This window comes from Corvus hawaiiensis, chromosome 2 (genome assembly GCF_020740725.1).
Source record: "Corvus hawaiiensis isolate bCorHaw1 chromosome 2, bCorHaw1.pri.cur, whole genome shotgun sequence".
NCBI lineage: Eukaryota > Metazoa > Chordata > Aves > Passeriformes > Corvidae > Corvus > Corvus hawaiiensis.
This window is the reverse complement of record NC_063214.1, coordinates 85019339-85091427: the sequence shown is the minus strand read 5'-3', so window position 1 is coordinate 85091427 and position 72089 is coordinate 85019339. Positions and strand designations below refer to the sequence as shown.

Below are 72089 nucleotides of genomic sequence, written 5' to 3'. Positions count from 1 at the left end.
ACTGGGGCAGCCTCACCTTGAATATTGTGTGCAGTTTTGGGTGCCACAATATCACAAAGACATTAAACTATTAGAGAGTGTCCAGAGGAGAGTAACAAAGTTGGTGAAAGGTTTTGACGGGAAGCTGTATGAGGAGTGGCTGAGGTCACTTGGTGTGTTCAGCCTGGAGGAGACTGAGGGGAGACTTCATTGCAGTCTACTACTTCCTCATGGGGGTAAGAGGAGGGGCAGGCACTGGTCTCTTCTCTGTGGTGACCAGTGACAGGACCAAGGGAATGGCCTAAAGTTGTGTCGGGGAGGTTTAGATTGGATATTAGAAAAAAGTTCTTCTCCCAGAGGGTGGTTGGGCACTGGAACAGGCTCCCCAGGGAAGTGGTCACAGCACCAGCCTGACAGAACTCAAGAAGTGTTTGGACAATGCTCTCATGCACATGGTGTGACTCTTGGGGATGGTGCTATGCTGGGCCAGGAGTTGGACTTGATGATCCTAATGAGTGCCTTCTCACTCAGCTTATTCTGTGCTTCTGTGATTTTCTCCTGGTGAGTCACACAGATGCAGAGCACAAGCCTGACCATAGATCATCAATGGAGTCATCCACATGCATAAGCAACATTTGCACCTCTGAACCACAAGTGGTCTAAGCAGTGAATACAGAAGGATGTTATTCAGTACAATTTGTAATATATTCCAAACTTTTAACCCTCTTGATTTCTTTTTCCATGGATTACAACCCTGTGTAATAAATAGCAGCTGTACGATTTCAGTTTCATATGAGTGAGTATTTAACCTAACCCCTCTGGAAAGCAAACCACAATCCCGTCAGAAAAGCAAAATATTGCATTCTCAGTTTGCAAGGTATTCAGATATTACCATAAAAGTTAGCCACTCATAAAAAATAAAAGTCGCTGTAATGCAAATTTGATTTTTTGATATAACTTATGACTAATGTCTTCCATATCGAGAGGAGGAAGACAATGAGAGCTCCTCTGTGGGTCACCTAAATGATTGTATAAAATATTTATTCACACTTTTCACTCAGTTCCCACACTTAAAAAGAATGGTAGTTCAGAGGACTATCTTGTCTGAAAGCATTTAGGAAGGAGGTATCCATTTTTATTATTATTACTAGACCAGACCTCTTCCTAAGGATTTAGAAGATATCATGGAGCATTTTGTGTTCAGCTAGTTTTTCTGTGGCTATTCCTTTATCAGGACTTCAAATATGTCAATGAAAGACATAGTTTCTTGTCAAGAAGACTAAAGAAACAGTATGGACAGGAACAAAGTAAAAGTTTCTTACTGACATGTTTTGTTTCACCCTTGAATAAAGTCTGAAGACCAAATATTCCAGTTTGTTTATTGGAAGGATAACAGTTTTGCAACTATGGGTCCTAAAAGACACATGCAGTTCCTAAAATGTTTGCAGCATACAAAGTAAAATTGATTATTATAAAGGATAGTGTTCATCTGAGTTTCAGTTTGGGATTTTTGAGGGGGAGTTTTTTTGTTTGGTTTTTTTTTCTAATGAATTTTTCATATAATAGTAAAAATCAAAGAATTTCTGAAGCTTACATGTTGGGAATATAGTGTGCAAACTACAAGAGGAAAAAAATCTTTCAGTTATTGTGATACATTTTAGGACAAAGGGAAAAAAATGCATCTGAGAAAAAAAAGTGTTTACAATATTTTTGCCTTTTTTTTTCAAAAGAAAAAATATGCTGTAGAATTTAGGCAAACATCTTCCAGGCAATTAAGCAGTACCTAGTGAAAAACAAAAAAGAAACCAGACATACTAAAATGATACCAAGAACCAGAAAGTGTAATTCAGCAAATTATTTAACTATGAAATATTTTCTAGGATATAAATGTAACTATTGCTTTGGTCTCTTTTGTCTGGAACATTTGTTATTTGGAACACTAAGATTAAAGGACAAAATTTCTAATCCAATTTGTAGAGAATAAGTTCATTGCTTCTGGTTCTATTTTAATTAGGTGATAGATGTATAGAGGTTATGATCATGACACATTTTTCCTGAAAGCCACAAAAACCAGAGCCATAAAAAGTAACAGAGTTGAATTCTTTGATCCATTAAAATCTAACACACTGGCATTTGTCATCTTGTATAGTTATGTGCAAATACTTATATCTTATGAAACAAGATAATTTTTATCTTGACCACTACATTCAGATTTTTCAAGTTCATCAGTCTATTAAACGGCATGCTTGAGAGATATCTCATATGGAATTTCAGCTCCTGAGCAGGAGTTATGTGCTCATCAGCAGGCCCCAATGGCACCAGATGTAACCACAGGTAAATGAACAAATCCCCAAGTAGCAGTTAGAAAGAAAGAGAATAAGAATCAGAATTAGGTATAGACAGGTTATTCAAACATGTCACGAGTTCCAGCTTTTTTCCACAGGCCACCACGTATTCCTCTGTAATTATGAAAACACTATTATAGCATGTTTAAATTCCATGGCAATGATGCTGTGTATTTACTATTCTGGCAGTTAATAACACCTTAATTTCATTTACAAATATCTGACAATACAAGTAGGAATTCCAAAATTTGTTTTTCTTCAATGCAGTGACCCATTAATGCCTTTCAAAAAATTAACACTGACTGCATTCTTTGAGAAAATGTACAATAATTACATAATAGATAGAAAATATATTATTATTATTCCCTTCCTTCAACTATTATTTTGGGCAAATACATTTCCTCCAGATATGCTTTCTTTAAAAAGGCATGTATGAGGAACTAAATTTGGAATAAAATATACCATGTTTTGATTTTAAAGGAGGAAAGCACATGTTTGCAATCTCTGGAGATTGTGATGTATATTAGCTCAAAATTGTTTAGGAATCAAATTTTGGAAAACCATTATGCAACATTTTTGTCTCAAAAATGTAACAGCAGAAAACAGAGAGGTTTACATAACATGGCATGTATAGGTATCTGTCCTTTATTGCTGTATCTTTTCTAGATTGTGATCAAACCCTCTATCAGACTTACACTTTTGGGATTTGTATTACCTTCTCGTAATCTCAATAGCTGTCAAGAATTTCTGCTCTTTTGAGCTGCTTTATTATTACTAGTATCCTGTAGATTTTTGGTAACTCAGTGAATGCAGTTTTGAAGGGGTTATTTTCTCCAAATAGTACCAGTATCAAAGACAGAGACATTATCCATGCAGGATGTAGGGTTTCAAAAGACTTTTTATTTTAATTCTTCATTGAAAGGCTATGTGTGTCTTCATCAGGATACAACAAAAATTGCAAAGACATGTTCCTGTTTGATCCTCCAGGAGCACTGAGAAATGTATCTAATTGAGGTATGTGATCAGTCTCTCTGACCCTATGCTTAAGCAGGTTATTTTAGACAAGGGGCACAATCCCTAGGCACTCAGTCATATATCTGCCTATATAAACATTTACAATGGCTGCATGCTCAGGAAGCGAAAGATAAGTCTGTATCGTGCACTGCAGCACAATGTGGATCTACACGAACCAGCTTTGAAATGCTGGCAGGTCTACACAATAATGGCTTACTGTGAATTCTTCTCTGCCAGCTGTATGCATGGACCAGTTCAAGGAGAAGCCAGATGAGGTTGTATTGCAATATGAGAGAGGCTAGAAAGAGACCATAAGAGCATCACCACAAATGCCCTTCACCAGTCCAGTAATGTAATGTCGTGCAAAGATACTAGTTTTGGTCCCAGAGACAGGATGACTGGGATCAAATAGAAACAAATGTTCTTCAAAACTAGTCCTACTTTTCTAAAGCATTTTATCTTCATTATAATCAGATTGCTTAATGTTACAGCCTTTTTACAAGGTCTGTTTTAACTACGGTCACACATTGCTGCCTAAAAGCAGCCAGTTCTGTAGCTTCCTGAATTAGAGATCTGGTGTCTAACTGAGAGCAATTCTTTTACTCAAACAAACTCCAAACAAACTCAAACATTACTTAGTGGTCTCATCTGTGCTCTGCCTCTTTTTAAAGACTCTTGCTTTCGTGCATTGATAACTTTCTTTTTCTCTGTTTCATGTTTGGTAGTGTCTCTGATGGCACCTGATGTCCAAACCCATTTTATTTCTTTAGTATTCAGTATGGTCAATACTGACTGTGCCTCATCATAAATATGCTTGTTTGCTACAGGCAGCACCATGTCGTTTGCAGAGAAGGAACCTCCAGAATCCAAGCAGAAAAAGCATATTTTTTAACATAGGTAACTGTTCTCTTTCTGGCCACTGCAATATTGATCACCATAAGGTATGTAGAAAGACCCACATGTTGCTTAATCAGACTTTTTCAGCTCAGAAGCCACCCTCTTGAGCTTGAAATTTGCCTGGAAATTGAGGTCTGTAATAAATCATGTAAAATCATTCCATCCCTTTACTAGTTATGATCTAGGACTGACTTGAGATACAGGCAAATCTGGCGGCCACTCTCGACAGTGCAACAGGTCAGAGAAATCATTGCCCCCCAGGCATAGGGGTGGGTAACGTCCCACCTGTGGCCAGTGAGGTCTGTGCCCAAAACCTTCCGTGGGTTGCCGGGACACAGCAGAGCCCCATTGCTCAGCCTCAGCACTGCAACAACACTCAGTCCCCGAGGAGATAAAGCCACAGTCTGGAACCTCCACCCCTGCACTGGCAGTCCTACACGCAAGGCAGGTCTAGAAAGGACCTTCTGGAAGAGGCAATCTTCCCCCTGTTGTGGCTGATTTTGGCATCAGGGACTGGCAGAGGCACAGGAGGACACAGACTGGAACGAGGTGTAGAGAAAAGACAATAAATATTCCCTACTAGGGCTGAGCCACGCATTTAATTCTTGCACGTAGAGTGACTTAAGGAGAATATTATCTTGTCCCAATAGGCAACCACAAGCTGGACACAGAACCAGCTGAGAGGGACAGATCTCTGCCATCACCATGACTGCTATTCAACAATCCCCAAGACAGTATTATTTTAACTCATCTCAGGAGCAAGAAAATTGAATTTCATTATACTGAGATATCTTAGGCTGATCTTGGCTGATCCCAGCTGGATTTACTGACCACAACTAGATTTATCCCACTTAACTTGAAGCACTTTGCTGTGGCATATAGTTTTTGAGGGTAGCCTGACCCCATTATAATCAATGGGATGAGAAAAAAAACGGGCTAAAATTGACTTCTGGAAATAATGTTATCTCTGTTCATTACAAAGTGAGTTTGACCCTGAATTAGGCACCTTCATCTTCTGCCTGAAGCTAACGGGGAATGAATCACTCCTCTCTAACTTAAGATATCAGGTCCAATCAAGACTATAGTCTTACAGTCTTAACATTTATCCAAGATATTTGCTGCATCAGTTCTGTGTTGAGCAAAGCCTAGGGTTTACTGTCCGGGTTCATCTGCTGCAGCAAACTAGGAGACTTTCATGAAGGTCATGTAATTAATTTCCAGCACCACAGGCAGATTTAAAGACTGGGTTTTAATTCATGTATGCCTCTACCTTCTGAGTCCCTACCATCAAACGTACTTTTAGAGACTCACAGTGATTCCGAAGGAAAAGTACTTCCTGAAGCCACATTTCAGCCCTTCAACTCCCATTCCCTGAGGAATTTTCTCTTTAGATATTTCATACAGCATTTTTGTTCAGAGCTTTTGCTGCACACCCAGCAGAATGGTATATTCACAATTCTTTTTTTTTTGCATCAGTGGAACTCTGAGCACAAAATGCTTTGCAGAATGTTTGGGAAAATCATCACTTCTGTTTGCTGTACTGCTTTAGTGTGGGACCTCTAACTCCTTTTCATCCAGGAGTGGTAATAACCAGAGAAAACAGATGATAAAGAAAAATCATTGTGATGGAATAAAACACAAGAAAGAAAAAATTACACCAACTGGTTAGAGTTCAAGGTTTTGTTTATATATTAATGTTATTCTACCCATTTTTTAACACTGAGAGGCAAATAAACTTGTTATCCAAAAATCAGTATTGAATAAAACTATTTCTATTCCCTCCCAGGCCCTTACTTCCCCAATATGTGCATCAGGGGCTTGCAACACAAGAGTCATAATTCTAAAAGACAAAGACAAATAATGTATTTTAAATAATAGTTCTGATGTGTGCATCCTTTTGACAGGAATACAATCTTCTAAGGAAAGTAAAATATTACCTAAAGAAGACTTCATAACTGTATTAATTTAGGAAAACAACATTTTATCTTGCTTTATTGGCTATCACTGATAGCAATTTTTATATACATATAATTTTAGGAAAGGATTGCTCAAAATATAGGAAGAATATGCTTGAAAGCATGTTATCTGTATTAGGTAAACACAGCATCTTTGGCAGAATTTGATTAAAATGTGAGGGGGAAAGGTAGTGAGTTTATCTTGAGTTTCCCCACCTCTTGCAGAAGACTCTTTCTAAAAGGCTTGCTTTATCCTAAACTGAAGAAATTGTCAGATTAATTCATAAAGTGAACGAAGTTCTATAGTCTGAATAATCCAGAAGGTCAAGATAGCTGATAAGAATGGTTCTTCATTGATCTTTTAAAATAGATTATCAGTTTAGTGATCACCAGTGATCAAATCAAACAGCTTTGTTCTTTATCTTTGAGACAAATTTGCAACAACAGTGTGCTGATTCCAGCTAAAAGCTTCAGATACGTCTGCAAGGAAAAGCAGCTTCTCTGAATTAACTATTTGATGTACTTCCATTTTTCTTGGAGCTTTCAATTCAAGTATCACCTTATTCAGCTCATGGAGAATTTCTAGATCCTTTCCAGTGGTGGACACATCTTCTAATAATGCTGACTATAGGGGGAAAACATCACTCTTTCTGAAAAGCAGATAAATCACCCAGATATCGCAGTTAGAAAATGAAATGTACAATGTACAAAATCAATTTCCATGTGACACAAATAAAAGGATTTGATGCCACTTACATTTGCAGGTAATCAAGAAATATATTCTCTCCATTGGTAGCCCAGACATAAAATTTAGAAAGATGAAATTCTGTAGCAAGGAGAAAATATTTCTGAAAATGCCATACTATCAGAAATAGTACACAGTTTAAGGAAATATAATATAAATAAGAAGCAGGCTTTTCTGTGTTTATGCTGTTCCATAATTGAAAGATCATGTGATAGCATGGCAGTGAGACTTTTAGCATATTGGAACAAGAAATTTAACAATTTCAGGTGTTGACCATTAGAACATAAGATACTTCTTCCTGTCTTATGAACCAGGAAAGCAATAAGATGGTTCACACTATCTTACCCCAAGATATAGTCAGAAAGGATCTTGTCAGACAAAAGGTGAAAACTCAAGAACAAAGGCAGGCACGTTTTTCTTCACAATGTTTGTCACTACACATTTAAATCTGGAAATAGATGGAAGACATCTTGTCTGGAGCTATTCAGAGTAATCTGCCAAATTCACACTGGCATACTTCCAGAAACCATGTTTAAGTTTTGTCACAGATAAATTTTGTCTAATAGGAAGCATAATATTTCTAGTGATGATGCCTTAAGGCAACAGTAGTAGGAGTACTAATCATATCTATCTGAAGGTGTTTGCTAAAAAAAAAATCACATTTAACAGAAGCATCAATTTCCACACTCCCAGTTCAATGCTGCTGAGAAGTCATACATTATAAAAACGTTCTTATAAACATTGTAAGGTTTGAGAAAAAAACATTATGCAGTGAGCTGTACCTATGTGGGAAATTATTAACTCAGAGGAGGAGGAAGACAGGCACATGACACTCTAAAACCCTGCGGTATTTTCTAACTTGTCAGATATGGGCAAACTTAATATTTTTCTTTCCAACATAGTGAGCATCACTCAAGCTGTGATGATGATCCCTATGTATTTTGAATACACATCTTTAATGATTTACTGGTAGATTATATTTAGGTTAGCTGATTTAAATGCAGGAAGAACAAATTGAATGGTTATTTGTGGGATAATATCTTTAGCATTCACTTGTGGACATGTTCTCATGTCACAGTCATACAAAGAAATGCCTAAACATTTAAAACAGTCTAAACAACTTTGTGTAAGTTCTAAAAAGTCTTAAGTTCCACTTTTAAAATAATTTAAGCTCTAGGGATCTAAGTTTCCTGTGAACACTGCTGACTTTTACTTTTCATTAACTACACTAAGGTGAAAATACACTAAGGTGATCTTTTGAAAATAAGAAGAGCTTGTTCCAAGATCAGCTTCAGGCAGAAGTTCAGTGCCATCGTTTGGAAACCAAGCACTTTGAATGAGTACCAATTAGGAGTATGCAGAGTTGAAACCCAAAATTACTCTATTCTAAAATCAAAACTGTTACACCAGAGATATATCCTGTATATTTTGCATACCATGCCCTACTCTGCCTTCTATATCTAATAATAACTAATCTTTCAAAGGCATATGTTCAAAAACTATTTTAAAGGCATGTATAACACAGATACAGAGAGGGAGTGAGGAAGAAGTATTTTACTTGCTGATCATCTTCCACCAAGGTTGCATCTTCCTTGCTCCAGCCTTTCTGCTTGGTCTCTGGGACTTATGATTCCTGACAGGCGGTCTTGCCAGAAAAGACTGAGGCAAAAAGGCATTCAGTACGTGAGCCTTTTCCAAATCCTGTGTAACCAGGTCACCCATCTCCTAGTAAACTGGGCCCACATTGTCCATAGTCTTCCTTTTGTGTACTTATAGAAGGCTTTCTTGTAGTTTTTAAGACATCTGGACAGATTCAATTCCATTTGGGCTTTGACTTTCCTCAACCCATCTCTGCATGCTAAGACAATATCTATGTATTCCTCCCAGATTACCCATTCTTGCTTCCACATTCTGTATGCTTCATTTCTGTGTTTGAGTTTGGCCAGGAACTCCTTGTTCATCTGCAAAAGTCTCCTGGCATTTTTGCCTGACTTCCTACTCATTGAGTGCAACAGAAGATCCTTAAATATTAACCAGTTTTCTTTTCTTAGGCCCATATTTCCTTTAGGTCCTTATCGCATGTGACTCTTTCAAGCAAATTTTTGAAGAAGCCAAAATGTGCCCTTCTGAAGTCCAGGGCTATGAGCTTGATTTTTACCTTCCTCTCTCCCTTCAAGATCCTGAATTCCACCATTTTTGGCTACTGCAGGCAAAGTCACCTTTGTCTCACAACCCTGAAAAGCTTCTCCTTGTTGGTGAGTATGATGCTCAGTAGAGCATCTCACCTCATTGGCTTCTCTGTCATTTGGGTCAGGAATATGTATTATTTACTGGGCTTGCCTTGCTTTACTTCCACACATCATTAATACATCTTCCCAGTATATATGACTACTGGAGAGGAGAGAATTCTTCTGGATGAGTAGTATTCGTCATACTATTTCAAGGGTTGGAAAAGAGAAGTATTTAGCCTTTGTGGCTCATGAGAAAGCTCTAGAACAGCAAAGTGATGAAGGAAAAATCCAAATGCTACTGATGTAACTTATGAGCAAGTAAACAACAAAGTCCTAAGAGTGTCACTCTTGTAAATGCAGAGGAAAAACTAAGTAAAATACATGCTCACCCTTCAAGGAATCAGCTTTGAAATGTTTACTGTACAGGCTGACAGTTGTTAGACATAGTTTGTTTTCCCATCTTTCTATTTTTCTGAAATGTGTAGGCATTAATTGAACTAGAAAGGCCCTCTAAATCCTCATGTCGCTATATAATGTTTTACAATCAAGGTTTCAGATTTTAACTTTTTCTCAAAAACACTGTTGATCATAAAAGAGATATCTTTCTGCTTTTATCACTTAGTTTTCATTTCCTTCCAGCTAATGCCAGCAATAACTAGTCCTTCAGCAGCTTATTATTCATTAAATGCTCATTTAAAACACCTTTTCTTCTGTATACTTTGGACTTGAAATAGTGTTTTGATACATAGAGCCTTTTATAGTATAAGCCTTTTCTTTTTCAAATACAATCTAGTTTGATTTCTTTAAAACAAGGGGGTTTTTAATACACTTTATTTTATTTGTAAAATTTCCAGGCTTAGCTTTAGTTAAAAAACTTAATGGAAAATATAAAAATATTGCTCCCCAATCCAACAAAAGTAGGGGAAAAAATGATCCTATAAAACAAAACTTATAAATAGGGTATTCCAGTGCACTTTTACTAGACACGCCAAGTCTGCCAGAAATAAGCTCAAAATATTTCTGATTTGAAATTGTTACCCAGATTCTGTAAAGCCTTGGAGCTGTGCCCAATGGACCATCACACTATTTTTAAAAAATAAAATATGAATACACTTTGATAAACATGGCATGAAACTGAGTTCGTCAACCATCCATGTTTAGGCACATATTTTCACTGTGTGAGTTAAAAAGGGTTTCTGCTCAAACCTCCTTTATACCAAGCAGGTTTTTCCAAAGAACAGCTCAGAACAGGAGCCTCTCTCTAGGAAGACACTGGAGAGACCACCTGCACAAGTAGCTCACAGACTTAGTTACCTAAACTTGAGATCAAAATTACACCTTTTCCTCTTACAAGCAGAAAACTTAGAAATAAACTTTTCAGGAAAAGCCAGGGGTGTCCTGGTGGATAACAAGTTGTGCGTGACGGAGCAAAGCACCCATGGCAGCAACGAAGAACAGCCTTCTGGGCTGCACTGTATATTGTCATATACCACTCCCTGACAGGAGCATGTGAAGAGACAGAGGCAGAGTCTTCCAGGAGATGCAGTGACATGACATGGGCCAGCAGACACAAGCTGTAACCCCAGAAATTCTTACGAGGTATTAGAAAAAAATTCACCCTCTGAGAGCATTTAAGCACTCAACCAAGTTGCACAGAGATGCTGTGGGATGTCATCCTTAGAAGTATTTCATTTTTGCCTGGACTAAAGCCTTGAGCAGCCTGGTCTGACTCCAAAATCAGTCGTATTTAACCAGGTGGTTAGACTAATTTACTTTAAAATGGCCTTTCCAACCTAAATTATTCTATGAATCTGTCCAAATGACAAAGAACTTAAAGCAGACATTTGCGACATTGGCCGTGTTTTCATGTCAAGCTACTGGCAAAGCAGAAGCTACAAACATTCACAGAAAAAAAAACAACACAAAAAATCTTTTTCTAAAATGCTTTTTATCACAAAAAGAATATAATTTTTCTCAGTTTGGAGAGCAATAGTGGCTCTAAGAGTTTCCTCAGATGCAAATGGTCAAAGCTGCCTAGAGACCTACTCCTGTTCTTCTCCATTTATAGCCCAGATACATTGCCAACCAAAACTCTTATGTATTAGCCAAATATGAAACAGACTGAAAAGGCCAGTAAAGGTCGCCCAGTAACCCAGTCTTGTGGCCAGAGGAATGTGTCTGTGGGTGTGGCACACCATAATTAAAGTCTGATTTCCTCACTTTTACACTGATATTGCTTTACCTTGCTTTAAAAGTGCCTTAGTCACTCACCCTCATCAGAATGATAGGCATAACAGATGCAAATTTGTGCCCAGTAACACATGTTGCTGGTGATTAAAAAACACAGTACAGAAACTAATGTTAATGAATTCTGCATACCATAAATAGTGAATTACCCTTGCCACTACAAACATCCACAAAGGCAAACCTTGATAGAAAAGAGCATCAAAGAGACACAATTAGGATATCTTTGCTAAAGAGGCATTACAAAAGGTTGTTCACACAAATCTGTCAGTTACTCTTGACTTCTAACAGCACTGCACGGTACCAGACTGTTTGAGATACTTACTCTTGTCCACAGTCTAAAACTTGGAGCACTAGGGGAAGGACCACCAGCATTACATGGCTCATCCCTTCCACACCTCTGTTTGCCTGTGCAGGTTCACAGCCTGAAGAACTCTGGCCACACACTGGTTTCTCAAGACATGAATGTGTCAATCAAATCTGAAAAAACTTGCAACTTCTTGTCAGTGTACACCCTTCTAACACATGGAAAAAATCAGCCTTCAGTATTTATTCATGGACATTTTCTGCTTACAAACCACTATAGAGAAAATCTTCTTAATTTGTGTAATATTGCTGACTTCACCAAGCTTGTATCCATAAATGAATGGGCTTGGGTTCAGGGTGTTTATCTACAGTCCCAAATTTAGGAGTTGAATCTGTTTGCTCTGTGACCATTGCTGATACCCATACAAACTTTTTGGATGTTTGTATCAATGTTTGAAAAGGAAATATTCCAATTTTTTTCCATTTTAATTAGGTTATCACAAACACTGAGGACTCAAAGGAGATGCAAAGAAAGCAGGTGCACAGCATTCACTGAAGAGCATTTTGGTATGAGGCATTTGCTTAAATTCTTCACCCTTTCTACAAAAATATAGTCAAAATAAGAGAAATGTTTGAACAGGTTCTTAGTATCCCATCTAAAATTACATGCTCAGGAGCAAAAAAGATTACATTTACATATCCACTATAACGACCTAGCCACAATACTAGTATCTCACTTCAAGTTTGATGACAGACTTCTCCAAAGTTCATGCATGCTGGACACTTGAACATCAGCTAAAGATGACCTGTGATCTGTACACACTCTAATTTTAGGCAAATTGTCAAGACACAAACAGAACCCTGGGAAGAAGTTTTAAATAGCACATGAATTAGTGTTTAAAACACGCCAAAACATTCAAAATAATTTTAATTGCATTCAGAGGATTGTTATACTGTCATAAGACATAGCATCCTTACAGACATCTCAGACAAGTGTTGGCATAAGAGAGTTAGGAAATAACATACATATGTTCTCATAGAGTATTTACAAAAAATGTAGGGAGAGCATATGGTAGACACCATCATGAATGTTACAGGAAAAAAAAAAGTGCTGTATGCCCCATTCTCCATTTCTGATGAGAACTGTAAATAAAAGCAACATGAACAGAGTAACACCGCAAGTGGCAAACCAGTATTGATGGATCAGAAAATGGCAAAACAACTACCACTCACTCAAATGCCTTTGAAAAGCATTATGATACAATGGTTATGAAAGACAAAATGGATCTTCAGTACTGGTTATACATGCAAGGAGGGCAATCACTTTTTTAAAACAGATGTTTGGCTGAGTTAGGAATATCTGTCCTTCATTCCATGGCACTTCAAGAATCAGATATTCAAGACCATCTTTGCTGCTCTGTAAGTTGAATTGCATCCTTAGTTTCAGTCTGGAAATTAAATAAAATAAAATCATTGACATTATTCTAGCTTTATGCAGTGATCAATGACACAAGAATTTGACTGCATAGCTAGATATCAACTATCCTCTGAAAACTGTTCTAATTACTAGTACAGTGTAAATATATTAGCATTACTTTTGCCATTAATTTCTTCAACAATTTCCATCATCACTTAGGACAATCTGAGACAAGTACACAGACATTCACTTCCAACTTTTCAAACAAAATAGTTTTAAAAAAACACATCAATTTTCTTTCTATTAAAAGTATCATTTTGACAAAAAGCATCCCATTTCAAATTAATTTTACTTTTGAAGGTGAGGGAAGTAAAAAAAAAAAAATTTGGCCAAAAAAAGACACAGATTTGATTCTTTAACAAAGTCATCTGGATTTTTGAAAAAAAAAGTAGATGCTTACAGGAGAAAGGAGAACAGAACTGCAAGACAAGGAGAGGAGTTGTAGTCTCTTTTACACCAATTAAATCCTTAAAGAGTTTTAGTTGCATTTTAAGAAAAATAAACTGATTACAATTTTCTGTGACTGCTCACAGGTATACATTTTACAAACTTTTTCACTGTAAGTGCTCCAGAAACCAGATTTCACATGAGTTTGGGTAAACATCTACTTAGGACACATTTTCAGGAATTATACTTAGGCTAAATAGCAAAAACTAAGGAACGATGTACAAGAGTGTTCTAGCACAAAAACAGAAGGAACAAAATATTTTTTAAGACTACTGTAAGCACAATATAAAGGATTATATAGCAGATTCCCTGAAACAGTCTGTCCTATTAAGACTCCTAGAGCAGGATTTATTTGACCAGGTCTAAAGCAGGACTCCAGGTTTGAGGGTGATGGGATTGCCTACAGTCAGAAGAGACAACAGTCACTTTCACACATAATTCATCTCATACTTATTTCAACACGTAAAGCACAAATATCTCATCTGTTAGTGGGACTAACAGAGGAGCTGAGGCTCCTCTGCCAGAGCTATCAGACAGATGCCAAAGGTTTGTACATTTATTTTCAGGGTCTCAAATGCTCATTGCAGTTTCCAGCATGCTTTCCTGGCCTTCAGCTCCTCTTCCTATGATCCACCCCACCTGACCTTGTGGAAAGACCAATGCTGAGGTTAGAAAGAGAGAGTTTCCATTTCTGATCATTTATGGGTGACTGATGAAAAAGTCAGTTGACTTTTCTGCTCAGTACAGGTCACTGAGGCCACTCTTGCCAGCCCTGAACAGTTCCGAAGTAAGTATTGTGTCCTTTTTATCAGGAGTATGTGAAATGTCTGATTTATTGTACATCAGGGAAATATCTCTGCAGGTCAATGGATTTCTGTATGAAAAATTCCTCTTATAAGTGTTTGGTTAAAAAATAATATCTGACATTCAAAAATGTGTGTGTATATATATATATATATATATATAATCCAACCTACACTGACTTGGAAAAAAAACAGCATAAGAAACACTAGATAGTCTAAGGGTAACATTTTGTAGGATATTTTTTCTGTCCGTAACCCCATTACAAAGTATTGACATCTCTTCATATACTAAAAAAAAAATTAGTAAATCTTAGTAGGAGAAACAAATCAAAAGTACTTGAGACAGCATGTGACCAAAAAAAACAACAACAACAAAAACCATCCAAAAAAATGCAAAGAGAAAACAAAAACCAAAACAACCCCTCCCCCCCAAAAAAAAACAAAACAAAACACAACCAGGAAAAAACTCTCAGAGCATAGATGTTGATCTTTTTCATGTGAAAAAAAAAAAAGACGACCATCCAGTGGTCACCATAGTGTAGATTTCATGTTGACCAGAGCTCTGAAGCTATTCATACGGTTATGTAAATTTTATTGTAAATTATGTATTTCTGCTATGCAAACAGAATCTGTTTCTAGAAACTTAAATCAAGCAATGCGAAAATGTTAGACTTGCAGCATAGTCATAACTTACAAACACACAGAGAAGCAAAACTACCTTTATGAAAACTGACATAAGGCTTCCTCCTAGATAAGTACTTCATTGGTCCAAAAATGATTGGTTACACTTTAAACAGATAATTATTACTAAAATAGCATATTTTTATTAATATATTCCTAATTTTGGCATTCAATCAGTATGATTTTGAGGTTATTATTATTATTTTCACATTAAAAAAATTTTATACCATTTTAATCGCTTTCATTCTTCTAAGACATTCAGGCTGTACTGCGTGCAGCCTGATCAACTATGATAACCAAAACTTATTCTTTTCCTCAGAATTCTGCTTTCATTATCATAAGAAATGAGATTATTTGCCCTGTCAGTGACAGCAAAATAAGAGTATGAGCTTGCTATTTATGAGTTATATATTTTACTCAAAGAAATTAGGAAAACCCAAAGAAAAGGCAGCTGCAACTTTTGCCCAAATCAGACGCTTTTCATAAGGAACCACTGACAGCAAACAACTGCATGGCAAACTAAGTTTGGACCTTAACAGGAGGTTTGCATCAGGAGACTTGAATTTTTTCTAGTTGAAAGAGTGACTGTACAACATTTTTAAAGTCACTGCAATGATTTGAAGAAATTTGAGAAATGCCTTGGTGAATACATACCGCTGCATGACAAATGATGTCTCCAGTCTTCAACTGGATAGTCTGCAAACTGATTCCATGGAAAAGCTCAAAGTTCTTGTTTCCACATGTGCATCTATAACACACATGTGCTCACCACCATAATATATAGCAATAAGCACACTTTTTTCATGTTTGGAAGCAAAATCCCAGATATTTATTCCTGAAAATCAGCTCAAGCTTCTAAAATCTGAGTTCAAGTAAAGTTTTGTCTGCCCCTTGAAGAAGGAGCAAACCCTGTTTTACAGCCTTAACAACTGTTAACAACTGCAAAGGATGGGAGCCCTGCATCAGACAGGCGCCCGTGTGCCTCCTCATCCCACAAACCGGACATCGAGTGAGGAACTGTGGGTCACTGCAGCCTGCTTAGGAAAGGTACAGTGAGCCACTTTCCCTCACACCCCCCAGAAATCAGAGCTCAACTGGAGGAACTTGTGCTGACAAAGCAGCACGAACCAGTTGGCAGCTCTGGTGGTATCCTCTGCTCCTTTTCCACCTTGTCTTTCTATGACTATCCTTGAAGAGTAAAAGGCTGTTGAAAAGCCATTATGCCCTAAAAGGGGGATGGTTATTACCTTTCACGTTCCATCTTCAGGCTATACTGCTTAACTTTTCCACTGTGGCTCTTTGGAAAAGTAACACCATTTCCATCTGTTGTACTTTCTTGCCCTCTGCTGGAAAAACTATCAAATGAATGTGCAGAACTGAATCTTTTAAAACTGATTTCTCAATCAATTGCAAAAATAACTGATTTTCTTCACACAGTCTTCCCACAAAACCCTCATAAGAGGTGCTAAAAAAATGTACTGTCTTGTTAAAATCATCTGATTCCTAACAATTAATGCTACTTCAGAATCAGACCAAGGCATTGAAAGTGACATCTTGTCCCCAAAATATACTTGCTTCAATATACAAGGGGAAAGCAGAGAGAACTGAAGACAAACACATGAGAGAAGATTCAGGAACGAGTAATTTGATTGCATTTTTCAAAAACATAGATGCTGGTGCTGATGTTAAATGGGAATACAGGGAAATAGTATTTTCTGCTTTAATACAATGCATTTTGTGATGTTGTAAGTGAATAGGTGGGTAACAGGTTTAAGTCCATTTTTAATAAATAGCATACGTATGTTTTCCCACTCACAACAAAAGAATTTTTCATAACAGTAACTAAATTACCTCTCTGCTGTTACACCATTACTACGTGGACATATTCGGGAGCATATTCAGAACTTCTGGGAGAGAATTTTCCTTCTGGGTATTATGCCTTCAAAAGTTTAGGCCTCCAATTTTCTCCAGACACATACAGTTTCCCATGAATAGCAGCTGGAAAAGCAGTCAGGTTTATCGGCTGTATTGTCACCATTCTCCTTTTCATCAAAGAGCAGTTGTGGTGGATTAAAAAAGTAATGTCACCATGTCACAAAGAAGGGAGGATAGCTCTTTGTTAAGTATGCCACTGGGAAGGACCTCTCTGACGTTTAATGCCTCTTCAGGCCTTTCAGACAATCAGTAGTTCCCTCCTGTGAGCCATGAACCTTTGCAGAAAGTCTTTCTGTCATAAGTAACCTCCTGCTTTCTATCTAGTGACCTTAATCTTCAAGATGACAGGGTATTTCCATGGCATGGAGAGCTTCCCTTACACACCCTTACCCAGCGGGGAACAGCTCACATGAACAAGCATATCATATTAAGGAAAATGGAAATTTTCTTTCTACTATTCTTTTTTCAGTGAACACTTTCAAAGACCAGGTCTTTGCTTGATACTGCAAAAAGTAGTAATCTCTGCTTGGATAAAATGGATAGAAAATGGATTTGTGAAGTACTTATGTTCCTCTTTTCATCTGCAGTCATGTCGTGTTTCATTTCAGATAGTCAGTCCTTTTACAGTGACTGATTTCAGTTATCATACTATATTCTGCTGATATCCACAAGTTCCCAGATTTGTTTCATAATGTGAATCATATTTTTAAGGATTTGTTTAAGGAGCTACCACTAGCAGAACAGAGAGCATCTTCATTCCTTTTGCTGACTACTTAATTCCCTTAACCGTAACCACAATTTCTTTTTACTCACAGTAAGGGTCAAGTTCTTTTAACTTTTAAAACATTATAACAGCTGGAAACTAAAAAGATCCAGCAAAATTCAGTCAGTAAGTTTTCAGCAGACTGTTGAAGGATATAGATTTATATGTAGGCATAGTTTATAAATACTTCTATAGAAAGACATCAACCATGACATCATCTTCTGTCAGTGTTATTTTGCCGACAGAATTGCAGAAATGCATCTTCCTTTTGCCTAAATATTGTTCTAAAAAACCCCAAAAACATCAGAGATAATATATTAGCAATCTGGTATGGCCAGGGAATAAGTAATGGCGTGCAGAGCTTTTAATTTCAAGAACTATTAAGTTCAGGTTCTGCCCAAGCCACAAGAGGCCTGAAAGTCATGTTGTGACTACTCTAACAACCAATTGTAAATGAGTTCATTTTCAAAATCCAGTTACCTTGGTTTTATTTTCCAAATCCAGAGAATATGTTCACATCACAAATAACATCAGCATAGAAGACAATCTTCTTAAAGTTTTTAACAGAAAGGCCAACGATTTGATGGGATTAAAACTGATGTATCCTCATTTGAGTCAAGTTTTTCTCCTCCATCAGGACACCAAGGCACAGAGGTTCTCTTGGGCAGTTTCTCCAGAATAGTCACCCTTGTTACAGGCTCCCATTGCCTAAAGAATGACAAATCAAGGCACTCAGTGAGAGGTCAGGAACTGAATTTTTGGATCACGTCAGAAAGAAATTAGTGGGAAAAGGAACAAACACCATTTTGAGCTAGAGTTCTGTTGCACCAAACACTTCTTACTGCATCAAACAGAATTTCCATGTGGTTATATTGCCTACTTTCTGTCACACCTTGTGTGTATACAGTATTGTGGACATCTCAGAATGTGGGTAAGGGTTCCTGCGACTCATGGTAATGCAGTTTATATAGGGGATAATCAAAAGTGATTTTATGAAGCAGAAGTTATGGCTTCCACAACAGTTACTTGATACCACTCAACAGAAAAGAGGAGCAGAAGCTCTTGAAATCCAGCTTTAAGCTGAAAAGTTTACCTCTATTTCTCATCTCTATTATTTCACAAAAAGTCTTAATTAGATTGGCCAGTTTACATCTAAACACTTCATAGAACACTCCAGATTCCAAAAGGGACGTTCTGCCAACACCAGTAATGACTACAGAGCATTATAGAAATATAGCACTCCAGAATCAATCTGCAAACTGAAATTCAAGACTCTTGGGGAGTGACAACGCCATTAAACAATTAAACAATTTTGTTTCATGGTTTTTTCCATAAAAAGTTCAAGTCATCAATCAGTTCTCTTCTTGTTATAGTCTTTTATTTTCACAAGTAAAAACTGGATGCTGAATGTAATACATATTTCAGAAGTAAAAAATTTTATGTTTGCTTTGCTTCACTTTTCCCTATGCTGTGGAAGAGGACAAGTCACAGCACAGTGTAGTCAGATCAGTATTAGGTACCTGCAGCTGTTCGTAGATTTGGACAATGTGACTGATCTACCTTTTTTTTGATGCTTCTGATGTTTCTTCAACAAATGCATGATCTTGACATTGGTACTATTTGTTCCTGTACCAATCAGCAGCACCTTGTGACTTTCCTGCACTTTCTTGTTCTCCTCTTGGCAAATAAGCAGTATTTTCTTAGTGAGACGGGGGTTTTTTCTCACAGTCTTGGTCTATCTAGCAGGAATGGAAAACAGTGTTTCACAGGTGTTTTCCAAATTCCCACAGGGAGTTGTTTTATGATTTGGAGTATGTCTAGAATATATGCAGAAAAAGAAGAGTTGTAATCTACGTTATCTAACTCAAGAGAGTAATAAAGATAAATTCAGTTTTAATAGAGATTTGACACTCTCTTTAAAGCATTACTTCAAGAGTTAACTGTCATTACTGGAGTTTAAAGTCAAGTGAAGGAGGAACTTTGTCTTTCAATGCAAGGTACACTCAAATTCTCAGAACTATCTTTCCTTAATGCATTTTTTCCCTTAAGGTCAGATGAAAGAAAAGGGGAGAATCTGCCCGTTAAAAGCATCTCACCAAATACAGATGGCCTGAAAACATCATCTGGGATTCACCTCCTTTTTGTGAGGACACTCTGCAATATGAAGCACCTTTAAGGTATCAAAGGAAAGGAGAGTGCTTTCACCCACATTATACAATCAAGAACTCTAGATATTGTTTCTACCTTGAATCTTTAATACTTCCTCTAATTTTAGTTACTTCTAATGGACAAGTCATAAAGTTTGTCAAAATATGTTCTAAAGAAAGTTCTCTTCTACAGATATTTTCCAGTGAAGGTCCTGCAGTCAACACACAGCAGCATGAGCCAACACACAATTTCAGGTACCTCAGTGAAACAACGATATTTTTCAATTAGTTTCATTATTGCCATCAAGAAACTGAAGCTTTGCATCCCTTCTGTTCTGTGGGCATAGACAGAGCTGCTTTATTTACAACATTAGGGAAGAGATCAACTGGTTCTGGAGCAATGAGCCAGAATCTGAGGTGGTACACCTCCTGCATGCATGGCAGAGCCCCCCTGACGGGGCACAGCCCCCAGCACCTGCACAGGGTGAGGACAGCAAAGGTGAAGTGTCCTGGATGAGGCTGGTAGTGAGTCAGATTTGAGGTCCACCCAGGGAGTCTAGTCAATAAATTGAGACAATACTACACAGGGCCACAACCTGCCTCACCTAATGTTCCACAACAGACGAGGAAACACGGATGGTATGAGCCCGTGGAGGTTAGAAATATGTAATGCCTGTGCTTGCCACTGAAACAACATGTACACACCGAATTTGAAAAGGTCTTGGAAAGCCCAGAATACAGTAAGGATGAGAGTCAATGCTGGGTAATGGAGAAGAAGACATGGTAGCTCCACCAGAAGACAAAAGAACATAGCTTCAAGACTGGTATTTCATTGCAATCTGTCTAACACAAGAGTAAATCATTATCCGGAGGAGGTTTAAACACCATCTAACCTTCAAATGAGAGAAATCCAGAACTGATGAAGAGAGGGGATCACCAAATATGAGGACACAGACTACTCAGATTATCAATAAGAATGCTATGCATTTCTAAAAATTTTAGTATCCATTTAATCTTTTTTTTCTTCCATTCAGAACCACACCAACTTTCCACTCCGATTTGAATTTGAACCTCAGCAGTGCAATCCTGATGTAAGATCCTTATCTGTAAAGTAAATGAAGTAAATGCAGCAGAACTGTGCCCATGCAAGTTTTCGGTCACTGTCTAATCCCAGCCTGCAGCAAATCTTCCTGACTCTGACTCCACTGGTACATCAGGGAAATTCCAAGACAGCTACACAGACTGAGAGCAGAGGTGTGGGAGAAGGCAAAGGTGGATGGAAACCTATCCTGTATTCTGAAATAAAGATTTGGAGTGGAAATACATTTAGTCTTTCTACTATGTCTGCTGTATACCCAGCCAGCTGGTGTCACGTCTGTAGTGGCTCATGCTACAAGAAAACTTTTTCTGCTGAGCTGTTTGTGGACATGGTTACTTTTATTGGAAACAAAGAATTTGAATGTGGATCATTATGACCTATGTTTAAAATAGAACAAATGTTATTTGAGTCACTTTCAAATTAACATGATTGTTTAAAAATATATGAAGTGCTTCACTGAATTTTAATCTCTCTACTGCAAAAACAATTTTAAAAGATTACAGGCTTGAACATTTTTAGAAGGATGTAATCATACTAGCTAAAACATAAATTTCACACACCACAATAATTTTTAATCATTCTGCAGTGTACGTAGGCCGCATTCAAATGTCTCTTTCAAATGTCAAAATAAAATTAATATTTATTACCATACCTCTGAACTCGTACTTTTACAAAACTGAAGCTCAGGACATTTTCTACTAAGCCATTTAAGCCATTTTGTATGTTCTCAGTTAAACATATTTTCTAGAGCTATTGCTCTGCCTCAGGGACTCACAGGATTTCTGAAGCACTTTATAGCTTTTTTGACTACATTCTTCAGGAAAAATCACTCAGGTCAAGGCAGGAAGAGGATCCCAGTTCCAGAGGTGGTTTTCAATGTTGGTAGCTTGCTATAAACAAAGCCATAAGAATAACTGATGTTGCTGAATATTAAACACACAAAAAACTGACTAAAAATATAAAATTAAACACAGAGAAGTCATATTTGTACCAAAAATCTTTGACACTGACACCTCCAGGGCACCAAAAAAGTTCATGGGGTCAGGACAGCATCCATAACAGCAGCAAGTCCCCAACAGGGTAGAATAAAGGTCCTTGATACTTCCCCATTTGGGGAAAATAATAGCTTCAGAGGAGAACTTCATGGACTCAAGCCCTCCTGGAAAAGTATCAAAAAACCTGTGGGATCTTGCCAGAGATAGAAAGCATCGTTCCCAGTCCCTACTGCAAACTAAACATCGGAGAGTTTTTTTAATTGGGTCCCTGACTTTGCAAACATAGAGCATGGAGAGGGAAAGGGTCCCCATACATTTCTCTCTGCAACTCTTTTGCACGATACCCTCACTGTTAAGAGGATTGTAACAGAGCAGGTCTATCCAGAGAGATGTGCAAAGGATTTTGTGTATCCATAACAACCTCTCTGCTGAGTTTCTTTGACCTCCTAGGATTTTTTTTACTGTCTTCACATTCTGCAGCCAAATCTCAGGCATTTAGGAGACTCCAGAGGGGTAAAACAATACATTTATGATACTAGTCCTGTGTTATGTGGAAGGAAAAAATGAAGAGATCCTTTAGCATCTGCACTCCTAAATCACTTCACTGCCTTTGAAAAATCCTACCTTTCCCACAAAAGCACTAGCTGACAAAGATCGTGTTGTCAAGCAGTATGCACCAAGCAAAAATACAAACAGATATAGTATAATTTTTTGCTACTGCCCATAAAACAATTAATCTGGCTTTAGATCTCTGGGATAGCAAACCATTCAGAGAGTGAAATTATGGGTATTACTGCCATAGTGTACCAGGGAGAAGCAGGAGAAGGAAGCTCCTTTTAACAGTTTTGAATTCAGCTGACTGGCAGCTGCTGTTTGGTTGATCACCATTGTCTGCCAGCAGTATCAAAATACTATCCAGTATTTTGCAGGACTCCCTAACACCTCACAACACCGATACTTGGGGGTGGTGGCTGCCGTTTTACAGATATAGCAAGACCCTTATATTTATTACATACACCCTCCACTTCTGAGGCTGTTACATTTTGTTCAGTCTGGGATAGAGACAAAGTTGGTATAAAAATTTTGGATTAATAATTTCTAATGGCACTTGTCATCATTTTGAATTTATCTTCTGTGAACAGTTTAAATGAATGTGACTGGAGTGACCGTTCTCAGAAATCATGGCACCCATAAACACCAGCTGCCTCACTGGAAGCAGAGTTACTGCTTGTCCAGTGTGGCAGCATAAACAAGTAATGTTGCTCAATGTGTCAGATTGGGCTGAAAAAGCCTCCTCTTTCCCTCCATAAATGCTTATAGTCTAATGCTTGCACATGCTTCCAGGAGAAGAATGGCCCTCTGAAATTATTCCGGCAATGATTCCTTATAGATAAGATGGTCAAGAAAGTCCCTCATCTGCAAACAGGCTACAGAACTCATCCTGTTGTGGTGGAGTGACCTTGCTCATGAAGCTCCTGGCAAACAGTCACCTCATGCTGTGATTATACAATTATGTAAACACACCATACCAAACCTCCCAGAAATCTCTGCTGCTTCACTGATGTCAGCACAGTGTGCCAAAAGCCATAATTAACTTTTGATTGAACTTTGATCAGTCTGAATGGATACAGCCTGTGGGCAGTGCCTGGGCTGGGAACTCTGCCAAACCTTCAAGTTCCTACAGGGAAGAGAAGCACCACTTGATGGTTGTACCTGTCCTCATGTCCTCTTCCCAAGTATTTGCTACCTTCCCTGTCAAAGGCATCAGGCTGAGCTAGTTTTTGACCTTGCCTGGTGTAGTTTCTCTTTCTTTCTTCATATGTTAATAAGAATTTCTTAAAAACCCCAGTGACATCCAAGCAAGGTGGATCAAAGAATTGACAAGTCACAGGAGAAAAGGGGAATTCCCTCACCTTAAAACTGATCACCACCCAAAATTGTCCTATTCTTCTAAGCTAAATCAAGCAAAGTTTGGGCTCCAATGACACAATTACAAGCTGCATCAAGAGGGACAGAGGCTAGAAATTACTACTCGTGGTCTATCGCACCAACCCAGTAACCCCAGCAAGAAACTGGATTGGAAACCTGGCAGGGAAAAACTGTATCTTGCATTTCCTCCGTTAAACATGGTATATTATTAGCGTTATGCTAATTTAGGTCACCTAAATGGGCTCTGTGTAATTTAATAAATTTAATTACTTAATAAAAGATTGGATTTGGCTGGGTGTCAGGCAGCCAGTTAAACAGTGATTGACTGATACCCAGGGAAACAAGACTCTCTAGAGTGGAGAGACCCCATCTCAGGGTTACAATGCCGAAGCGGCTTTGTTAGACAAAGACGAGGCTTTTGGCAGTAGACATTCCTGGTTTCAGATTCAAGGTCCCAAGTTCAGCCTCTTCTCTCAGTGATCTTCCCAGGGGTGTTCTGTTACATGCCGACAAAGAAATGCATAAGCTGAATAAATCATTAATTAAAAAACATTTGTTTGGCTCTGTGCAGACGCAATGCCTCTCTCCCTTAGGGCAAATGTCTTACTCTCAAATCAATCCAAAGTGCCAGGAGAAGAGGATGATAGTTTCACTTACCTCTGGTCCAGTTCAAGAAGAGTGAATGTGGCTAATTAAATGTGCAATGCCTCAAAAAAAAAAAAAATCCTGTGTCACTGGCTCCTACTTAAAAAAAAAATAAAAGCAACATACAAAAGTGAGGCAGGAAGACTATTTTAAACCTTCAGAGATGCAATTGTCTACATAATTTTTTTTTTTTTTCTTTTCTCTATATAGACACTTTGCCCTTGAGGAACAATTATGACAAATGTAGAGTTTTGTTGTTGTTGCTCATACATTTAATTTCAAAAGCACAAAGAAAAAGAAGAGTTCGTTTACTTAGTGTAATCTCCCTTTTCAAGACACCCTGTAGATTCCTCTTTTTGTTTGTACAGGCTTTCATAAAGATCAGATATTGTGGTGAAAGCCACGCAAGGCAATACAACGTCAGCAGTCAATGTACATCAACTATCTCCATAAAAGTAGTAACTGTAAAGTAGTAGCTGGTTTTTAACCTTCAGCTGGTTATCAAGACTTCTTCACTCCTAGGATGGGTTTCTTTCAACCAAATGCAGATACTTTTATCTGAGCTGGCCATCTAGTGTTCCCTCTAAATTTCTAAGAAAGGAAAAGGCACTTTCAGGACACACATCCTTCCCATTACGTTTTATTAAACATGTAGGCCTTTATTGCTGAGTCAGAATGCCTATTTCTAAAGTCAGAGCAGTGTCCCTTCAACAGGGGAATGCAGCCACCTCCTGCCTGGATCACGCCCCAGAGGAGTCTCTTCCCCTCTTTTGATTAGGATGAATGGGAAATAATAGTTCTGTCCATAGTGGACTTCCCACACTCCTGGTTTTTTACCATGTTTACAAGAATAATTGCCAGATCCTCCACCTGTAAGAATTAAGGGCTTGCTTCTGAAGAATTTTGTCAATTTAGTAGAGGAATGTCCTACAATTTGCTAAAAAAGAAGATAATTTTCCTTATATTAGGAAAATATATTTGCCTTTTTTATTTTGATTTGGAATTAAAATAAATTTTGAACTGGCTGTAAAACACATTCTGTGATTTGTTTGTGTTTAAAAATGATGTCTCAGTTTCTGAAATTCCATCTGAATTTTATTTTAGTTCCTCTCTAATGCATTTTTACTGTTCTACATGAGGTCATGCCATGTCAACAGAAGCTCACACAGCATCAAGACTGAACTGGATAACCTCCAGGTATTCCCTTCCAACAAAACCTTTCTGCCATTAGTATACAGTAATCATCATTACATTTTAATACCTCAAACCCTAAAACATCTTTCTTTGCTATTACTTGTTTCTACTTGTGTTCCTGTTTGTTGTGTTTTAAATGGACTGAAGATCTTCATGGACAGTCACTTAAATACTCCTGGCTGAACAATCATTTCTAAAGTCCTTGTTGCCTTTGGACAGGTCACCCTAACTCCTTTTTCCTGGACAAAATCACAAACTTCAAAGGAATCTTTCATACCTACAAGTTATTAGTTTGTTTTACTATGAGCTAAGACCTTTGAACCTGTAAAATCATTTGAGAGCATATTGAAGAGTATATATGTGTGGATGCCCTGTAGCTTTGCCAATGCCACATGCATAACCTTCAGGAAAATATTCAGAGATATTCATAAAGCAGTAAATTATAAGGAATAGCTGTACAAGAGTTGGGGGATAAAAATTTCTGGTTCAATTAACTGTGTGATTTTATTATACCCATCTAATTGTTATACACATCCTTCTGGGACTACAAGACCCATGAAACCCAAACAAATAAATGTCACCTTGAACCTGAATGCTCAGAGCAAGCTTTTCATGTGCATTGAAGTGAGACTGAAAGTACCGAAGTGAAAGAAAAATTTTGTTGCTGTTTAAATTAAATATGAAAAGCAAATTGCCAGTAAAAGATACAGAAAGAGTAAAAAACCTCAAAATCTAGCAGACAGACATATGCCTCATTTCTAGACAGATGATTTTGATGTCTCTCATTTTTGTATTTGATTCTTGTCTAGACCTCAGACAAGAGGCTTGCTGATTACCCATTTTGGAACAAATTAGGAGATGAAGTCCATTGTGTTACAAAAAAGATTTTATTTGTGGCTATGCAGCTGGCTAAGAGCAAATTAGACTAAGGCAGTATACAGGCCATCCTACCTTCCTAAAATTTCAGTCCATAATAAGTGCTTATTTCCCCAGAAGTTTTCTAGTCTTCAGTTTACTGTACAAAACAGATAATAAAGCAAAAATCTGTCATCCAAAAGTTTTTTCCTGTCATCTGAAAGGTTTTTTTTTCTTCATACAATGCTATGCAACATATTTTAAGTCCACAGATCCTTAGGAAACAAAAAGCAACAAGCCATTTCTTGAAAGACTAAAAGCTTTCTCCTTCTCCGGCTGAGAGATTATTGCAAGATTTGTCTAGTGACATTTCTTTTACAAATTCGAACAGCTCTCTCTGGATTTTCTTTCACCTACCAGTAATAAGAATATAATAATATCTGCACATATTTATCCTTAATTACTGGACAAAAGCCTGAAATAAATAGAAAGAGTGACTGGCATACCTCATATAAGCATCCTCACACACATCCCACACCACAACAGACAGAAGAGTGTATTTTTAATGCAGTAATCAGAAATATTTAAGATAATTAACAATGTTCTCTTGTGTTCCTCCTAGATACAATTGTTTCTTGTATAAACTCTTCAGCAAATTTAATAGATTGGTTAAGCAACACCTGAACCATGTAAGTGGATGACATATTTTTGGATTCCTCCTTAACACCAATAATATACAGTTAATGCATCATATTCAGTAAAATGGTTTTAAGTGATAACAGGTGTTTAGCATAATGGAAACTGCTGCTAGTTGGTCAACATGTAAATTAATTTTGTTATTTACGGAACCAGATGGTCAATTCTGGAGTACCGGCATGGATAACACTAATAAGCCTCCTTGCTGTAGAACATGATGTCTCATCTGTAGCTTCACCAGTTTCTAATTCCAGCTACCACGTGAATTGCAAGAGTACCCCTCTGACAGAAAGATTAACTTACTCTCTGCCCAAGAATACTACACTATATATCATCAAATAAAAGTGGCTAAAGGTCATACAAATGAATTTCATGAGAAATTAAGAGAAGTGGTAAGAAAGAATAATGTTTAGCTTTTTCACTTTTTTCACTCTGTACAGCTTAAAGCATCAGTATGAATTGGTATTATTTTCTACCTGCTTTCTTCCTTTCTTAGAACAATGGGTTGTTATTGTAGAAAAAGCAATTTAGCTACTGAGTTCAACTGGTAAGCCATTTGCATTATAAGACAGATGGGCTTATTACTATATAATGTTAAGCTTTTCTTCAAAAGTCTTATTTGAGAAACTCATAGACTGGTTCAATCTGTGATTCAGAAGAAACGCCTTTTTCTGTCCACAGTCAAAGTTTGTTCAGATGAAATAAGGCAGATACACATGCAGGCAGGACTAAGAAATCCCACTTGTCTGAACACCCTGAACCGAGCCAAAAGGGATGGTGAAGACGTCCAGTGCTGCAGCCACATTAATCAGGGCAGCACACTGTGCCCAAGCTCCCACTTGCTGTGTAAGTTGTGCACAGCAAGCACGGTGCAGCTGGGGCACATCAGACCCAGAGCACTTCAGCTGCAAAACTCATGGGAGCACATACAGCACCCAACAGCAGCTCCTGCCACATCGTCAGGCACTCGAAAATCACTACCAACCTCTCCCTTATCCTCAAACTGCACTTGGACAAAGCCTAAAGGCAACAAACCAAGCCACTTCAGGGAAGTGCAGGCATACAGTAGCCCTGCACACACTTAAAGCCAAACAGATCTTAAAGCAGAAATCGGGCTCCTTTGGATATTTGCCTCCTCATCTGTGATCCCCTCCCTGTGTGCTGCACAGCACTGGCCTGTCTGCCCAGAGGTGGAGTGACAAAGTGGCAGAGAAGCAGGATGAGTGTGCTCACAGTCCCTGCTAACTGCAGAGAATGTCCTCTGTTCTCATGTACCCAATGCATTCCTGTTACATACTGTAAAGTTATAAAGATTGATGCACAGTAGAAAGAAATAGTAATTGATAACAATTTTGTGCCTCATGTTTTCACTGAAGGAGGTTTCTTTGATGAATATAGACAAGAGTGCAATCACTGCACACTGCATCTTTGACACTTCTCTAATCCAACTTAACTGACTTAAACTGAAGGTAAACACAGCAAATATAAATATGGATTCAATTCTGTCTATAACTACAAACAAAGAGACCTTATCCAGAACTTATATCTTCTGTTTCCTTTTCTGTGTGCATCAAGAATGTTTTTCTTCTTTTCCTCTTCACTACGAGGAGATTATGCTTTAAAAATGCAAAACATTTAGTTACTTACTAAGAATTGTCATGTACATATGAACTAGTTTTGGAATTCAAGTTGCATATCTGGAAGCTTCATGTCACACTGAATTATTCAAGTAAAGAGTAATGTATTAAAATGGGTAAAATCCAGAGTGTCCTGCTTCTTGTTTTTTAAAATGCTGTCTATTTTAGAATTATTTTGGTCTGTTAAGAAAATAAAAGCATGCAGCAAGGTGTAGTAACAGACATTCCTATGGATTTCTTAGATCAGTGCTATCAAATACCTCAGTCCTCCATTCACAGCTACAGTGCCTGTAAGTACATTAAACTGTACGCTACTTGTGTTATACAAAACATTTTTGCTGTTAGCATGCCATGCAATGTGTGAGACATCAAGCAAAAAAAGTCATGGAAGAGCATATATATATATATTTTTTTTTAAGATGTGTATTTGTCCAGATGTTTGCAAAGCACTGTGCAGTAACTAGGTGCTTCATCTTCACGATTGGGAGTCCATGGGACTTTAGTTGGACAGCTTAGAAGAAAACCATGGTAAAACAGGTAAGGTAAAATATTCAAGTCACAGAAACTATCAAGGTCATTAATGCATGAAGCAGTGATACACATCTGCAGGTGAGTAAAGGTTACCATTCTGGACAAAGTGTTTTGACTGAAGCCTTAAAAACCAGGGACAAAGACAGAATCAGGGATCCAGGCTGGCATTTAATGAGGCAGCATTTTTGAGTAGTCAGTTACAGCAGGTTTGTGTTGCTCTGTTAAATCAGTTGTGTACTGTATGGATATTACATAGATCTTGGGGAAAAAAAAACAAAACAGGGAGGCAAAACAAAGACTCAGATATATATCTCCCAGGAAATACCAGAGAGAAGTGGAGAAAGCCTTTGCTTTGGAAGAGTTCTTGCATGTCCCACAGAACTCCCCAAATGGGTCATTAGAAGAACGGAGAAACCTGGGAGCTGAGTGCATGAGGAGTTTTGAGTTGCACAAAATGTTGACGGTTGTGCTCAGTCAGGCAAGCTCTTGGCAACTGCTCAGAGTGTCAAATAACAACTCCAAAATATCTTTTTACAGCCTGAGTCTTTTCAGTGACCCAGTTTGCAGCACAGTTCCTCAGATTATGCGATTGTTTTTGCTTTATTCCTGTTACTGACATTAAACTGTGCTTACAAACAAGTGCATAGTGATTTATTAAAACATTCTGAACGTGGAAAACCAGATGTACAGCCACTGAACTCTGTAGTATTTGATGGAGATCCAGCTTTGTAGCAGTGAATACATGCCCAATGATGTCTTCCCTTACACACTGGTGGAAACCTGTATTTCCTCACAACAGGCCCAACAAACCCCTTTTGTTAAAGGGCAAAGGCAATTGATTTACAAAATTCAGTCTAAGAAGGAGGATCGTTGCTTTCCTGGATAGTGAGAGGCACATTGTCTGACATCTGTAGGACTGTATTCTGTCACCTTACTGAAGAAACAGAAACACAACGAATGCTACATGCACGACACACCTTTTTCCACTGGGTATCTTAATCCCATAACTGCATCATTTACAGTGGAGAAAATTCATCCTCCCAGTGTCAAAATCCTTCTGTATACTTGCAGCAAATCAGTACAAATTTGCATCAGCAATGCTGCATAAGTTCCTTAAAAACAGACCCTGCCTTTTGTCCAGCAGCTGGCAATTTGTTTCTATTGTTTAATACCAACAGTGATATGCTTGAATAAGGCTGTAAAGTAGTTTAATTAAAGTATTAAATAAGTCTTTCTCTTGGAATCCAAACAAAACAGAGAATGAAAATTGACAAAGGAGAGAAAAAAAACCCCACAACCAAACAAAAAAACCAATTAACAGACACCAAACCTCTGAGAAACCATTCAAGCAAAACAAGCTTATCCCAAATCATAATGACGGCTCATTACAGAAAAGTCTAATGCTGCACAAACCACAGATTTTCAGTAATTGCGATCATGTTACTTACCTGCAACTCAGTGACAAGAGAACAAGAGGAAGGTGAAACTGCATAATAAATTGGGTAAAGCCTCTGCTGTTCTCCAGAATCTGTAGGAAATGTGCAGTCAGATTTTCCCCAGCTGAAATACCCAGCTAGGGTGAACAGGCCATGCTCAAAGTTCAGGACTGATGGAGGGGGGTTGGCAACCCTCAGTGCAGGCAGAGCTCCCAGGCAGTTCTCAGGTGGCTGTGCCTGCAACGCAAAGCTGGGCTAAGGGTCCTGAGCAGACCACAAACACGGGCCTCGGCAGCAAAGCTTGCAAAAGAAAGGTTAAGGGCGGTGTAGTAATGTCAGGAGACAGAGCAAGGGCTGGCTAAAGGCATATCTTAACATGAAGATGACTTCTAAGTATTTTGTAGGGGTTGGAATAAGTACGTGCATGCAGCAGTGCAGCACAAAGAAGGAAGCTACGGAAGTGCTTTAGATATTTCCAAAGAAAATTAAGCACTTTTCCCATCATGGCTTCAGGACTGAATGATGTTTGGTATAAAGACAGAAAGGAAAATGCATTCAGTTTACTTAGGAGCACATAAAGACAATAATTGCTTTAAAAATTAAGCTGTGTAAATACCGTAAATTGCATTTAGGTAATCAGAATACAACATTTCTAACATCCCAGTATCTCAGTCACTGCTAGGTACTAAATTCTCTAAGCTGCTAGTAGCAGAGAATTCAGCATCTTCCTCTTCTATCTCAGAAATCAACAATACAGATAAAATCAGGCATATCCATAAGCTTGTAGAATATGCACAAAAACATGACAGAAGGTCAAGGTCAATTACAAAATGTCTGAATAATATTCCCATGAAGACATAAATTTTTACATATTACCATAAAAATATGTAAAACCTTCTCTGTGACATATGAGGAGTTTTTGTGCTTGGTAACTCTCTGGACAAAGTCTGCTTTTTCAGTATGCAAAGCAGTTCTGCCAACAGGTAATTGTATTATAAAGAAAGGAGGATGGAAGCCAAGGAGGAAATTATGTGGTTGTCATGGACAATGCAAGAGGAAAATTTGAGAGGGGTTGTCTCTGTATGTTTCATAACAACAACCGGCAATTTATTACACTATTATCTAAAGAATTCAAAGCATTCTATAAGCAAGGTTTCATGCAGTTGCACCTTGGCAGGACACCAAGACCTTCCTGCTCATTCCATTTGGTTTTTTCCAAAAAAATCCCTTTCTGTCCTCTAAGGCTGTCATGTAAATTGGTCAAATAATACCTAGTTGAAACAGACAGTCAAACACTAAAGTTAATTTTCTCTTCTTGGTCTCTGTGGATACCTCACTATTAAATTACAACAATATTTCTAAGATAAATCTGATACCTGCACTCTGTGTGCTCTGCAAATTTCAACTTCTCAAGGAGTTCCGATTAAGAGACCTCCAAGAAGAAGAGCAAAAGAAACTTAGTAAACCACACCTTCATGCCTTGATAGGGTGCTGTCCACCTTCTACCCAAAAGTCTATAAATGAGTTAAAATGGGAGACTTGTGTTCCAAGTTAATTCTTAATTTTCAGCTGAGAGATCTTGGACCTCTGGCCTTGGAAGTATAAAGGCACCTGGACCACAGCGTCTCCAATCTTGATGTGACGTCTATAAGGCACAACTCATAGGTTTAGAAAGGGCCTTTTCTAAAAACTCCCTCATAACTTTGAACAGAGAACATTTGCAAGCAAGTGTTCAGGAACACAAATACAGCCTTCCAAAGGTTTCTGCATGGCTTCAGAGATTAAGTCTCACTTCACATTTAGGAGCTAAGGACAGGTCCTCTGAATCAGTTTCTATTGATAGTTAAGTTACTGCAGGGTACTAAGGGTTATCAAGTGTGACTGACATGCTACATCAGCAGAGTTCCCAGATGTAATGCTGCTTGATCAGTATACCTGAAATTTGACCAATTTAACTTGTTTCACTCAGAGGGTAATTTAATGTACTGATGCTGACTTAATATGCATCACTTTACAGTTCCTACTGAATTTCCTCTTGGAGCAGTTATGTGCATTAGAATATTTCTATTTCCGTACCAGGAAAGCACTACCACTGCACAAATAGCCTGCACATCACTTAAATTTAATGGGGCCTGATTTCTCAGGATGTTTTAGAGATATTTGGGCTCCTAAGGATGAAGTTAGTGGCTGAAGTACTTTGGAAAAAACAGTATTACCTATGTGCATCCCAAGACATCTGATTTTTTTCCAAATAAAGACCTACATGAGTTACTTACAGATATGATTATCAAATTAATTCAGGACTTCTCTAGATGCTGTGGCAAATAGATAGCATAAGCAGAACTGCAATCCAGGAAGAGAAATTCAGAAGTCTGTGCAGTAACCACAGAATAACCTTTCTTCCCTTTAACTACTTCACTCTTCAAATCAATACACACTGATCAAAAACTACTATGGTTTCAAAATAAAATTTTCTTAGACTGGCAAAGCCATTTGTAAAGTCTCATCAGAAGGGAAGCTCCAACATTATGGTATTAAAGTCTTTATAAGTTTAATTCTATTTTACTGAGGCCTATATTTTAGCCAACTGTTGGTAGTAATAATTGATTGGATATGTATGCACATTTATTTCCATTCTTATGGCAGGTTTTGTAGCTTTTTGTAATGTAAAACTCTTTTATGTAATGTTTTTTAATGGTAATGTCGTTTTTTTTAATGAATAAGTAGTTTAAAGAAAATAATAATATACACTGCTAAGGGACAAACAGCATTTTCATAAGGTACCAAGGGAGATAGGTAGATACATGGAATAATTCTTTCACAGGCTACATTTGGCCACAAATCTATACTTTGTTCAATATTTTAAATTGGTACCTTTATTCAGTACCTCTTCTAAAGATAATTACACTACTCAGGATTCATTATACCAAAAAAAACCCTATAAAGATACAGCAAATTAAATTTCAGGAGCACTTTTGTTTCTTAATTGATCAAAAGAGTTATGGAGCACTGTACAACAGTAGCAGCCACAGGTCTAATGGACATGTCAGGAAGTCTGGCCTGCAAATGGCAGGAAAGTCACTTAATCAGACAAGCCAGCAGGCTAAGTTCTGCCGTCACTACCTGCAATAGATGGTGTTGGGCAACTGTGTTTAAGAGCAATTTGACCCATTGACTATAGTGGAAATTGTGCTAATGCATGTAAAAGAATAAATGGATCTATCTCAGCTTAAATACAGCAGATTGAGAGCCAGGAATATTATCTCATTTATGCTGGCAGGGGCCATTTGAAGTAATGTTATTGTGTTAATGCAAACTGACATTCTTTATGTCTTCCCAGCAATCTATCAGTCTGCTGCTATGTATATCATATATAATGTGTATTGTTTTAGTGAGCAAAAATGATCATTTTAAATACATAATGTCATGCATCAGTCTTTATTACAGCCAAAACAATGAAAGTCTGCCATCTCACTACAATCAAACCTCCATTTTTTATTAAAGACAATTCCATTATTCTGCAATAAGAGACCTATTACATGCCCTCATTTTGGTGAAATTACTAATGCAGATTGAGTTTCCTAGAAGAATTACTGAACTTCTGTACTTTTTGAGATTCTAACTTAATTCATGTGCTTATCATGATAATGTGCTTTATTACTTGTTACACCAAGCTGATGAATTCTCCCTAGGCAATGTGTAATTATTAGACAGTCCCTATTTCAAGAATACTGAAAATTGCTATTATACAGTGACTCCATGCAGTTTACACCATCCCTTTTATATTTCATCTCCTGACTCAGAGCTGTCACTCTGATCTGTCTGTATTAATTCAAGGACGAAAGTTCTATTAAATTTTCAAATTATCTAATTATAGTGCTGATTTCACATTAAGATATAGGAAATAAAATAAGAAGACTTGACATTATTTTATCAGTTTAACATTCCTTAGGTATGTGAGGGCACTATCCCAAATCCAATCCACTAAATGCAGCTTAGTGAAAAGTTTTAGGATGTGCTCAGTGAAACTGGGTTAAAACACTTCTACAGAAGAATAAGAAAAAAGGATAATGCTACCACTTTTCAGATCAACTTATGCACGTCCCACTTTCTCTCTCCAAACAAGAGCCTGTAGATCCATAAATAAGAAGAACATAGAGTATTACTGGCTAAGTATTTCACCACTGATGATTTTCACTTTATTGCTGCTCTTTTTCAAGAGTTTATATAGGGTTTTAAAATACCAGAACATTCCAGCTACAATTAAAAATTTAGTTTTATCTCATAAAATTTCAGAGAAAAGCTTGAAGATTATAAACAAGAACCCAAGAAGAGGACACAAGAAAAGAAAATCCCACTTTCCCACACGTATTTAATTTTTAATACTTAGCATTTTCCTATTCTAAATTTGTAAGCCTCATTTTAAATTTTCTATGCCACCGGTAAGTAAACAGCCTCCTTGACATATGCTGGGCCAGTTAGACACCAACAACTTCCAGCACCTGAGGGATGACAGCAGTAATTCAGCCCAGTCCTGGACCATTCTAGCTTTCCCCATTCTAGCTAGCTCAACTTGTCACAGAAATTATGCTCTTTCAGCAGAACAAACTCATCTTCAGAGCCCAGCTACTTACTCAGTGCTGATTTACACTGCAGTAGGACTCAAAGTTGCCATTTCCCAAGCGCCAGAACTTCTTTTCTACGCCCTTTTAATCAAAACCGTAACACTTAACTATAATCAAAATGTTTGCTGAATTAACTGAAATCTTCCACTTAGAGTCAGCCTGGCATCAAAATGTGCTTTGCGCATTTTGCTCTTCATGAACCCCATAGGTTTAAAGTGCCTGGAGCCCAAAAGAGAGAAGTTGCTTGGCCCTCTGGTCAGCTGCATGGAGGAAGTTCTCAGCAGCATGAGAGTGCAGAAACTTTCCACAAATAAAGACTGCTGCCTGGTCATGAGAGAAACCATATTTAATCTTTAGGAAAAACAGAGTTAATGTGTTCATTACACTGAATTTCCCCTGTTAAGAATTATTCCACTCAGTTTGTGGAAGCCATAACAGTGAATTAAGCCAAAGCAAAAAAATGGGCGCCGTGTTTATTGCATTACTAAGCTTAGAAAAGAGCTTCTAGGACCTCACAGGTCACCATGAATATTTAACATCCCATAACTGCTATGGTAATGTGGTTTAGGTTTTATTTTTCTCCAACAGAAGAAGATATTTTTTCAGTGTGCACTTGTTGTGCCAGTGTGGAGGAATTTCAGTTTACATTTCAATGATGAGGCACATAAGCAGCAGCAGATGGTATTTGGAACACAGTGAAGACACAAAGATATCTGGGGAGCTGGAAGAGAGGATCTGAGCATTGCAAGCTGCCTTATAAGCCCTCACTGAAGAAAGCATGCACTTCCTAACACGTTTACTTGCTAACATTGTTTTCAGTTACTCCCTTTAAAAGGCTAACAGTAAAATACTCTAAGTATTCCTCCAAAACATTGCAAAAAAGCTCAGAAAGAAATCCCAAAGTATACTTATGTTTTCCATCCTTAGTAACCCTCCTCTATGCATAGTGCTTAACAGAAAAGAGTATTATACTAATTTGGCAAACAGAGAACTGAGTTGCAGAGTGGCAAGGGAACTCCACTGGAAGCTTGTAGTAGTACTGCTAAAAATTCAGCAGAAGTCTCCAGGCTTAAGCTATAATGCATTAATTGTGATGTTGCCTGTAGGAGAAATCAATAAAAGGTGTTTGAATGTGGAGAAAAACAGGAAACAAGCAGTAAGGAATATCTGGTGCGAGTTTAGCTGGTTATCTTTAGGTAACCAGCTACAAGATTATTAGAATCTGGGGCTATTCAAGAGACCCCAAGTCAAAAGCAAACCACGTGGATAGGTGATTGGAGTATTGGATTGCTACTGAAAGCTCAGTTCTCTTGGGAATTAAGTGCTGGTGACGCTACTCTCATGATACATGTCACTCAAGTGCAGAGTTAGAGATCATGCAGGTAGAGAAAAAAGTAGCTTAAGTTGTGAATGCAAACAGCAGATAATTGGGGTGGAGGTGGGTGTTACATGACGTCTCAGACTGAACTTCTGAGTTTTCATGCAGAAATCTGCTACTCCCTCTATTGCCTTTCATAATACCTGTACTGAACCAAAGTGGCACATGCCAAATCCTCTAGCTGGTAAAGAGACAGGAACCAAAATTAACAATTAGGAGACTGATCATGGTCTGTGCTTCCCGCACACAATATTTAGGTTGGGAAAACAGAGGTCTTTGGCGACTGAAAAGAAGGTGAAGGTCTTGACTGAAGGAAGTGTCCTAGCAGTGGATGAAGTTCCTGGAGGCCATAGCTGCATGGAGACAAGTGCAGGGGATGCCCAGAGCTCTTGGCTTCCAAAAACCAGGCTGGGTTGTGATGAGCAACAGCACAGTAGGAACCAACCCACTTTCTGACCAAAAGTCCCAGACTGCCAGTGATCTCCCTGACAAAGAGGGATGGCAAGATCTTGCCATCATGCATGATGGCATGATCAGAGCTCTGAGACAGCAAGGGTGCAGGAAGTATGTAAAACTCTCATCTCACTTCTTAAATAGACCTTAGAAGCTAGATCCACTCTGTGTTATCATTCACCCTGTTTTATCTGTGGTGCTGGAGTTTTTGAAGTACTGTCAGGTCCCATCTAGGCATGGCTGTGGTGAATTAAGCGAAGGAAGTCCATTTTTTAATTTTTCTGCGACTCAAACTAAAAAGAGTTCATGAAGTTCTCAGTCCAGAGAAGTTTAGATATGCAGGTACCTAAGATACATTTAGAAAGGTTTTGAATATTATTTTTTTGCTTTATACACTTCATTTCCAAGTTCAGTTCCACGTGGTAAAGTTCTGTTGTATGATGAAGATTCATGAAGGGATCATATGGTTTGTGAGACACTCCACTACAAAAACCATCAGAAAAGCAGAACTCTGCTTGACCTTCCACCCACCTTTGCAGGTCTAAAATAGAAACAAGTCCTTCTGCCTGGACCTGGGATGAAACAGGCTGATTATTTTACCTTTGTTATTCTTACTCTGGAGCAGGAATTATGTGACAGTTTATTTTTAACTTCTAGTTTATTTTCAACTGTCATTGAGTAAACAAGAACACTAATTGTGGTTAGTGATAGACAAGAATTGCCTGCAGGAAAGCTTGGATTCTACAAGGAAGGATTTAAGTTTTTTTAATCTCATAACTAAATCAAAACATGGAGGAAGCATTTTAACTGAATAATGGGCTGTATATTTGTGAAAACTTTTTATTCAAATTGATGAGGCAAACAGGATTTTGCTTTAATCCACATGGAGTGATCAGAGTAGTTCACCTTCCTATAGTACTGCAGCTGTAATGTTACAAAATAAAGACTCTGACAGAAGGAAATTGTTTTTACCATCTCCTTTGCATGCAGTGCCTAGGGGAGGCTCCACACCTAAGGGGCTCAACTACCATTGCAGAGACAACTGATCTGCAGAGAAACAGGTAGCTGTTAACAGCTAGTTTACATATAAAGGTAGAAATATGTAGCACTAACAGGTTAAAAACTCTGAGCTGTTCAGTGTGGAACTGCTGAGTGATTATTTAAACACCCTGAGATAGGTGGGAATCTATGAGAGGAGTAGGACAAATATTTGGGGGAGCTGGAGGCAATATGGCCTCTCTGATTGTCAGCAGCAGTCTGAAGACAATGGCTATTTCAAGAACATAGGTAGTGAAAAAAGATTAATTTTTAAGGTACAGAATTTTAGCAGCATTTTCTTTTACTTTGTATAATTTGTTTGTATTATTTTAACACCTAGGAAATAACCAAGATGAGGATCCCAATGCCTACTACATGAACATTTGGGGAAACAGATGGAGCAGATGAACGTTTATCACTTGTTTAACAGTTAATGCACTGCAATACTCCGATCATTTGGGTTGCTCTGTAATTCCTCAACAACCATCATGTGGCTAACTCCTGATAGAATCTGACTTCTTAGTGGCACCCTCTGAGGTCCCTCAACCTCTGGAGGAATAAAAGTATACAAAATTTACACCATTGCGTTTCAATGCATGATTTCCAGCATGATTATCTAGAACACTGAAAATCTGATCATACTATTTTTTTATAGCTACATGCTTGCAGCAAAAGTGATGCTATAAACAGATGAGCTTGCAGTTTAGGTAGTGTATTTTAAAAAATCTGTTTTTATTAAATCAGAATTGTATTTAAAAATGTTGCCTGCACAAACAAGATTGCAAAATAACAGATGTTATTTCCATAATTTTGGGGGTATAAGTATGAATTGCATTTTTATTTTGACTTTTTATAGTATTAATCAGTGAAATAAAAGGATTTTAACCACAAGTTTTCTGGTGTTCTTCTATTAGTTTATACGGCACAGGTGATAGGCAAATATATTACAACTGCTGAATTTACAATATAGATGTAAACAATACTTAGATGAATTAATGCATGGTCTAATGATAATTAAATCAAGAGGGTTAGAAAAAGAGTGAATCAAGCCCTTTTGATTTTTGTTCAAATTTGCATTGTATATATGGAATTAAGGTGACTTTTCCATTTCAATCTACACCATAGGTCTATAAAATTCATGGTTATCTATATTTATATTTTTACAAATTTTTTTTTACTTAAAAGAGTATGAGAAAATACTTCTATTCCAGTGTAGTCCAAATTCATTCAGGAATTATTTCTCTCTCTCTCTTTACTGTCACAAGCAAGGAAGACAGGTTTCCACAGGGTGTATGTCCAGACATTTCCTTTCTATTCTCTGAATAGGGCTTCAGATTCTCTCTAAGGATGCTTAAATAAGAAGTGCAGATCTGGAGGGTACCCAAGGTCTTCAACAGAGAAAGGAATTAGAAACATCTTTATGAAATTTCAATTCAAACTTCTATGTGTATATTGCTAACATTCCTTTCAAATCTCTTCAAAGCAAAGCCTGAAATTTCTCAGCACTTTGATGTGTTCATTATGCTTTATTCTTCTGAATGCTTAAACAGTCAGAAAAACTAAATGTAGTACACAATAAAGGCATACATGTATACATACACATACCTGGGCCAAAGCTGTAACATAGAGAGTGGATGTTGTGGGTTTTTTTGATGCAGGTCTCCAAGCAAATCCTACCCAGGAATTTCAAAAATGCTGATCCTAGAGCTCTCCAAACTTTATAAGAATAAAATCTAACAAATTTCGATAATAATGTCTTAAACATAAATTCGCAATCTTACATGTAATAATAATGGAGGAAACACACTCCCTCTTATACATCAAGAGTCAGTGAATTGTATCTGCTGGCTGGACCTGACAGCCATTTCCTGATAGGAACAGATTTATTTCTGTCCAACCAAGTAAACTGATTTTACCTTTAGTATATATATATTGCTTTTATTAATGGTAACATTCTGTAACTTTTTCTGTGTAGTACTCATTTGTAATAATACTTTTTTAATACTAAAGCACACAATGGAGCAAGACCTAATGAGGGTCAGATCCCACCTCCTTAAATCACTGTGAATATCTAATTCTGTGAGTAACAACTCATGGTAGCACTTGTCACAGGGAAGGTTATGGGAGTGAGAGGTCAGTCACCCCAACACAAAAAGGAACTGAGGCTGTTTCATTCAGCATCCAAGCCATTAGTCCTATCTACCTGTTTGTACAGTTATTAAAGTATTGACAGATAACAGTAGCCATATATTTATGTGAAACATAAGGGAAAAATTATGCAGATGTTTCCTACAGAAATAGCACATTACCTTCCCAGACATGGAGAAAATCCCTGAAGAAGCAATGGTTCTTCATTTGCCAGCATGGGAATTGCCTGCACCTCTCCTGCCTTGATCCTATCAACTCAATAGAAAATCAGAAGCAGCAAGGGACTGTTAATACCCCAGAAAGAGAAGGATAAATATGCCTGAAAAAATAAAGAACTCAACAGGCTTAATTTAGTCTTGAAGAAATGGTCAAAATTTTAAATAATATGAGTCTCCCAGATTCAGCTCGTCTTCTAAAGATGCACCCAAGGCAGCTAACAGGACTGAGCACTCAGCCACTTGCTCACAGCAGTCATACAGCTGGCAGGCAGTAGACATTGAAGCAAAGAGAAAGGTTTCCAGCTTGCATTTTGGAATCAGCAGATTAAGCTCATTTTTTCCCCCTGCATCTTTATAAGCAGTCATCTTTCTCTCTTGTGTGTTGGATATTTAACTCCTGTTCTCTTCCTCTTAACCTTGACTTGTATCAAGCATCATTTCAATGTCATTAGCTAGCACTAGATTATCCCATCCCTACAGTCTAGTAATCTTTAAATAAAACAAGCTACTGGAATAATTTCACAGTAACAAGCATACTAATACATGCACTCCAGAGAAGTGGCCTGTACTTTCACTTAATCCCCTAGGATGCTCTGAGAGGTGATATTGCAAGGATGAAAAAGACTTGTCTTCCAGGGACCTGTATTAGCCAGAGAACAGCTCTGACATATGGCGGCAGAGATGATGCTTTGGAGCCAAGGGAATTTTTAATATTTCTTCTTTGATGATTCAGAGAGGCTTGGTTGGCATATAATTGGATCCCATCAGCACATAATCTACCAGTGAGAATAATTGCGTGCCTGTGCTCAAATCATCAGCTTTCCAACTTCTTTGCCAGATAATCTCCTCAGTGTGGCTGAACTAAGTAGCAACTTTAACAACACCGAAGGTTAATTAAGCTTTCCAGAACTCCATGTGTTGCTGCTTTGATAGCAACCTTTGGAAATATTACCATATAATCTTATGCATTTTCATATCATTGTGTTTTATAGTAGAATCAGCATCTGATTTCAATATTTACTGCAGCAGAATATGGATTTCATTACACTGTAAGAGTTCAGAAGGTAAAAAATTTCAGAAGAAAATATTTTTATTAAAAATACTTTGCTTAGCTCAGGTCTGAACATCAAAGTTTTCTCTCTGCTCTCCTTTGTAGTCCAGGCCTGACCAGAAATGCTCAAGAACTTGAAAATGTCTCAAGTCTACACTAATCTGGATGGAAAATGTTGGAGTAGGGATTGCTCGAATGGTGTTCTCAGTCCTCTTCAGAGCAAAGGTTAGAGATTTCCTTTCTGGATTGGAGCTGCTGTCACTTACAGAAGGACAGTGGAACCAAGTGACAAGAGTTTTCCACCAAACAAACATTCAATCATCATCAGTTCTGGCTGAAAAATCACTTTGCAAAGTGAATGTAAAGTCTTTTCATTCTGTGCATTTTGTTTAATCATAATTCCATAGCTGAAGCTCTGTCCAAGTTTGGTGTACATATTTACTAATTTTCATGTAATATTCTTACTTCATACACTTATTTTATAGTAGGAAAGCAAACAGATTACTTCATATAAAACTCACTTCTAAGCAAAATGTTTAAAAAGGCAGACTTTTACTTACAATACCAATTTTGCAATCTACTGAAATTAACTGTATTTAAGGGTTGAACTGGATGATCTTCCAAGCAAGGCTATTCTATGTTTCTATGAGTTAAAATGTTTGTAGACATGCAGACACCTCACATCTTAAATATTAAATAATCAAAATATTTTTTTGCCTTCTTCTTTTTTCCTTTTTTTTTCAGAAAATGATTGCATCACCTACACTTTATTCACCATCTTTGCTGCAGGTAATAAATAAAAAATATGTTTGTATTAAGTAGAAGATTTATTTAGTGGCAAAAATTCAGATTAAAGAAACAATTAGGAAGGAATTTTCCAATTATCAAAACTGACAAGTAGCAAATCTGTCATTAAGCGTAACTCTTCAGGAGCACAGGTTTACTTTCTCCAAGCACGATTTTAACACAACCAAATTCAGCCATTAAAATTGTCTGAGATCTCATGAGAGAAAAATATGTCCAGCTAAATATGCTGGTAGTAAAAACATAAAGTTCCTGAACAAAAAATTATTACAGACTTCTTTAATGAACTGCTAAAATATAAATAATTATTAGAAAATGTTTTCATAATTTTTAATATGATTCGTTTTAGCTCTTGTTTATTTGATCAGGACTATGATGATAAAAGCACTATTTCCTACAAACAAAAGCAGTAGAATTTCAGACTTAAAAGTGGAGCTACATTCAAGTTGACATTTCAATTAACTGTTTATTTATCACACAGGCCATGAATTTGCAAGCAGTTGCAAGAGTACCCCTGTCCATGTATGCAAAAGCAGTTTCTTAGATATGCAAACCCTTGCAGAACAGTAATCTTGCTGTACTTGATATGTTTTTCTTCTCAAAAGTTTTTTTCTCTTAACTTATACAGGTATAGGCTGCCTGAAGCATTTGTATCTTAATGCTGAGCTGAGAAAAAATAGTTTGACAAAACTAAAGTTTTTTCAATTGATATATATTTTAGAAAGTAATAAAAATTCTGAAAATTAAAAATGGAATCTTTTTATTCAAAATCTCACAAAGAATTTACATTTCTGTTAAATCTATAAAACCAGAGATATATTTCAGTCTCTCCATTCATTTGCTGTTTGAATTAGCTTCTTGGTTTTAGTTCATGCAGCAAAATGTTCTCTTTATGAGGGGAAAACAACTCCCAGCTTTGCAAACAATATCTAGGTTTCAGTAGAGAAGAGCTGTTTTATTGATGTTGTGTGTACAAAGAGTTACAATATTGGACTGAATGTCAGCACAGATTTACTTCTGCTGTGGAATACAGACTAACACCCAAGTACCTCATATTCTCTTTACATTTCTGTAAAGGCAAGGACGAGTCAGGAGTGTATCACAGCTAATATTTAGTCCAAAGAAATATCGCAAGTGTTGCTTATCATAGGCTCTAAAAGTATATTTTCATTACAAGCATATGTTAAAAGCCTCAAAGGGTTCTGCCATGACTTTAGTGCTTATATCTTTTGCAGCATAGTAGTCTTGTGTATCTGGTGTGTGTTTGTTGTAACAAGAAAAATCAACCACAGCACCATGTCTTTACTCTGCAAGAGCACCTGTTCTACCTGTTACTCCTACAGCTGTGAACAGCGAGATATTAAGAGCAATCTCTCTTGAATTTCTAGTGCTTTATTCTCTTATTCTTTGTAAGTCATGAACCAAACACATTTTCTATTAGATCTTTCAGGCTTTTTTGTTCTCAATCTCACGTTGCAACAGAGATAATTAAAAACCAGAGCACACAGTTTTAACTCTTCATTTCTATTTTAATTTGTTTGACATTTGTGACTGGCCTTGGAATACATTATCTTTATGGTATCAGTGAGTATAGTCACCTTTTTTAAGCATCCATAGCCATTCTGTTACATCACATTTTTCACCCCTCATAAGAAACAAGAAAAAAATTATGCTCCCAGCCAAGAAAATTGTTGATGGAAAAGAGATATGTTAATGTTAATGTTCAAATGCTTCCACAGACCTTGAAAAGCGTTTTTCATTAAAGTGCTAACATTTCTGAATAAGAACTAGAGAGTTAGGGACACAATGTTCTTATGAATTGTTTCAGTTCAGAAAGAAAAAACTTCAGGTTATTCACTTGGACTCTGAAGATCAGTTTTAATAACTGTCTTTAGGCAAAATAAAGTTAAAAATTTAAGAGTAAAGTGCTTAAGGTCCATTTTTTGCCCAAGAGTTATAAACTGCTCTAGTGATCCTGTTCCTTCAGTGAGGACTGATAAACCCAATTAGGTCATTGCAGCAGTAGGATGACCACTTGCAGAATAGCCAAGACCTTCTTTTCACACAACAAGCTCGGACTATTTGCTACTCTGCAAGAACATTTCAAGTTAATGAATCCTTCAATTTTCCTGCTAATCACTCTTTAAACCTGTCCTGATAATAATAATTTATGAGGTTTGTTATATAACTCACCTTGAAGAATTGCAAGAAGTGAAATTCACATGCGATTTCATGCTGCAGTGACCACTGATAGAAATTTGTAACATCTGGGCTGTCTTGGATCCTCACTTCTTAATTCTTTGAACAGGCTGCTAACATAAGACCCATATGCCTGTGAGTATGCTTCACATCTGTAATTGATGTCCTGCTGTCTACTGGAACACTCTTCTGTACCCATAAGATATTAAGATGAATGCTGCATTGATCTCTGGAAGAAAACAAATAAAAGTCAAAAGTCTGTAATTTCTTCAGCAGCAAGAAAGCAGTTAATATTACCATGCACTAGCACAGACTAGGTTTAGTTTGAATGCGATTTTTCTATTTAGGTAGGAAAGAGAGCCATTAAAAACATATCAGAAATTGCGATGAAAGCCTGAAGGACAACATAAGTTAGTTAAGAGATAATTAAGAAATTTTCCCAAATCTTTGGGTTTCTGTATCTGGAAAATCCTATGTTTTCCATGCAAGTGTCTGCCAGTCCCATTAGCACTGTACTTTCCAATAACAAAGTAAACTGTAACCAAAATTGACTTCAAAGTGTTCAAACTCTTGGCCTTCTACCACAGTCAAAAACTGATCCTATGGTGACAGGACAGAATTTGCACATGCAGTTTTCTCTGGTTATGGGCACAGAAAACTGTGGCATAAAAAACCCCCATCTTTACTGGTATGGTTTGGAACTCCAGTTTGTCTTCATTGTCTTTATTTCCTAGAAAATACTTGTCACAATTATTAAATTAAAATTTAGTGTTCATTTTCATACAAATATACTATCACATGAGTAATGTGAAATAAAGGTGGCTTTTTTTAAGTTGTGGAGACCATTTAGTGTGTATTATATACCCCATTCTTCCCCTGCAGGTACATCAAGAAACATTTATAGGTCTCCTGCTGTGCATGACTAAGTAGTAAAATACGAAGCACAAAAGTAAATAGAGCATACAGGCAAACTTATGAAGAGCATATGTGAACAGCACTGAACCTCAGTTAAGACAAGAGCTGACAGGGAAGCCAGTTGCTTTATTTTACAAATTATCTTACAAAATGAATCTTAAAGAGATATTACACTTGAATTCTGAACCTTTATGTGTGAGAACCAAAGAACATGAGGAGGAACCTGCACTTTAGCAGCCACACAAGTTCATGGATAAATTTACAAACACTTTCACGCACGACAGTACAAAATTACAAAAGAAATCACTGCCTTTCTGCATGTGTATCTTCCTGTTTTCTCCAGCACTGCTGATGAAAGCCTAATGGAAGCTATTAAGCCTTTTTAAAGCCATAAAAGCCATTAAGCCCCAAACATTACAGATAGGATACTCTAATACATTCATCTAAAAATTAATGTTAAATATGTTTTAATCAAATTATGTCAAGGTCTATCCATCTAATTTTACAGATCCAACCTTGGAGCCTGTTTTAGTAGATGGCAGTCACAGGCTTTTAAAGAGCCCTCTTAAAATTTTGGCAGCCTGTGACTTGGAGTCATTCCATCCAATTCCAGACTCCCAAGTGATGCACCAAAGTTGGAAATACAGCTATTTTAAGTTTCATGGTGTAAGTTGGTCTCTTCCAGATCCATCCAAATCTCCTATGCCCTGGATATTTTGACTTTGTCTTGCTTACCAACAAGAAGATAGTAGTAATTTAAGAGGCCTTTATGATTGCAGCAGCATGGGAGGCCCACTTATGCTACAAAGAGTGGACATTCTGGAAATTTTTGTTTAACTGAAAACCTTTGAAATGAATTCTGTCCTCAGATGGAGACAAGATGGGATCACTAAACCTGGATGGTTCTCAGTTATAAGAAAACACAGTCCACTAATAGAAAAATATGCATAAGGGTAAGCATAAAAATAAGAGAATGGTAAGTCCAGATAACTTTGCCCATAGGTAGGGCACTTGGAGCAGCAGTGTTTTGCCCAGGACCAGGAGAAAGAAGTCAGGCAGTACAGGCGGGGCTTTGAAACCACAGAGATTATGGACGTGTCAACACAGAACTAAAGCTTCAGGCAAAAAGCCTGAAGCGAATCACACGGTGACAGCTGCATCCAAACTGCACCTTGTGCTTCTGAGAGCATGAGAGAGCATGCTGTGCATCAAGAGGAAGGGTACTTTCAAGCATGACAAATGTAGCTGCCATTTGTTCAGGAGTCTGTTGGCTACTGCTGCAGCAAGATTAAATTTCTGCTGGAGGTGTCCCCATCCCTTTAAAACACAAACAGCTAAACTTGCTGGGGATTAACGTTTGATGTGTGTATATCTATTTAAAAGCTTGACAGGTAGGTCAAGAAGCCCAAAGGCAGGTAGTTCAAGCACAAAAGAAGGAGGGAGATGTGCTTTACTGGCAGAGGAATCCCGTTTTAATTCTGTAGGTAGAGGCTGGGGCAAACAGCACAAACTCCAAGACTCAGAAGTCACTTATAACAGAGAATATTGAAACCACTCAAAAAGAAAAATGGAAAAAAAAAAAAAAAAAGAAAGGCATGAGGGTATTTTTAAGCCCTTAAAAGCATGAGAGAAAGCACCCAGAAAGAACCTCTACAGCAAAGTGCTTATGAGGCTGAGGTTCTTGAAAATGAGACACTTAGCCTACCAGGGTCTCTGAGAAGGCAGAATTGAACCTGAAGGCAGAAGCTTTCAGATGGCAGGCACCATTTCTGTAGCATGTAATGCTCAAATCCTCCATGCCCACGTGGTCAGGGCTGCCTGAAGCACCTGAGAAAAGGAAAAGTTAATGCCAACACCTAATTAGGTTAGAAATAAGTATGTCCTGCAGGCTGCATATGAAAACTAACAAAATTTAAATATATGTGATCTAATTATGAGGACACAGAAAACGAGTGGAAAAACAAACAAAATCCAACAGATAATGGGTGATCCAAAACTAAAGATGAATTAGTTCTCTTCCTTAAAGATACAAAATCCAAGCCTAAAAATACAGTTACATGAGCACAAATCCTCCCTGTGGATTAAAATTTTCTGTAGCCTTCCAGAATCCTATAACTATAGAGCTTTTCTAAAAGTGGAGCCACAGAGAAACATAAGTGTAATTACATTCACATGTATTTTGAAAGGCCTTAATTGCTTTATCAAGTTCACCCCTAAACGTGCTGGAAGGAACTTGATCAAACTTAAAAAAAAAAAAAACTTTAGGCAGGACAGAATATGAAGGAAAAAAGCAAGTTCACATAGCTCTTATTTGAGTCAATCAGTGTACCTGGAAAACCTCTTTAAAAAGACAGCAGTTAGGTAAGCATAACTATCCACACTCCACAGAAACAATTTCCCTCAAATTCTAAGAGCTAAGATAAACAACCTATAAAAAACTTTCATGATAGGACAGCTATTAGGATAAACAGGGTCAAAGGTGCCTCTTACAGGCTGTCTGTTTAGCAATGCTTCTGCATCAGTAAGGGGGAAAATATCTGCGAGATATCACCCAAAGAGATTGTTATAGAAAACTTCCCTCTGGTCCACACCAAATACTGGAGTCAAATGAAGCCAGCAAGACATTAATAAAAAATAAATATTAATACTGTAATATAATGAGCTCATCATTCATTCTTGTATATTTACTGTTAAGAATGTAGATTGTGATTAATTAATATGCCTTAATCTAACAGTTACAATGATTCATAGAATTTCCAGTAGGAAAATCATGTTTCATGCAAATCCATGTCAATTATATAAAATTACATAGTTTTCTAATTTAATTCAATAAAATCTAGGAACAATTATGCAACTGCCTTCAGCAAGTAACTAAAAAAGTTATATATGAGCTAGGATTGAATGAGCTACAATCAAACATGAAAAATCTTTTATATTCAATATTCAAGCACTCTCTTCCTCTGTAAACAAATCTTTTCAGACTTAAATTTGTAAACTTATGAAGGAGTCACAGAACAGAGCAACAAAAAACATGTAAGTGTATTTTGAGCAAGAACGAGTTACACTTTCCTTTCTTTTTTCTCTTTTTTCTCTAGCAGCATTTGCAGTCCTTTTGTACTCATAATTTAGTTTAAAATATATTAACCTCATTAGCTACAGTTAGAATGTTTCTCTATATTCTTGTGAGGCATGTACATTTAGTGGGGTTTCCCTCTCTAATAAGAAAAATCAAACACAAAAACATATTCTTGCACAGTGGAAAACAAGAAAAAGAAAAAAGACCATTTGATGGTTACAATCCATGTCTCAACAGGGTAAAAGTACCTGAGCAAGATCGGGTGTCCTTCAGGAGACATTTCCTGCAGAGCATTCACAAGTCAGTGCTCCTCTTCCACCAGAAGAAGCACTTTGCAAGTCTTGTCAAAGTAGCAATGTTCTGGACTTAGTTCTCCCAGCTCAAATTCCCAAGCATTAATGTGTTATTTTCCTTACCAGAGATACTTTCTTTCCCCATGACAAAGAAAAATGTTTACAAGACACTGGAAAAAGTCAGCTTGATGCATAGCGTATCAAAAATATCATTCCTACATTTACAAAGTCCATTGTAAAAGCAGGGCTAACTGGTCATATCTTCCTGGGTGCCCCATGAGCCAAAAGATAACAGTCAGGTATTAAAAAGAGACCAAAAAAATCAGGATTTGACAAAACTCCATTTTGGGATGTAGTAGCTGACAGGTTCCTACAGATATAGAGCTTCTGCTGGAGTAGCCACCTTCTCCAGTCCCTCTGAAACAAAGCAGCAAGGTGTTGCTTCTCCCCTCAGCTGTCATCTCAGCCTCTCTGCCTCTCTCCCTCTGGAACTAGGTTTTCAGCAAGGCACCATGGGTGATAAATTTGCAGTGAAGTCCTGGACTCTCTCTTTTATCATAGTTAGGTTAATCTACGAGCCATATATGACAAAAAGAACAAAAACAGGCATAGCAGTTAATGTGATAAATCACTGTTCAAATTAGCAGGCCACTGGTATTGGTCCTCCCAGTACTGCACTGGTAATGGGTCAGAATCTTGTCGCTGGAATGCAGCTAATGAACGTGATTAATGGCAGAAGGGTGTGACATACTGGGCATTCATTTTTCCTTAACTTTACAGTGTTAAGCAATTTTACTGGCATCCTCAAAATGATAGATACACCTAATCAGTAGTAGTAGAAGTCCCATTAAGTTCTCATTAAACTTCTATATCCCGTGTATAACCTTGAACAATGCATTAGACGCTAATGAGTATATTCTCCTTTCACTGCGCACTCCACCTCCAGGGCCTTGAGTGTGGTGTAAATACACACACGGAGATTGTTGGACTGGTTTTCTCTGCAAGCCTCAGAATAATTTGTTTGACTAGTGGAAGGGACAGTCTTAACACTAGCTGTACAGACAGTCTGTATTTATTTGCATTGCACTTGAGTCCTAAACGCAGGCCAGGACCTCACATTACATGTTGTATAAACACACACAGAGGACACCAGAGCTAAGCATGAGCTAAAAATAGCAATGTTACAGTACTCAGACTCCAGCTCTACTGTTCTTTTATTAATAGGCTAGGTGCAAAGTTGAAAGATGGCATGGGGGTGGTTTTAAACTACTCTTCTTAAAATTACTTAGTACCACTGTTAAGGCTATAAGTTACATGCTACTGCAGTTTCAAGCAGCAACACACTAGCAGGCAAATAATAGGTATTTTTCAAGCTGTTTCTCATCAAAAAATGATAGTGTTAATGTTATGAAGCATCAGGAATGACTGAGAAATCTCAGTGCTGTCCAAAATAATGAGTTCAAGCTGGTAGGATAGGGATTTCAGCAGTGATCCGATGAGTTATGTGCTCAAGAGCTCACGGAAAGCCTTATTGGTTGCATTAAGCCATTAAGTTGGGCTTCACTGAGCCACTGAGTGTTTGGGAAAACAGTAATAACATCTTTCCTATTTTATACAGTGCCGAATTTCATTTTAATATAGACGGAGAGACTGGATTCCTTTTATTTTCTTTTTTGAAAATCTATACCCAAGTTTAAAAAGCAACAAGGAAGGAGTAACTTGTGTTCACATGCATTGCTTAAATCAGTTCAACAAAGCATTAAGTACATCCCTAGATCAAAATGTATTCTGTTTAGAGGAGCAGTTTGAAATCTAATCACAGACTAGCAGTCTGCATTCGCTTCAGTCAGTCCAGAGGCATTCATATCATATGGTGATTCATATCATACACTGAGTAACCTTTCTCTTTCCAGGGGATAAAGGAGAGCACAGCCCAACAGGTAAGTTAATAAAATTGAAAAACTGCTTCAAAATAGATCTGGAAAGGTCTGGAAAGCAGTTGGGGGAGGATCACAAAATCTCAGCTGTTTAAACTAAAAAGTGCTAGTTAGGAAGGTGCTATTTTTCATCTACACTTACAATATCTTCATCTGGGATATGAGAACTAGCTGTATTCCTATTCTAGCAGTAAAAGTCAGAGCTTCAGAAAGTAAGGGTGACTTCTACAATTAATTGCCAGTTGAAATATTTTGAGTGCTTTCAAAAAGACATTTATCATTGCAAGACAAAAGCTATATATAGTATATGGAACAGCAAAAGAGATTACTGGAGAAGCTGAAAGCCCCAGTGCAGTGCTAAACAAGAGAACAAAAAAACAGCATCTTATGGGAATACATCACTATCTGCATTTTTTCCCCTGAAATTCCAGTTTGTCTTGAAACCTTAACTTCTAAAAGATTCCTTCCTTCCTTCCTTCCTTCCTTCCTTCCTTCCTTCCTTCCTTCCTTTCTTCCTTCCTTCCTTCCTTCCTTCCTTCTTTTAAAAGATTCCTTCAAAAGATGTCCTAAAAGCCCTTCTGTGACTTTTCAGCCACATTTATGCCTCTTAAAGATGACCCTTGTACATCAGATAAAAAAACAGCCTATTACTTTTTCAAACCTAAGGAGGTAATATATTGTCTACACAACACATTTTAATGTAACTTATTTGATTTTCACAGTGGACCATATGCACATTTTGACAACAAAGATTTATGATAATGATTTTCAATTTAATATAGCTATTCTATAGGATGACCTTCATTGAGCTAATAGAGAGTTAGGGGTAATTTTGGTTTATATAATTCAATTTGAAATGCAGATTAAAAATTGAGATTTTGCATGTTTTATATTTTTCTAACGCTTCTGTTTTTCTACCTTTACTGTAACGTATTTCTACTTCCACCACAGATTCAATATCAAATTTTACATTACACACAATTCTGAAAAAAAAAAGATTCTAGTATTTTCAGCCTGAGTGTTAAATGAGTTTGGTATTTTATGTAGTCCTACAGTATTTCTTGGATAGCTTCTCATTTTTCTTCATTATTAGAGAAATGTTTGCATTTGTCCATGGTATATCGGAGAAATTGTGTTACTGTTCTTCTGTGAAAAATGTTGCCCAGCTTTGAATATGCTTCATTCTGTCCAGGTAGATTCTGTTCACTTTAACAGTCTGAATGCATCATATATAAATATATATATATATATATACTTCATATGAAATAATTCACTCTAGAGATAACTCTAACCAAGACCACAGGCTGATTTTGTTCAAGTGAATCATACCAGTTCTTTTGCCAAGCTTTGCTATTCCCCACATGCTGGACTGTGGTAAGGACTAACCTTCAAAACCAAAGAGCAGCTGCAGACAAAAGTGATGCTGCTTCTTTTCTTCACCAAAAAAATTATAGCTCATACAAGTCTTGATTTTAAAAATTACCTCATATTTAAGTTCCTAATCACTTTTACGTAAGTGAGATAAGTTAAAATTACAAACTCTATCCCAAATGAGTTCTATTACAAAGGTCTTTATTGGGTGCAAGTTAAGCCCATACTCATCCCAGGTGTGGTTTCGGTAGACTGTAACCAGTGCAGTTACAGATAGAACACCAGTAACTAAGCCACAGATCTCTAGCCTAAGTGATCTAAAAGGAGACCTTGCTTTCCTGAGGTGCTTACCATCTGAATCCACTGTCTCCTCTTCCCACTACCTGGAATGAGCAGTCTGATATGACACATGTGTAACTGCAAAAAGAAGTGGTTAAATCCTCTCAGTGAACCATCTCCTAAAATTGCTCACTTTGCTTTCAGTAGCTGAGAGTCCCTTCTGTTATACTACTCTTGCTCACAGTGAAGGAGAGCTGAAAAACATGAATAACAATAGTCTGTTTCCTTACCTTGGTCAGCCTGCACAAAGCATCTGTTCTTCTTTAATATACTATAACCATAGAAATGAAAAGGTGTGAATAATACGTATTAATTGTGATTTGAAGTGGAAAATTAAAATAAGATGGGATCCATTAAACAAGGATGATTTCTCTCGTATGCACTTTTCTTTTAGATTGCATAATTCTTGCAACAAAGTCACAAAACACAAAGTATTGTGTTAATGGACTGCTTAGACACCTCTAGGACAGACAACTCATCTGTGCAATGTTAATCTCCCTTGTTTTGATTGCAGTGTTACTTATGTTAATATTCAAGCATAAGTACCATTTCAGACATTACTTTAAAGCTGTTTTCAATAACTGTTTGAAGAGTGCTAAAGACATCTATAGGAACATTTGAGTTCAGGTCTAATCCTGCTCCAGGACATTCAGGCAGTAGTCAAGGAGACAGCAGCTGTGGCTTTCAAAGAGTATTCTCTGTCTTAACTCTGTCACAGAGAGACCTCAGGAGCAAATAAACCCTTTTTCAGGCAAAATCACTGTCTAGGACTTGTTTTATCCTGAACTAAAGATCTAAAGAAGTGAGCTGAATTTTACTCTGGAAACAATTAATTTTTCTCTGAGCTTATGAATTAAGCCAATGATGGCTCATCACTCACAACTGTGTCAAGGTCCTTACCACACCAGATCTGAATTCAGGATAAACGATTTCTGCGTACATTAAAGAACAAGTTTAAGAATAACAAACAGAAGAAAAACAAATATCAGGGAACTAACTCTGGCAGCAGGCCATGAGGTAGCTTGGAGTCAAATGGAAATGTACTTTACTTTTAAAATACAGTAAAATCTGTAAATCTGTAGTGAGAAAAAGAATAAAAGTTTAGCAGAGTAGTCATAAGAATAAACTTTAAACACACAGCTACAACAAGAGCCTTGTATATGTGAGCAGATTTTTGACTAATTAAGATAGTTTATAGGCATCTTCATCTCCAGTGAAATGCCATTGCTTTGGCTTGTTACCTGCTTATACTACTGTATAAATCATCTGAGATTAAAATCAATAGAGGTACATAAATGAAGATGCACTAGCAATTAAGTGGATGGCTGAATAGGTCTGCCTGGGATGGAGTCCAAAACAGATTGCTTGGAGTTTCACTTCACTCAGAAATTTAGCTGATTCATTTGGGCAGCTAAGCAAAACTAAACTCAAAACTAAAGACATCCTTACTAATTTCCTAAGCATATGCTCCATCAGAACCCCTCTGTTGCGTGAGCTGGAAGGAACCCTGAAAGCCTCTGTGTTACTAAACTGAACTGAATGACAGCAGAAGGAAAAGTAGAGACTGGGAGGTGGAAGTGTTTCTCAGTCCTATCTCACCCCTTCACAGAGAGAGGGTTTTAAAATTTTTATCAGCATACAGTGATTGCACAAAATTCCTCACAAGATACCTGGAAAGAAGAGTGTTCATTTGGGTATTTCTAAATTACAATAAATAACAACAATAACAAGGACTTCTCAGCATACTAACTTCTATTAAATAAAGCCAAAATAAAACAAAAAAACAGGAAGTTGTGAAAAATTTTCATAGATTTAGGTTATTTCTGTGCCAAATTTAAACAATCTTTCGCAAACCCTCCTCAAAAGTGTGGACCCAGATCGTATATGGTATCTCTGTTTGAAATAGTGCCAGACACACCTCATGGCTGATGGGAAGCAAGGTTACTAACTATTTCAATATAATTCATAGGCATTGCAATGTCACAGGCATTAAACAACTTTCCAGGCAGAAATATATGTATTTTAACTCATACCAAAAACTGTTGGAGCAAACAATGTCCACACACTTTTGAAGAAAAGGAAAATTTGAAGGTCTCAGTTTCTTGCATTAGATATCAATGTTGGAAAAATTTAGAGGCTTAAGCTGTATAAACCAGATAGGTTCAACATTAGTATTGTTCACTGTTTCAAGTTCGTGTAGGAAATATCTGTGCTGATTAGTAAATGAAAGCTGAATCTTTCTAGGAACATTATAACCACTGGCTTATGACAAAACTACATAACTTGTTCAAAACAACATGCATCCAGATCACATTTGTTATAAAGCAATTTTCACCAAATAAGTACTTTTAAAAAGGGGCATAAATCAGCATGTCTTTAAGTGTAGTAACTGCACAAAGCTGCAGCAAAATCCAATCCTCTCCTTTGTCAAAATTAACAATAGAAGGAGCATCCGTTTATTTCTTCTCAGCAAGCAGGTCTTAAAAGATGATCATGTTGCCAAAGCCATTCCCAAGGATTTTTTGTGATGGGAGCTAGATCTCACAAATGATTTTTATGTGGAAATCAGACAGCATAATTCTAAGGCATCACAAAAGTAATCTATAAGGAAAAAAAATTAAAAGTAAGCAAATAATTCCATATCCAAAACAAATTAAAAACAAAGAAAAAAGCTTTTCATTCCAATCTTCTAATTTGTAACACAACACAGAGAAATCACAGAAGCACTCCTGCATTGAGCAAATGAGAAATGTCAAAACAAGGAAGGCACTAAATCCATATATGAGCATGACAAATCGATTTTGAAATCACGTTTTCTGCAATCAGATGCTGTTTCCATGATTGATTGTTTCAAAATTTTATACACATGCGAGGTCTTAGGCTTATGTTTTTGAGAAGGACAGAGCAATTCAGCAATTCCAGAGAGCATTTGACATAAACTTGCATTAGTCTTTCTTTTTGTCATCATTATCAAAATTATGATGCTTCTTGGAGCCAGACAGAATTGTTAATAGATCTAAATTGTTGTATGCCAGGTTGCTTTATGCTTTTGATTTCTCTTGCAAATAAATGGATTTTTTTTCCTACTGGTTATCTATACCATAATTGTTACCTCTGAAAGCAATCCTGGTTTCATTATTTGTTATGAGTAGCAATTGTTCAACAGGCTTTTAACATATTGTTGGATAATAGAAGTCAAAAAAGTAAAACTTCTACCTTCTATAAAACTAAGTTGCCTTTCATGTGTCCTTCAGCACTTAAATTTAGTAATTTTATGTAAGGAGAGCAATCAGGTGTAAATGTGTAGGACTATAAGGTTAATTCTTCAGTAATAAGAACTGTAAGAACAGAAAATATCAATGGAGTATTTTTTACAGTCAGACATTCCTGATCTATCACACAGAAGAAAAATAAAAAAATCTGTAACATAATTCACACCATAACAAAATTCAAGATCAAGTGTCCAGCCACTATGCAGGTTTGGCTACGATCAAATTTTACAAAATTAGCATATTGCTGCAGAAATAATGGAGTTCATAATTGAAAACCATACTGAATAATTTCCCTGAAACTTTTTTCATAGTACTAGGAATCAAAATTATTGTATGCAGAAAGTAATGCCAGAAATTAAATTGAAACACATTCTTCAGGAATCCCTCTTTCATCTCAGTGTCCACAGAATAAGCATGTTTCTCTAACGCTTTAGACTTCACCAGAAGCTAAAACAAAAGGACAGAAATCTAGAAAGCAGTAATATAGCAGGGGAAAATGTGGAAAAAAATAGTGATATTTTTTTATTTGGATTCAAGACAATATTACAGTTTTACCTTCATAAAAAAATGCTGATTTGGTATTTGAAGTGACGCCAAAAAAGCCAGCTAGCTTCTGCAAAGCTGTAGAACACAGGTGATGAGGGATTCTTGTTGCTGCTCCCATGGGAGGTGTCATCTTCATGCATTGCTGAACACCTTGGAGGGGTGTGGAAGGTGGAGTAGTGGGATGAGCAGTTCCAAAAGGTCCTAATTTTCCAGAAAACCATCTTTTCTCATGAGAAAAAGGGTTGGGGTTTTTAATAACCAAAAAGCACGATCGGTTAAATTCACTTTTACTCATTCCTCCCTTTCCTGAGCCAAAATATTGACACAATGATTTAGAAGTCTCTGGTGAATAGGCAGACTCTTCTTGCTGTATCAGATGGGAAGGGAAAGTGTCAGAAGCTAGACCAGAAGCTAGACAGAAAACAGCACTCCACATGGATTAAAAATAACTGCTAGGTGCTTAACTAACTGACTGTCAGGTTCATAAATAACATCAGTGGGACAAAAGTAGTAAAAAAATAAAAAGAGTAAACACCCACTTGGACAGACCACAGAAACCAAGAGCTACTAGCTTAGCTAAGCTGGTAACACAAGATGCAACAAACAGCCTCCGGATAAGATCTCCTTAGTCTCCTTCTCCTCCTCCACAACTCAGTGACACCAGTCACAAAATGCCTTCATACTGCCTGGGGTGACCAAATTTTCCAAGATGAAAAAAGCCTCAGCCAAGCTTCCTGTTATGTTTTCTACCTCTACAAATTCCATTTCTTTGTAAAGTAGTTGTCTTGAACTAATCTGTTTCCTGAACAACATCATCCACAGTTGCAAAAATGTGGATTTGTGATTCTCTCAGGAGGTAAAGTGCTTTAAGACCCAGACGACTTTGCTACAGAGCAGTGGTTTCAATCTGCCATTGGGCCCGTGAGCTGCTTTGGAGATTCAAAGAAGCTACTTGGAACAAGATAAACTCATAGATAATGTTGCCGTTACCTTCTTATGACAAGTGAGTGTAAAAGTAGGCTGCTGAAGTGTTTATCTTTTTCAGCCTAAGCATTTCTTAGAATGTCTTCCTTCCTACTGCTGCTAACTTTCTAAATTTTATCACAAGATCAGTTGGCTGCTTTTACTGTCCCATCTCTTACCACAAGAGATAAATTTGAGATGTTCAAGTGGTCCAGACTTCCAGCCTAGTTATCTCGGTCACAGAAGATGGACAACCACCATATGGATTTAACAAATTGTTGAACACCCCGTTAAAGAGTGCAACATTATCTGCAAGTTATACCTATGGATGTCTGCCCAACACTTCTTACCAACAGACTTGATGTTGATAAACTAAAACCCAGAATTTCTACATGTTAGAAGTCTTTATCTGGATAAATATAGAGTCCTACCACATGCCCCCCAGGGTCTAAGCCTTCTGGGACAGTCAAAAGGCTTTGGGATTGAACAGTGTCTCTTTCACTGTGTTGTTTGATCACTGCATTTCCACTTCTTGCTGTCCAGTATTGCTCAATGTGAAAACTAAATGTCAAACCATTTCTGGTAATCAGCTGCACCTTTAGGTTTGATGGGCTGTTGCAGACGTCACGGAGCTTAATTCAAACATCATTTAGTCAGGACATTTGTGCCACTTACAGTGATTACAGGGGCCAATAATAATAAATACATTTTTAAAAGCCAAATAAGTGAGCTTGCCCTACCTTAGAAGTAATTAAGTATTCTATTGCTGAGTTTTGAAATAGGTAATGGATAATTACCTATGGGAATGCTGTTTACTTATCCTTACCTACAATTTCGGAGATTAAGTCTGAGTCTCCTAAGTTTGACTGTGCCAATATATTAACAAATGTTTTTTTATTTTCATCTCCTAGTTTGTGAATGTTTCCACTCTCTGTATAAGTTCCTTGCAGAGCTTTGGTCTAAGTAGTTTCTCACACAGGGAAAGGCTGAGGATACCCGTGGTTCAGGCTGAACTGGGTAGCAGATCATTAACAGCTCTCCTCAGTTATTGCCCTTCCATACGCTCCATGTAACTTTCTGAGGAATTTAAAGTCTATTTCTTTAATTGCTTGTACGCTAATCAGGCTAGGTTGAAGGCACAAGGCCATCACAGTTCTGGAAGTTTAACAGCAATTTGGAAAAAGTAATAGAGCAGCAAGTCTGAAATTTGTAAAAAGATCTAGTGTTACTGCAGAAATCAGAAAAACACAGAGGCTTCAAGGGTCTGAGTAAAACGTGAGCAAGCACTAAGCATCAGAAGGTATGGATAATGACAAGCTAATAGACAGCTTTTCAGTATGCTCCATTCTTCAACCTGAGGTAAAAATCACTCTCCCTGGAGACATATTCCTGAACAATGACAGCATGGATAGACATATGCATTTAAGTCGAACTGCTGAAGAATCAATGAATGTGGTATGAACTGGCTGTTCCTACTAAAGTCTGGGCTGGAAAAGGCAGTCTCAAGCCAGAAGAAATAGCTAACTGAATCAGATTTTTTTACTTAAAAATTTTTTCTGTTACTTGTGTAGGGCAAAAAGCCTTTAAAAAATGAAATTCTGGGCATAATCAATTTACTTATCTTTCTCATTATTTATGCTATTCCTCAAGCCTAAGAAGGAAAGCTTCCTCATCTCTCTGGAAAACCCTTCTGCAATTACCTTCTCCTGATCAGTTTAATTTCACCAACATGGTTTCACTGGTAGCCCCTTGGCCCTAGTTGGGTCTTACCCACTGCGCTTACAGCACATTGTTGCCAATACCAGAGGTTTCCCTTCCATGAAAAAAGAGTAAAAAAAAAAAAATTTAAAAAAAAAAAAGGTAAAGGATAAGATGAATTGCCATGTTTCTCATTAAACTGACTAAACCCAAAGCTTAAGTTCTCCTCCTTATGTAGTTTCCAGTAATGAACTGAAAAGCCTGTAGAGAACAGCCAGCCTCTGGCTCAGAGAGCTCCCTGGCTGGCAAGCAGTTCTTGGGAGCTCAGTTAAATATGTGTGAAGCTGCAGCTACTCAGGGGAGTCTCATTTCTGGGAGACAGAAAGAGAAAACTTCTCATTCAGATGTAAAGTCATTCCTTCCTATCTTGTCCCCTCTCTCTCCACTATGCAAAAATATCCTGGGCCAGAGACAGCAAGGGACTTCAGAGGGAAAAAGGGCTCAGGGGATGAGGCATTAATCATTGTCTGCATGTCTTTGTCACTATTGTCCCACCAAGGGCAATCACAGAGGACAGCAGTAGGACCATTGGATTCCTGGAAAGTTCTGCCTATCAAACATCTCAGCAAGCCCCATTTACTCAGGTGTGTTCAGTGCTGATAACACAAGTGCAAGCAGCCCTGAAAACAAAAGGAGACCTTCAGATTACTCATTCACTCAGTCACAGAATCAGGAGACAATAAATATTGTATAAGAACTGCTGATGACATGCTGGATGTGAAGAAAGGAGGCTTCTGTACTAGAGAGTATTTTATCTTTCAATTAAATGAATATTCCTCAATTTTCACGTAATGCTGTTGCTAGCAAGTCTATTATTTGGCATGTCATGGTCTCTGTCTTACCCAGGCTTAGCTGAACATAGGTGCTATCATTCAGACAGAAACATTTTTCCCCTGAAGTGTGTACAAACATTATCTACCTCCTACTTCAGAGACTGCTTTTAAAAGATTTCTTTCCAGAAATCTATAAAACTAATAACAAGTATTCTTCATTCTTGCTAGTGATCAAAGGAGGAGTTAGATCCCAAAGATAAGGCAAGTTAAAGAGATAAAGGTCTATCTCCCCCACATGCTCAGCATATATCAAATCTCAAGGTCGATGTGCAGCTAACAAATAGTACATGCAGAAAGTCAGCCAAAGAAAGCTTTGAGCTGTGAGATTTGTGAGTTACTTTAGTGAGCTCATTACTGTCCTGGTCAGAGCACAGTCTGGTCCCCGTCCTCACTGCAGACTGTAGTACCCTCAAAAAGCACCACCCATGCCTGGCCTTGAACCTGCGTCCCTTCGGAGGGACTAGAGGAGGACGTCTCCTCCAGGGAACACACACACATTAGATGCATAAAGAGGCCATCTGACCAGAGGTGTTCCTCTACACAAAAGAAATAACAGCTGTTCTGCAGAGAGGAAAAATAAAAGGAGTTGTTTCAGATGCTGGTACTAAACCTGAGTTTCTCCTTTTTTTTTCCTAGCTATATTCTTGAGTGACCTAAAAAATGTAGACTTTTTGCTTTCATTTACTGTAGAGGGATTTTTCCTATTTAAAAAAATATGTACGTCTGAGAAATATTTTATAATGGAAATGGACTTCAGCAGGCTGCGTGCCTAAATTGGACTTGCTTTTTTATTTCAGCTTGTCCACTAATGGTATTACTAAGTCTCCAAGGATCTACCTTGTACTCTTAAGTCCACTTTTTTTCAATATTTTGATTTCTACTGCAAGATACCTCCAGGTCACATTGGCAAAAAAAAGGGGAAAAAAAGGGTGAGAAAGTTGAGCCCACACATTTAGAGATGCAGATGAAAAATTTTTGGACCATAACTTTGTCATTTGATATAAAGTACATGAACTACTTTTAAAAAGGGTTAATAAATTTTTTATATTTTAATACATTGGTATGGTGCTGTCCCATTTTTTTATAATGAGTACCACTCATCAATTTTATATTCCTGACTGTTGCAAAAGCCATGTCTACATTAGTATTTTGTGCCCATGCACTCTTGTTTAAAACTCATTTGAATGCTTTTTAGAGATACTACTGTGAACAGATAACTGGGTTTTTTCACCAACTTATTGATTTCATTGAAGTCCCACAGTGATGTCTTTTTCTATGCATGAGCATTCAAATTCTCATTTTAAGAGCATTTCTAAAACTCACAAAAGAGAGTTCATAACCAGCATTAAGCATAGTCTAAGTGTCCAGGAATCAGAAGGCAAAGAAAACAATTTCCTCCAATTAATACCTGGATCTTTTAGAAACACTCAAAGGTGTTTCAAACATTTTGAACTGGAACACTATGTATGTAAATAATCATATATTTAAATTTGCAAACTGAGTCATGCAAAAATCATTAAGAACACTAAAACAAAATTTAGAGATTACTTGTCCACGTTTCTGATAAAGCATTCAAAATGACGTGGGTTTTTTTCCTAGTTAATGCTACTTTGCAGTAGGTCAACAGGTTTTTGACTGATCACAAAATCCTCATGAAGAGGAAATAGATATTACTGAAATAGCTACAGAAGATCTTGATGTACAAAAATCTAATATTTCCTATACTTATTTCAGCAGCAGAAAAAAAAATGTAATTTCTTAAGTATGTTGTAATTTGCTGAAGGAGGCTAAGAAAGTTTTTAGAAGAGTCACTTCATTTACATGGAAATTCTCAGAAAGCACAGGTGCTCTCTCACCAGAAATGCCAAACCACCTCCACACCCATATTTAATAATTTTTTTAGTGTTGCATATGCTTTATATATAAATGTATATATGCAGTGGTTTATATGTGTTCATTTTTACATATTCATATATAAATTGCTTTTCTTGTAAAGATGAAATCAATACACCTTTCTGATTTATTACACTCCAAATAGGAGATATTCAGCTGTGTTGGACATGAAAGCAACCAGACGAAGATTATATTTCCATGGAAATAATTTCAGAACAGAACTGATTGAAATAATTCTGATAAGCATTTTCAGAGCAGACATCTGCACTAGCAAGAGTGCATGTTTCAAGAAGAGCTGTGGGTCCTGTACTAACAGGTTGCCACTGCAGGAGCCTGATGCCAGATGAGATCCTCAGGCTTTCTTCGAGCTGCCATTTACGCCTGACTCTGCCCCAGCTCCCGACATTACCAAGAGGCAAAAAGCACAGCCAGGGTGCAGGAGCATGCAGAAACTGTGTCTGGCATCTCTGCTCTTTTTTTTTCACCCACTGGTTAAAAAACTGATGCAAGCTGAAAGGGTAGCAGACTTAAAATTGCCATTTCTGCCCAGAGGGACCTGTGTGTGCATCAATCGGGTCCCAGACAAACCATCTGCAAAATTCTCTGAGCACAGCCAGCAGGCTGCTCCAGGCCAGCACTCCCTCAGCCAGCCCACACAAATAATGTGGCATAATCAAATATTGACTAGGATAGAGAGAGGTCATGAGCAAACAGGGTTTGTGGAAAAAAATTTCCTCTCCTTTACTTCTTTTTCTCATTCCCAGAAGTGCTGCTCAGTGTTTACCTGAAGCAATTCCAGCCTCTTGACTTTCTGTTCCTGTTCAAATTCCTGGGCAGACTAAAAGCAGGAACTCAGTAACATTTCTTCTCCTCAAATTTCTTGGTTTTGTGTTCATTAAAGGATGTGCTCTATAAAACCTGGCTCTCAACATCTCCAGTGTAGCTGTCTGATTCAGAGCTGTTCACATGAGCCTTAATTTATTCTCAGCAGAGATCAGGAACGTCAGGGCACAATTCACAATTCTTCAGCACAGCTATCCAGGCTGGGACTCAGCTGTTTAAACGTAGGTATCTAATGCTACTTTTGATGCCCTTAGGATATTCCACCCAGCCATGTCCCTGCAGGACGCACAACTCTCACAGCCCATTGCCCATCAACCAGCCCAGTGCAGATGACACGGATAACCTAAGGCTGCATCCCCTTTGTAGTTTTGGTCTGACGCACTAGAGCAATGTTGAAATAAATCCCCAAACTTTTCCTATTTACTATGTGCCAGGTTGTTTAGCAGAGAGATTTTGGTGAGCGCTAACTGGTTTTCTTTAATGGTTTATAACTAAGCCAAAAAGCCCACTGCACATTTACAGATGTGCTCCAATACTAGGGATGTATGAGTTCATACCCATGATTGATCTTTCAGACCATTTCAAAGTACACATGATAGGGACACCTAAATCAGGGACCGGACTAAACCATGCTGAAGTAAAATACCCAGATTACATCCAGGGAAATTTTTAAGTCCCCAGCACCAGATGCTTTGATCTACTGATCTCCTTCTGTCATGCTTTATTCCTTCATAAGCCACGTCCCATCCACTGAGAGGTGGATTAATTCATGATCATTATTCACTTATTATCAATCATATTCTACTGTAATTCTCTGCTTTCTCTGCTCTGCCTTTATCTCTCAAAGTAATAGAGAGAAAAATTAAGTGATTTTCTTATTAGTTCAAAGACAAAATATCAAATTAATTTATCAATTATCCAAATGAAAATTTTAAAAGGTGCAGCCAGGTTCCAGACTTGGACAATGGTGGGAAAGGCCATTGGAACTGCAGGCAAAAACACTGGTTTCCTACTACTTGTCAGGAGTTAAATGTCATAAACTGACACAACAACAAAGAAGAAACTGTATATATGGTTTCCCCGTCTGATGAATATTAGCAGAGCCAATTTTGTTTCCAAGGAAATAAAATTCCTATAACAATTTTCTTTTTCTTTAACCTTGTGGACTTAAAATCAATCAGACCTTTGAGCTAGAATTTAGACATCTATTTTTTTTTGGCCACTTATCCCAATTAAGCCTTACTACTAATTAAAATTACAACTTTAAAAGGACAGGTAAAGGTACCAAAATATTTGTGTGGGGTGTTAGCCCTCGAAGACCAAAGCCAATCCTTGTTGAGGAACGTGAAAACATGCTTTTACTAAGGGATTCCAATCCAATAGAATAATTCAAAAACTTACACTTTTATCGTTGGTAGCATGACTCATTTCTTTGATTTGTTATGAAATTATCTAACTTTCATCTTTTTAATCAATGTCAGAAGTCACTCTTACAGTTTGGCAGGCAAAAGGCTACCTTATGCTTTTGGCAGACTGTTGCTGTTTGTCTTACAGCAGACAGTCCTTGCTGAACATGTGAAATGCAGATTTCCCCTCATACACCTATCAGAAAAGAGCAAACTTCTTTGAAGTCTAAGGCCTTTGCATTCTCTTGCATGCATTTGTGTAGTAACGATGCACTTTTGTTATGTTCTACTGAAAATGCTCCCATTTGGCTACTTAAGATGGGTACACTGAAACATGATTTGGATTGGCAAGCCTGAATTGCATTAAAAAATGCAAAAGCATTATGGATTTCTCCTTGCACAATAATTAGAGCTCTGTCAAATTGTAGCAGAACCCTATATCTCCAGCCAATCACTTATTCTGTGCAGGAACTCAGCCATGATTGTAAGGTGCATCTCTCGGAATCAGTACACCAGCCAGATAAATTTGCCTGTAATCCAAGTATGTAACACATCAGGCTTTTTTTCCCAGCTGAATTCAACACCTGTGCCCCCAATATTTAATCTGAAACTCAGCTCAAGAATCTAACAGGCAGAGTGCAGATGTCTGCACCAGTCAGTGAAATGTAAAAATGTAAATGTAAAGATTTTGTAAGTTAGCTTTGCAGATGACTTTTTGGTGTTCTTTAGGAAGCTATTCCGAGCTAGATGTATTTTAATGTCATCAGTTTCTCTCCTGCTATTGTGTGGAAATTTTATTTTCTTAATGCCTTCTATAAGCTTCCAATGTAGTAAAGCTTTTAACAAATGAGCAAAATCTTCCATCTATAGTTATACTAAAGCTTAAAGTTATAAACAAGGTCACCAATACTAGGTACAGCTGCTGTCTCTCTTTTAAAGATGGTGGTAAAAAGCAGGTAATTAACTTTAGGTAATCAATTATCTGAAAGAAAAGATTCTTCTAACCAAGACATAAATACACTAAGAAACATCTCAGAGTCTGAATTAAGCGGACAGGGAAGATTCATAAGTCTCATTAAGAGAAACATCACAGAAATAAGCACCAGACAGCCATAAAAGACAAAACTGTTAAATTGTCTCTCCCAGTGTAGGGCTCTGTATCCACTTACTGCTATTCTTGTTTTATAACTGCCTGAGTTAATGGATAAATCAATTATGTAATTGGCGGCACAGGGACAGATCCTTACAAGTTCTACCTGCCTGGATTTGTTTGCTGAAGTGACACTAAACTAACTTGAATAAGCCGGTAGCCTCATCACCGCAAAAATTCAAGAAGACAAATCAGAGTATTGCTGTTTAGGATGCAAATATACAGTTAGGTTGGTATTTCTCTATTTAAGCAGAGATTTTTTCATTTTTGATGTATGCTGACAGTGTCAAGAATCAGTCTGGGCATGTTAATCATCACCAAAATGCCACCAAGTTCACTGCACTGCTCCTTCCTTCTCTGAATGTTAATGGCAAATACTTAAAATCACCCTGACTAACATGTGCAACATGTACAGGCAAAAGATGCCAGCTGAGTTCACAAAGCAGTACATAGTCCATCTCACCAGTTAAGCTCCATAACTTGAGTGGAAAACAGGCAGTGAAACAGAAGGCATACAGCTAAGAATCTCTGAAAACCATCTCTGAATTGCTACTTTCCTTGAGGATGTCTCCCGCTAGCCTGCAAATGGATTAAATCCCAGAAGCACATTTTGAAAACCAAAACAGACTTAGAGGAATGTTTGAAATCCAGCACTCCTGAGAGACCCACCTGCCTACTCAATAATACTGTACCTCCTGCAACATGCCAAGGTTTTTAACTGTGCCTGTAAATATTTCAATGTCTTGGATAAGGTTTTAGTTCCCTAACAACACACAAGGACTTCTTGATACAAATATTCCCATCTGTGCTATATTGTGGCAATGTCAGCCTAATAATAAGTTGAATTCAGAAGGGCTGTCTTCTGTTTCCAGACAACATTTTTGTGATCTAAGGTTTTATACAGCTAGCTGCTGAAATAATGACTTCCAACCGTCCCTTTTAAAATAGAGGGAAAAAAACAAAGGCAAATCTAGCACTATGTACAGGTTAATTTTACACAACTTTCTGACCCCAATGCCATCTTGGTGAGCAGCTGATGTCCCGTTTGCCCTCAGCTGAGCACGAAACTTGAGTGTGAAGGTCTCCCCTTACAAACTGTTTCCAAAAATCAAACTCCAAAATGACAGCTGGACACTCTAGTCCCTTGGTGGAGGCTGGAGACCAAAACCAAGGACATTTCATCTGTGCTGTTTTTGGGGGTACAGCATCAAGCACCCCTACACTGCTCAGACAAAGGGTCTGCAAGGAGAGGAAGGAGGTAAAAGCAAGGCCCTGCATGAGGCTGTGCCGAGAAACAGCCACTCCCAGCTTCACCTCCTCTCCCAAACTACTCACTCTGGGTTTCCACAGCATACCAGACATTTACAGGACTAGGAAAGTCGCCCCCAGCCCTGAGGCTTGTTGGAGATTTCAAGACACTAGTAAAAAATTTTGGTTTCAACAAGAAGCAAGTTCAAGTGCAAATCAAGACTCTGATAGAGGTTTTATAGAAAATATTAATACAGCATTATTAACATGGCTTTTGAAACCTTACTAGCCCTTTAAAAGATTTGGATTGAAAAGTAAAAGCTCCTAAAACATTCTGCTTGAAAGCAAGCATAAAAAGGAGAGTAAGTTTTTCTGCCAAACCAAGATCTTGTAGCCTTCTTTTCCTTTCATCTACTCCTTATTACCTTACTTGTTGTTCTGTTAGACATATCCTAGTCGCACAGATGTGGCACTAATCACAGGGTAGGAGCTGCCAGCTGCCTGGGAGGATAAAGCTACTCTGACATTATCCCATCAGGCACCCAACAGTGACTTAGGAGACACAGCCATTTAGCTGACCCCTTTGTAAAGAAGCAGGTGCCATCTGAGCATGCTGGGAAATCCTTTCTAATGCAGTCAGTTCCCCCTACACAATTCAAGGTTTAAAGTGAAAAAAAAAGAGCAACTCCTATCATTTCACACACTGATGTTAGGCACAAAGTGCAGAGGCTTCCAGTGAGAGTCTTGCTTGCCGAAGATAATTACAGATTAGCACGCTACCCTAGTAAAAAATATTTCTGTGTTGAAAAATAAAGATTATTGGGGGGCATCAATTGCACTTTAGTTTCAGGCTTGATTTTTGTCTAAGATATACACTTGAAGATGCTTCTGCCACAAAGCTTGGCCCCAGGCAAAGAATCATTAATATTCTTCCTCTGAAAATCATCCAAATTTCCAGATTTTCAAGGAAGCCTGAGGGGCAAATCTTTAAAAGTTTTTCAAAACTTGAGATTTCTTTAGAGCCATGGGGATGACAGAGAACCACAAGCCACACCAGGTGTGGCTTTGTGCCACAACCTTTGTGCTACACCAGGCAAAAAAAAAGTGACCTGCACTGTCACCCCTGGTGTGGAATCTGAGCGTGTCACGGCAGGGAAGGGGATGTGGTTGACTAGCTGGGTGCCATGGCTCCACAGTAGCATGCCAGCCTCACTGCCCTGCTCTCTGCTCCCCACACTTGGCTCAGCGAATATATCTCCCTCCTCCTCTGCCCTTGCCACCCCACACTGCTCCTCTCACTGTCCACCACTTCCATTCCAAGATGGATCAAAGTCTGACTGCTCCAGCTGTGCCTGGCAGAAGGTGCCAGGAGGATGGTGAATCTCCATGCTTCCAGAAACAAAGATTCCACATCATTCAAATCAGCCTGTGTGTTATGCTGAATGCTGCATCCATTAGCAACAGTTGCAGCTTCAAATAATATCTCAGGACTTCTGCTCTTGGTTTCTCGTGTCTCAGTTACTCACCACACAGACCCCCGTACTGTCAGCGGCATTGCATGCGTGAGCAAGTCTCCCAAAGGCATGCAAGAAATTCAAAGAATGACGCCTAACTGTCTCTTCCTCCTGTGGTTCTCATTTCATGGGCTCAGCAGCACTACAAGCCTCCTTTACACCCTTAAATATTAACACAGCTATTCTCTTGATGTGGGATTCCTCATTATCATATGAATAAATGATTAATTGTCACTGTACCCACCAAGTGCAACTTTTATAACTATATGAATCAGCACTTTGCCAAACCCTTCAAGAGTAGTAAGAGTTTTCAGGCATTTATTGCACTTTATTGCTTCCTGGATCATTTAAAAGAAGTCACTGACCAACAGCCATTTACACAGGCTTGAAAGTTTACCACGGATGTACTGAGCAGTTCTGTGTTTCAAAATGCAGACAAACTTTCTTTCCCAGCAATTTAATGCTGGCTATTTGGCAGAAAACTCCACGGCTTGTCCAGCAAATGCTACTATTTGTGATGGCACATCTTGCATATTACCAGAAGATAATTTTAATCAAACTTTGAGCGTAGTTTTAAGTACTGTTCTAACAATCATGCTGGCCTTGGTGATGTTCTCCATGGGCTGCAATGTGGAAATTAAGAATTTCTTGGGCCACATAAAAAGACCCTGGGGTATATTTGTGGGTTTCCTTTGCCAGTTTGGAATTATGCCTCTCACAGCCTTCTTGCTCTCTTTGGCCTTTAACATCCTTCCTATTCAAGCTGTCGTGGTGCTGATCATGGGATGCTGTCCAGGGGGCACAGCCTCGAATGTCATCACCTACTGGGTGGATGGAGACATGGACCTAAGGTAAGAGCAGCCATTCTCTAAGTACTTCATGTGGTTCTTTACATGGTAAATTTTACATTGAAAAGGACTGTTTGATCTGTCTGATGTTTTTCTTAGCTTCCTGGCACATGCATGGTGGTTTCTCCTTGTAAAGAAGGTTAGTTACCGTAATCGCAGTAAATATAAGCAGAATAGCAAGTATCCTTGGTTCATTGGAAATTTGTGAGGAAACTATCACGACAGAACTGTGTACATTAGAAATATCTTTATTGTAAAACTTCAGATCCTGGAGCAAATATAGTTTATGAAGACAATTAAGATAACATACATTGTGAAAACTTTGCCCAAGTTAGAATTACTTTTCTTTCCCCCAAGATCCTGAGTTCTAAAAAAAACCCCACGTAGGATTTTAGTATCAAAATCCTCTGCACAAGATATTGGCTGTGCAATTGTTCTTGAAGTAATGTTTCTTGAAAAAGAGCTCCTGTGGAAAAATATTTTCCCTCCTTTTGTGTTCTATACAGTGAAAAGGCAGGCATTTATTTTCTCTTTGGGAACTAGCTTTAGTGAACATCACTTGTGACAATTCTTTCTGCTCCTGGAAACTTATGCAGAGTCTTCAAACTGAGGGAATATGTTACAGGCTAGAAACCACTACTTAAGGCAGTCCCGCATATTGGGAGGCAATGAAAAACCCTCCTTTGTGGCAAAGTGTGATGGTCTCAACGACAAAGTGCTATGAACTCAGAAACAGATGTGTAAGGCACCTGACATGGCCTAGGACAACAAACACACAGGAGGAATGAACACTACACTTGATGCAAATTCCATAGAGGATTCATTAAGAGCCTTTAAAAATGAGCCGTCTAAGAATCCTAATATTTGTAGCTTTAATATGACATTTTTTCCATCCTTTGAAAAGAGTGAACTTTTCTGTCACATACAGGTGTTAATGTAAAAACAGCTTTCAAATTATGAATGAGGTCAGCTCTGCTAATCATTGACTTCCTCATTGTAGAGGAAAGAGCTATGATACTAAGAACTGTAAGACACTTATTTTGAATTAATACAGTTCTAAGAAACCACAGATGGGAAGATATTGAGTACAAGTCTGAAATTTTTTTCTAATCTCTCCTTGGAAGAATAAACTGAGCTAAACTATGCTTGGTCAGCTCTGTGTGTTCAGAGTTGCACCACTGAAATCAATGGTAAAAATGCAAATTTATAGTTCTATAAACATGAACAGGATTTCTATCCTGTGATGATGTCAGAGGGTGAAGTTAATTGAAAATGCCTTTAAAAGGTTATTCTTCAGATAAAGACCTTTACCGTAAGAAGTCAAAGGCTTTTGGTCAATACCTTTGCAACAAAGATGAAGGGACCACAGGATACAGGAGATTGTCAAGGCGAGCATCTTCTCAATAGAAGAGTAACATTAGAAGTTGTGTGGCTGGTTTCTGGAACCACCACAGTATTATAGAAACCTGCTCATCATATCAGACAATGTTTTCGTTTTAACTATAATATTTTATGATTGTACATTACAACCCATGGTCATTGTCTATAGTTCTGCTTCAACACCTCTCTGTGCAAATAGACCACAAGTTAGAGCAGGAATTAGTTTTATAATTAGCATTATAAGCACGGTCAGGTGAAGCATGATGCTTCATACCTTTCTTAGTAAATCAAACCCAGCTGATATTCTTTAATGTTTCCCCACGGAGACATCTCTTGATATTTCATAAAAACAACTGCTTCTGTGGAAACAGGGACTGGGGTTAGAGGATGGCCATATTTTGGAGAAGGATGTATGTTCAGGGACAGTATAAAGATACAGGAAATAGAGAGGTATGGAGCATGAGAGGTTTTATCCATTTGGGACTTCATCAAACCTTAATTGTAACCTGTGACCCTTTTTCTCTGTAGGAGTCTTCTACAGGAATTCTTTTGCCAGAGGCTCCTGCAAAATCCTATACAATGACTCTAAGGCAGAGAGTGACAGAAACCAAAATTAATGCAGATATTCCTGTGGCTTCTGCATTAATTTTTCTAGATTTCTCTGGATCTGCTCAGTTTGTGGGCCAGGACCAGTAGTCCCTTTTCTGAGGACAAGCAACAAAAAAGAGAAATTGGAAGTGAGGATCGTAAGAAAGCTTCCAAACTCTCTTAACTAGAACCGTCTCTCAGTATTTTTATATCAGAAGAATGAGATTTGTAGGCATAATTTTATCCATTCTACTGTAATTCTCAGAGTTTCCTCCTTATTTAAAATGTCTTTTTCTTCATTCCTGTAGCAGAATGCATCTTTTTGTACAACAGAGAACCAGAAATATCTTTGCAACATGCAGCAACAATACTTATGCTAAGCCTCACTGAGCAATTCTTAGCACCTACTCTTTGGCCTAGAGCAAAACAAGCCAGAAAAGGGAATTTCATTACATCACACGTCCTAGACAATGAAATGGATTTCTATGCTGTTGAGTTCAGAGTGAAATTTTAACAATCTAGAACTGCTGTTACAATGGAAAGCTCCATTTGATGTCCATCTCTGCCCCTGTTGCCTGTGCAGAAACCAGCCAGACAGGCAGAATGCAGACAGACTTGCCAACAGACCTTCCCGCTGGCCACCTGTCTGACTGCCTCATCGTACCAAAAGTTATGGTTCTGTGGCTGCAGAACACCTTGATATTTCGTGGTTTTTCTTTTCAGCAGAAGCCATTCCTTTCATTTAGGTTTTCTCTAACCTGATAAACAGGATAAATTGTCAGTACCTAGCAATATTTCTTGCACAACCTTTCACAAGGTGTGAAATGGTAATAAGAAAATGAGAAAAACCATGGGCTAGCATGAGATGAACAGTCACTGTAACCAATTTCTTTGCAGCATCAGCATGACAACTTGTTCCACGCTGCTTGCAATGGGAATGATGCCACTTTGCCTCTTTATTTACACCAAGATGTGGACTGATTCTGATGCAATTGTACTCCCCTATGACAGCATTG

The 72089-nt window shown here is 37.7% G+C and overlaps 1 protein-coding gene and 1 long non-coding RNA gene across 2 annotated transcripts in view; one reads left to right on the top strand and one right to left on the bottom strand.

Annotated features, from left to right (window-relative positions):
- Positions 1-17954: 17954 nt before the first annotated feature.
- On the bottom strand, positions 17955-47708 carry LOC125321647. The gene is made up of 3 exons (XR_007201626.1): positions 47521-47708; positions 44895-45129; positions 17955-18530 (listed from the first exon to the last, which is right to left on the bottom strand). It is a non-coding gene; the product is annotated as an uncharacterized LOC125321647 (long non-coding RNA).
- Positions 47709-68264: 20556 nt separating this feature from the next.
- SLC10A2 (solute carrier family 10 member 2) overlaps positions 68265-72089 on the top strand; it is a 10435-nt gene continuing 6610 nt past the window's right edge. The window contains exons 1-2 of the mRNA XM_048326489.1: positions 68265-69108; positions 71971-72089. Of these exons, the coding sequence (XP_048182446.1) occupies positions 68687-69108; positions 71971-72089 (541 nt within the window). The 5' untranslated portion in view covers positions 68265-68686. The remainder of the gene's footprint in view (positions 69109-71970) is intronic.